Source organism: Zea mays, chromosome 6 (assembly GCF_902167145.1).
Source record: "Zea mays cultivar B73 chromosome 6, Zm-B73-REFERENCE-NAM-5.0, whole genome shotgun sequence".
NCBI classification, from domain to species: Eukaryota; Viridiplantae; Streptophyta; class Magnoliopsida; order Poales; family Poaceae; genus Zea; species Zea mays.
In genome coordinates, this window is record NC_050101.1 from 48,575,707 (window position 1) to 48,647,557 (window position 71,851).

Sequence of the window (71,851 nt, forward strand, 5' to 3'; positions counted from 1 at the left end):
CTGCTTACGTGTACTCCGTCGTTTTCAGGATCCACTTTTCGAAGTAGTCAAAAGGCACGAAAGATATTCTGGCAGAAGAGATCTTTTTTCGAGGAAAATTTCAACGCAGAGGGGGTTCCCCCCCTTTTAGCCCCCGAGGGAGGGTCGGGCTTTGCCGAGGCGAGGCCGACCCTTCCTTGATGACTAAACTTTGCGTGGGTGCGAGGTATATGAACAACTTGAAAACATCTTAAGGGTAGAAGCGACGTAGCTGTTGGATGTTCCAAGCGTTGCCGTAGACCTCGCCTTGACTGTTGGCCAGCTTGTACGTTCCGGGTTTCAGAACCTTGGCGATGACGAACAGTCCCTCCCAGGGGGGCGTGAGCTTGTGCCTCCCTCGGGCGTCTTGTCGCAGCCGAAGCACCAGGTCGCCCACCTGGAGGTCTCGGGACCGGACCCCTCGGGCGTGGTAGCGTCGCAGGGACTGCTGGTACCTCGCCGAGTGTAGCAAGGCCTCGTCCCGAGCCTCCTCCAGCAGGTCCAGCGAGTCTTCTCGGCTAGCTTGGTTGGTTTGATCGCTGTGGGCCCTCGTCCTCGGGGAGCCGTATTCCAGGTCTGTGGGCAAGACAGCCTCGGCCCCGTAGACTAGGAAGAACGGCGTGAAACCCGTGGCTCGGCTCGGCGTTGTCCTCAGGCTCCAGACCACCGAGGGGAGTTCCTTCATCCATCGCTTGCCGAACTTGTTGAGGTCGTTGTAGATCCGAGGCTTGAGCCCTTGTAGAATCATGCCGTTGGCACGCTCTACTTGCCCATTTGACATGGGATGAGCCACGGCGGCCCAGTCCACCCGGATGTGGTGATCCTCGCAGAAGTCCAAGAACTTTCTGCCGGTGAACTGGGTGCCATTGTCGGTGATGATGGAGTTTGGGACCCCGAAGCGATGGATGATGTTGGTGAAGAACGCCACCGCCTGCTCGAACCTGATGCTGTTCAGAGGTCGAACCTCGATCCACTAGGAGAATTTGTCGATGGCGACCAGCAGGTGCATGTAGCCCCCGGGCGCCTTCTGCAAGGGGCCGACGAGGTCCAGACCCCACACAGCAAAGGGCCAGGTGATGGGTATCGTCTGCAGAGCCTGAGCGGGCAGGTGGGTTTGCTTCGCATAAAATTGACACCCTTCGCTGGTGCGGACAATTCTAGTGGCGTCGGCCACCGCCGTGGTCCAGTAGAAGCCTTGTCGGAAAGCATTCCCGACAAGGGCTCGAGGCGCTGCGTGATGGCCGCAAGCCCCCGAGTGTATCTCTCGCAGGAGTTCCTGACCTTCGGTGACGGAGATGCACCGCTGGAGGATGCCTGAGGAGCTGCGGTGGTAGAGCTCCTTCTCATCGCCCAGCAGGACGAACGACTTGGCGCGCCGCGCCACCCGCCGAACCTCGGCTCGATCGAGGGGTAGCTCTCCTTGGTGGAGATATTGCAGGTACGGGGCCTGCCAGTTTCGATCAGGTGTGGCCCCGCTTCACTCTCCCTCGACGCGCAGCGCCTCACCCTCGGGGGCCGAGGGTTCCTCGGGCTGAACCGAGGACGCCTCGGGCCGAGCTGAGTGTGCCTCGAACTGGGCCGAGGGCGCCTCAGGCTCGTGCGTGTCGTCGATCTTGACGGAGGGTTGATGCAGATCCCGGGAGAAGACATCCGGGGGAACCGTTGTTCGCCCCGAGGCTATTTTAGCCAGCTCGTCCGCAGTCTCGTTGTAGCGCCGTGCAATGTGGTTGAGCTCGAGCCCGTAGAACTTGTCCTCCAAGCGCCGAACCTCATCGTAGTAGGCCTCCATCTTCGGGTCGCGGCAGTGGGAGTTCTTCATGACTTGGTCGATGACGAGCTGCGAGTCACCGCGGGCGTCCAGGCGCCGGACCCCTAGCTCGATGGCGATCCGCAACCCGTTGACCAGAGCCTCATACTCAGCCACATTGTTGGACGCCAGGAAATGGAGGCGTAGCACATAGCGTAGGTGTTTCCCGAGGGGCGAGATGAAGAGCAGGCCTGCACCGACCCCCGTCTTCATCAACGACCCGTCGAAAAACATGGTCCAGAGCTCCGGTTGGATCGGAGCCGTCGGTAATTGGGTGTCGACCCATTCGGCCACGAAGTCCGCCAAAACCTGGGACTTGATGGCCTTCCGAGGGGCGAACGAGATTGTCTCGCCCATGATTTCCACCGCCCACTTTGCAATCCTACCCGAGGCCTCTCGGCACTGGATGATCTCCCCTAGGGGGAAGGATGACACCACAATTACCGGATGAGACTCGAAGTAGTGTCGCAACTTCCGCCGTGTCAGGATCACTACATACAGCAGCTTCTGAATTTGTGGGTAGCGGACCTTGGTTTCGGACAGTACCTCGCTGACGAAGTAAACTGGCCTATGAACGGGCAATGCATGCCCCTCTTCTTGCCTCTCGACCACAATCGCGGCGCTAACCACCTGAGTGGTCGCGGCGACGTAGACCAAGAGGGCTTCTCCGGCAGCCGGAGGCACCAAGATGGGCGCCTTTGTGAGGAGCGCCTTCAAGTTCCCGAGAGCTTCCTCGGCCTTGGGGGTCCAAGTGAAGCACTCGGCCTTCCTTAAGAGGCGGTACAGAGGTAGACCTCTTTCGCCGAGGCGTGAGATGAAACGGCTCAGAGCCGCGAGACATCCCATGACCCTTTGTACGCCTTTCAAGTCCTTGATGGGCCCCATGCTGGTGATGGCTGCGATCTTCTCCGGGTTGGCTTCGATGCCCTGCTCGGAGACGATGAACCCTAAGAGCATGCCTCGGGGCACCTCGAAGACACACTTCTCGGGATTGAGCTTGACGCCTTTCGCCTTGAGGCATCGGAATGTCACTTCAAGGTCGGAAAGGAGGTCGGAAGCTTTCCTCGTCTTGACTACAATGTCATCGACGTAGGCCTCGACCGTGCGACCGATATGTTCGCCGAACACATGGTTCATGCACCGCTGGTACGTCGCGCCCGCATTCCTCAAGCCAAACGGCATGGTGACATATCAGTACATGCCGAAGGGCGTGATGAAAGAAGTCACGAGCTGGTCGGACTCTTTCATCCTGATTTGATGATACCCTGAGTAGGCATCGAGGAAAGACAGGGTTTCGCTCCCAGCAGTGGAATCCACGATTTGATCGATGCGAGGCAGAGGGTAGGGAACCTTCGAACATGCTTTGTTGAGACCAGTGTAGACTACACACATCCGCCATTTCCCCCCTTTCTTTCTCACAAGCACTGGGTTGGCAAGCCATTCGGGATGGAATACCTCTTTGATGAACCCTGCCGCCATTAGCTTGTGGATCTCCTCGCCTATCGCTCTGCGCTTCTCCTCGTCGAATCGGCGCAGAGGCTGCTTGATGGGTCGGGCTCCGGCCCGAATATCCAGCGAGTGCTCGGCGACATCCCTCGGTATGTCGGGCATGTCCGAGGGACTCCACGCGAAGACGTCGGCGTTCGCGCGGAGGAAGTCGATGAGCACTGCTTCCTATTTGGGATCGAGCCCGGAGCCGATCCGGATCTGCTTGGAGGCGTCGCCGCTGGGGTCGAGGGGGACGGCCTTAACCGTCTCCACTGGCTCGAAGTTGCCGGCATGACGTTTCACGTCTGGCACCTCCTTGGAGAGGCTTTCCAGGTCGGCGATGAGGGCCTCGGACTCGGTGAGGGCCTCAGCGTACTCCACGCACTCCACGTCGCATTCGAACGCGTGCTTGTACGTGGGGCCGACGGTGATGACCCCGTTGGGGCCCAGCATCTTGAGCTTCAGGTAGGTGTAGTTGGGGACGGCCATGAACTTCGCGTAGCATGGCCTTCCCAGTACTACGTGGTAGGTTCCTCGGAACCCGACCACCTCGAACGTCAGGGTTTCCCTTCGGAAGTTGGAGGGCGTTCCGAAGCAGACGGGGAGGTCGAGTTGTCCGAGGGGCTGGACGCGCTTCCCAGGAATGATCCCATGGAAGGGCGCAGCGCCTGCTCGGACGGAGGACAGATCGACACGCAGGAGCCCGAGGGTCTCGGCGTAGATGAGGTTGAGGCTGCTGCCTCCGTCCATGAGGACCTTGGTGAGCCTGACGTCGCTGATGACGGGGTCGACGACGAGCGGGTATTTCCCCGGGCTCGGCACATGGTTGGGATGGTCGGCTTGGTCGAAGGTGATGGGCTTGTCGGACCAGTCTAGGTAGACTGGCGCCGCCACCTTCACCGCGCAGACCTCCCGGCGCTCTTGCTTGCGGTGCTGAGCCAAGGCATTTGCCGCTTGCCCACCGTAGATCATGAAGCAGTCGCGGACCTCGGGGAACTCTCCTGCTTGGTGATCTTCCTTCTTGTCGTCGTCGTGGGCCCTGCCACCCTCCGCGGGTGGCCCGGCCCTGTGGAAGTAGCGCCGAAGCATGACGCACTCCTCAAGGGTGTGCTTGACGGGCCCCTGGTGATAGGGGCACGGCTCCTTGAGCATCTTGTCGAAGAGGTTGGCACCTCCGGGGGGTTTCCGAGGGTTCTTGTACTCGGCGGCGGCGACAAGGTCCGCGTCGGCGGCGTCGCGTTTCGCTTGTGACTTCTTTTTGGCGCCGCGCTGAGTTGACGCCTCGGGAGCATCTTCCGACGGGCGGCCCTGGGGCTGCTTGTCCTTTCGGAAGATGGCCTCGACCACCTCCTGGCCGGAGGCGAACTTGGTGGCGATGTCCATCAGCTCGCTCGCCCTGGTGGGGGTCTTGCGACCCAACTTGCTCACCAGGTCGCGGTAGATGGTGCCGGCGAGGAACGCGCCAATGACATCCGAGTCGGTGATGTTGGGCAGCTCGGTGCGCTGCTTCGAGAATCACCGGATGTAGTCCCGGAGGGACTATCCCGGATGCTGCCGGCAGCTCCGGAGATCCCAGGAATTCCCGGGGCGCACGTACGTGCCCTGGAAATTGCCGGCGAAGGCTTGAACTAGGTCGTCCCAGTTGGAGATCTGCCCCGGAGGCAGGTGCTCCAACTAGGCGCGAGCGGTGTCGGAGAGGAACAGGGGGAGGTTGCGGATGATGAGGTTGTCATCGTCCGTTCCACCCAGTTAGCAGGCCAGACGGTAGTCCGCGAGCCACAGTTCCGGTCTCGTCTCCCCCGAGTACTTTGTGATAGTAGTCGGGTGTCGGAACCGGGTCGGGAACGGTGCCCGTCGGATGGCCCGGCTGAAGGCCTGCGGACCGGGCGGTTCGGGCGAGGGACTCCGATCCTCCCCGCTGTCGTTGTGTCCCCCACGTCTGGGGTGGTAGCCTCGGCGCACCCTCTCGTCGAGGTGGGCCCGACGGTCACGGTGATGGTGCTCGTTGCCGAGGCGGCCCGGGGCCGCAGGCGCAGTGTTGCGCGTGCGTCCGGTGTAGACCGAGGCTTCCCGCATGAATCGGGAAGTCGAGGCATGAGGTTCCGAGGGGTATCCCTACCTTCGGGAGGCAGAGCTCTCGGCCCGTCGAACCGCGGCGCCTTCCAGGAGATTCTTGAGTTCCCCCCAGATTCGCCGGCCCTCGGTGGTTGATGGCTCCGGCATCGCGCGGAGAAGCATCGCTGCTGCAGCCAGGTTCTGGCCGACCCCACTAGATGCGGGTGGCGGCCTGTCCCTGACGTTGTTGGCGATGCGGTGCTGGAAGCCCTAGGGCGGATGACGTATTTCTCTGGCCGGGGGTTGGCCCGCCCATGCCTGCCCGACGTCCCGGCGGATCGGCTCAAGCGCTCCTACTCCCTCGTCGGGCCTGGCCTGCACCCCGCGGACTTGCTCGAGCTGTGGGTCATGGCCCCCCGCCTGAACGGGGACCACAGCTAGCTCCCGTGGGATGTCAACACGGGGCGCCGGCCTAGGGAGGTCATCGTCCTCCGGCATGCCGAGATGATTGCCTTCGGAGGGACCCCCTAGATCGACGTGGAAACATTCGCGGCTTGGGCCGCAGCCCTCGTCGCCGAGGCTGCGGCTACCGTCGGAACAGTCGGAGAGGCAGTAGTCACATGTGGTCATGAAGTCCCGCATGGCACTGGGGTTGCCAAGTCCAGAGAAATCCCAACAGATGCTGGGCTCGTCGTCTTCCTCGGACCCAGAGGGCCCGTAGGTCGAGACGTCCGTCAGCCGGTCCCAAGGCGACCGCATGTGAAACCCTAGAGGGTTTGGATGGAACTCTCCGAGAGCGCCCGCCAAAGCACGGTCGTTAGGCGGGTTGAGGCTGAATCCAAATGACGTGGGATGGGAATCGGTCGGTACCTCTTGGTCGACGAGCGGCGATAAAGTCACGTCGGGGACTGACTGCACCGTCGTCTCAGGTACGAGGGTGACATCCAGCAAGCTCTCCGCGAGCGCGCTGGCGTCGTCCGCTTGCTCGGGATTGGCGTGTCGCGGGGAGACGGCGCTCGTCTTCGTCTCAAGCGCGAAGTCGATACCCGGTGCGCCCCTCGTTGGGGTGCCGGGACTGTCGACTCGCTCGACAGTCGACAAGGCGCTGCCTCCTGCTTGGCCTTGGTCGCCCTGCCTTCCCCTCCGTCGACGGGGGAAAGGGCAGGATGAGCTTGAAGGTTGTTCTTCCACCACGCGGGGAAGACATCGTCGATTCCGCCGCCGGCGGGCGGGCTGTCGGCCGCCATTGTCGTTGTCGCGCGGCGGTGGAAGGAGTATCATGTCGTAGCTGCCGTCGAGGGACATGAACTCAAGACTCCCGAAACGGAGCACCGTCCCGGGTTGGAGAGGTTGCTGGAGACTGCCCATCTGGAGCTTGACGGGAAGCTGTTCGTCAACACGCAGCAGGCCCCTACCTGGCGCGCCAACTGTCGGCGTTTCGAGACCGGGGGGTCCCTGGGCCGACGAGTGAATGTCGCCGCGTGCCCCAGCCCAGATGGGTCGAGCGCGAGGGCGAGCGCGAAGGGGGGAGAGCGAGGCGGCCGGAGACCGGTGTGAGAGAGGTGGGAATCCCGCGGCCTTCGTGTTCGTCCCGCGCCCAGGTCGGGTGCGCTTGCAGTAGGGGGTTACAAGCGTCCACGCGGGAGAGGGAGCGAGCGGCCCCAAGCGAGCGCCTGTCTCGTCCTCGTCCCCGCGCGGCCAACCCTCTCTAAGAGGGCCCTGGTCCTTCCTTTTATAGGGGTAAGGAGGGGATCCAGGTGTACAATGGGGGGTGTAGCAGAGTGCTACGTGTCTAGCGGAGGAGAGCTAGTGCCCTAAGTACATGCCGTTGTGGCAGCCGGAGAGATTTTGGCACCCAGCTGGTGTGATGTCGTGGCCGTCGAAGGAGCGATGGAGCCTGGCAGAGGGACAGCTGTCGGAGCGGTTGAGTCCTTGCTGACGTCCTCCTGCTTCCGTAAGGGGGCCAAGAGCCGCCGTCATCACAGAGTATGGGGGGCGCCATCATTGCCTATCTGGCGGAGCGAGCCAGATGGGACGCCGGTCTTGTTTCCTGCGGCCTGAGTCAGCTCGGGGTAGGGCAATGATGGCGCCTCCTGTCGACGTGGCTGGTCTGCGCCCTAGGTTGGGCGATGTGGAAGCTCCTCCGAAGCCGAGGTCGAGTCTGTCTTCCGTGGCCGAGGTCGAGTCCGAGCCCCTGGGTCGGGCGAGGTGGAGGCCGTCGGCTGAGGCCAGGGCGGAGTCCGAGCCCTGGGGTCGGGCGAAGCGGAGTTCGTCGTCTTCAGGGGCTGAGCCCGAGTTCGAGCCCTGGGTCGGACGGAGCGGAGTTCGCCGTCTTCCGGGACTTAGCCCGAGTCCGAGCCCTGGGCCGGGCGGAGCGGAGTTCGCCGTCTTCCGGGACTTAGCCCGAGTCCGAGCCCTGGGTCAGGCGGAGCGGAGTTCGCGGTCTTCCGGGACTTAGCCCGAGTCTGAGCCCTAGGTCGGGCGGAGCGGAGTTTGTCGTCTTCTAGGACTTAGCCCGAGTCCGAGCCCTGGGTCGGGTGAAGTGGAGCTTCCTATGGTGCCTTCGGCCGAGCCTGACTGCCTGTCAGTCTCACTCTGTCAAGTGGCACCGCAGTCGAAGTGGCGCAGGCGGTGCTGTCCTTCTGTCAGGCCGATCAGTGGAGCGGCGAAGTGACGGCGGTCACTTCGGCTCTGCCGGCTGGGGGGCGCGCGTCAGGATAAAGGTGTCAGGCCACCTTTGCATTAAATGCTCCGGCGATTTGGTCGGTTGGTGCGGCGATTTGGTCAGGGTTGCTTCTTAGCGAAGGCAGGGCCTCGGGCGAGCCGGAAATATATTCGCCGTTAGAGGGGGGCCTCGGGCGAGACGGAAATCCTCCGGGGTCGGTTGCCCTTGTCCGAGGCTAGGCTCGGGCGAGGCGTGATCGAGTCGCTCGAATGGACTGATCCCTAACTTAGTCGCACCCATCAGGCCTTTGCAGCTTTATGCTGATGGGGGTTACCAGCTGAGAATTAGGAGCCTTGAGGGTACCCCTAATTATGGTCCCCGACAAACACGCTCCAAGGTCCTCCCCCTACGGCGCGGGGGCTGGGTCCCACACGTCATGCAAGCCGGCCCAGAGCAGAAGAAGCCAAACCGCCGCGTGCGGTGCATGCAACCGCCCAGCGGTTACAACTGGCCCTCCACTTTTGCCCAGACCAGCGGGCGAAAGGGCGGGTAGCCATGCAGGCGGCATGCAACCGTGCCAAGTGGGCGCACTTCTCCGACTTCCAACACGCCCAGCATGGAGGCCCAGGCCCACACGTCATGCAACCGGCGCGCCGGATTCTACGTGCGAGCAACTGCACCGCCGCCCGCGCCACTACCGTGCCTCCTCGACTGCGGAACCAATACCGCAACTCGAGGCGACCCAGCGCACGACCCAGCAGCGCCAGCCTGGCACGACGGTCAATGCGGCCAAAAATGGGCTGGCAGTAATGGCGGTGGCAGGCGGGCAGGAGCAGCGGTCACGTCGTCAGCCAAGCTTACGTCCCATCCTGGGGCAGCGAGAGAACCCTCTCTCACGGCGTGAAGACGACGCGCCCGTGTTCCGTTCCTCGAACGGCCCGCGCACGCGCAACGGCCGCCTCGCGAACCACTCGCCCCGTCGCATTAACTCCGCGGCGGGACAGGCGGCGCCTCTGGCAGGGGAAGCGAGCGACGCTTCGCCTTCGCCATAATGACCGCGTCGAAAAAGGTACGCCACGTTGTTCAAATTCTGCATCCTTTTCCTTTTCCTCTTTCTCTCTCTTACAACAGGGACCGGGAAAGGGGGATACCCCGAAAAGGATCCTTCCCCGTGAAGGAACCAGGCTCCGAGCCTCCCTAATGATCAGAGGTTCGAAGGCTGGCCCCTCGGAGGGGTTCAACAGCCGCCTGAGAGCGCGTGGGCTCCACACCCACTACTGGTCAGAGGTTCGAAGGCCGGCCCCTCGGAAGGGTTCAACGACTGCCTCAGGCTACTCGGGCTCCGCGCCCACTACTGATCAGGGGTTCGAAGGCTGGCCCTCGAAGGGTTCACAGCCGCCTCAGACGCAGAGCGAGGGATGACCATGGGTACGTTCGATACATAACCAAGGCTCGGGCTGCGCTCCCGAGGTACCGTAGGACATTTCCGAGACCAGCGGGAACGATCTTGTAACGGAATCCCATCAGAGGGAGGCATCGAGCCCTCGGACCCCGTCGACAGGGGACCGGGTCCGGCAGATCACCCGCAGGTACTTTTGGGCGCGCCTCTGGGCCTCTAGCCGACCCCTAGAAAATGGGGCACGGACGTCCGCTCGGATTACCTGCCAGCAGCTCACTAGAGACACCATGTTCGGCGCCCACCGAGGGCAACATGGCGCTTTCCCCCCCTCCTCCTTGCGGAAAGGCGACACAAGGGCGTATGTAAAGAAGCCGAGTCTGTCCCTGATCGTCCTCTCGCCCTGTGCAGAGGCTCGGGGGTTGCTCTCGCAAACCCGGCTCTGGCCAAACCGTTGACAGCGTCAACATACCAGCCCGAGAATTTGGGACCCGACCGTGCACCCGGGCTACGACCAGCTCGCATGAGGGAACGACCAGACCAGCCAAGGCATTGCGCGAGGCATTAAGACCTCGGAGGAGTCAAACCACTCCTCCGAGGCCTCGGGGGCTACACCCGGCGGGTGCGCTCGCGCGCACCCACCGGAACAAAACGCAACCGAGAAAGGCTGGTCCCCTAGCAAAAAAGTGCGGCAAAAGCCTCCAAGCGAGTGTTAACACTACCTTTGAGGCTCGGGGGCTACTGTCGGGGACCATAATTAGGGGTACCCTCAAGGCTCCTAATTCTTAGCTGGTAACCCCCATCAGCACAAAGCTGCAAAGGCCTGATGGGTGCGATTAAGTCAGGGATCGGTCCATTCGAGGGACTCGATCACGCCTTGCCCGAGCCTAGCCTCGGGCAAGGGCAGCCGACCCCAGAGGATCTCCGTCTCGCCCGAGGCCCCCCTCCAGTAACGAATACATTTCTGGCTCGCCCGAGGCCCTGTCTTCGCCAAGAAGCAACCCTGACCGAATCACCGCGCCGACCGACCAAATCGCAGGAGCATTTAATGCAAAGGTGGCCTGACACCTTTATCCTGACGCGTGCCCTTCAGTCGACAGAGCCGAAGTGACCGCAGTGACTTCGCCGCTCCACTGACCGACCTGATAGAAGGACAGCGCCGCCTGCGCCGCACCAACTGCGGTGCCACTTGACAGAGTGAGGCTGACAGGCAGTCAGGCCCCGCCTCAGGCCCCATTGGAAACTCCGCTCCGCCCGACCCAGGGCTCGGACTCGGGCTAAGCCCCGGAAGACGGCGAACTCCGCTCCGCCCGACCCAGGGCTCGGACTCGGGCTAAGCCCCGGAAGACGGCGAACACCGCTCCGCCCGACCCAGGGCTCGGACTCGGGCTAAGCCCCAGAAGACGGCGAACACCGCTCTGCCCGACCCAGGGCTCGGACTCAGGCTAGGCCCCTGAAGACGGCGAACTCCGCTCCGCCCGACCTAGGGCTCGGACTCGGGCTAGGCCCCTGAAGACGGCGAACTCCGCTCCGCCCGACCCAGGGCTCGGACTTGGGCTCATCCCCAGAAGACGACGAACTCCGCTTCGCCCGACCCTAGGGCTCGGACTCAGCCCTGGCCTCAGCCGACGGTCTCCGCCTCGCCCGACCCAGGGGCTCGGACTCGACCACGACCACGGAAGACAGACTTGACCTCGACCTCGGAGGAGCCTCCACATCGCCCAACCTAGGGCACGGACCGACCACGTCGACAGGAAGCGCCATCATTACCCTACCCCAAGCTGACTCAGGCTACGGGGAACAAGACCGGCGTCCCATCTGGCTCGCTCCGCCAGATAGGCAATGATGGCGCCCCGCACGCTCCGTGACGACGGTGGCTCTCCACCCCCTTACGAAAGCAAGAGGACGTCAGCAAGGACTCGACAGCCCCGACAGCTGTCCTTCCGCCAGGCTCCAACACTCCTCCGACGGCCACGACACCACACGAACCGGGTGCCAAAACCTCTCCGGCTGCCACGACGGCATGTACTTAGGGCGCTAGCTCTCCTCCGCTAGACACGTAGCACTCTGCTACACCCCCCATTGTACACCTGGATCCTCTCCTTACGCCTATAAAAGGAAGGACCAGGGCCCTCTTATAGAGGGTTGGCCGCGCGGGGACGAGGACGGGACATGCGCTCGCGTGAGGCCGCTCGCTCCCTCTCCCGCGTGGACGCTTGTAACCCCCTACTGCAAGCGCACCCGACCTGGGCGCGGGACGAACACGAAGGCCGTGGGATTTCCACCTCTCTCACGCCCGTCTCCGGCCACCTCACTTCCCCCCTTCGCGCTCGGCCTCGCGCCGACCCATCTGGGCTGGGGCACGCGGTGACATTTCACTCGTCGGCCCAGGGACCCCCCGGGCTCGAAACGCCGACACTTTCAAACATGTTTTTTTGAACGTGCATACCATCGATCACATGTCGCACATCTAACTCTTTCCAGTAAGGCAAATACTTGAAGAAAATAGACTTCTTAAATGTAGCCCTCGAAGCTGGTTTGGCATCCTTTCTTGTTTTCTGTATTTTGTCTTCATCCCAAAAACAAATTTGATATTTCTAACTATTTCAAAAACTCTTTGACTTTTATTGTTACCCGATGGAGCAGTAGAATGTGGTTCATCATTATTGTCGAAGTATTTATCCATCTTTCGCATGTGGTACCTATGTCCTTTCAATAAAAAGCGTATGTGCCTCATGTACACTATCTTCTTTGATGCAGAAAGAGATACATAAGTAGTTCCATCAATGCATACTGCGCAAAAAAAATTCCCTTAAACTAGCCTGGTAATGTGAAGAGAGTAGGGTAATCTTTGATTGTAACAAAAATAATTGTTCTCAATGTGAATGAATCTTTACGATACTCATCCAACATTTGAACACCCGTTTCCCACAATAATTTCATATCCTCCATTAAGGGCTCCAAAAATACATCCATATCAACTCCAGGTTGTGTAGGTCAAGAAATAATGATGGTTACAAAATGTACTTTCGTTTCTGCATCAACCATGGAGGAAAGTTGTAGATGGTGAGGATCACTGGCCATGTGCTATGCTTGTTGCTCCTCTCAGCAAATGGGTTCATTCCATCAGTACATAGTGTGAACCTAATATTTCTTAGTTCATCGTCAATGTCTCGGTGGTTGTCATTGAAATCTTGCCACTGCTTCCTATCGGCTGGATGTCGAAGATTCCCATCGTTTTTGTGCTCATCAGAAGCATACCAGCTCATACGTTTGGCATCCTCGGGGTTAGCGAACAAACACCTCAATCGATCAATGACGGGGAGGTACCATGCCACAAAAACAGGAATCTTTTTGAGCGCATAATAGTCTACTTCTTTTTCTTTGCTCGTGGGTTTTGAACTTTGTTGGGTCTTCTTTTGGGCTTTCTTTTTCTTCTTGTACCTACTTGCACCACACTTTGGGCAACTCTCCAAGTCTTTATGATCATCTCCTCGATAAAGGATACAATGATTTCTACACACGTGGATCTTCTCTACACCCATAGTGAGCAGACTGATTAGTTTCTTTGCATAGTACGTGTTAGCAGGCACTTTATTCTCCTTTGGAAGCATTCTTGCGATAATACTGAAGAACGCATCGAAGCTAGCATTAGACAGACCATGTCTAGCTTTAGCATAGACCGGAGCATCGTGAACTCTTTGGTACAACCCTTAGACTCGTCGTACAAAGGCTCTTCTATTGCCTTCATCAGGGACTCCATACCTTTCATGAAGAACATCGATGGATCTGTATGACGACGCAATGTTGCCTCTAACAACTCTGCATCTTCTTCATCCATAACATTTGGTAGAACATGGGTTATATCACGTTCATTTCCCCTAGCATAATTATGATCAATAACATTTGGCACTACATGTTTGCTTTTGTGGAAGAGGTTGTTATGTCTCATAAACGAACTGAAATCTATTATCGATGTTCTCAAGGTTTCTAGCTGTATAAGGCAAAGAGCTACCCTCTCCATGCTATGTCCAAATTATGTAATCCTTCACAAATCCTCGGTATACCAAATGAGATATGATTTGTTCTCTGTCATCAAATACAATAGCATTTTTTATAGTCCATACATGGACAATATATGTGCTTTGTCTTTGTTCTCCAAACATGGTTCGTAGCGACATCAATAAGCCTATGGACCTCGGATATGTATGATGGATCTAGCCTTGATAAGTTATACATCTAGGATGTCCTCTCCATCATCACCTATAAAAAAGTAACATAAACACACAATAACACAAATTGGTAAGAGAAACATAAACCAACATTTCCTAACAACTAAATATATCACGGATAAACAAAATGGCAAAAGAAACACAAACCAACCTTTCTTAGCAACCTTCTTCCAAAAAATAAAGATCAAAACTTCTCCCCTTGTATTTTGTGAAATCTAGTCTCCAACGGAAGTTGGACTACTCACGAGGTACACAGTTCCGGTCGATAAGGATGAAGGGGTATTTATACAACAAAGGTCACATGTTGTTGGATTAGGCAACCTAACTACTTTATCTCTAACACATGGTGAAATCCTAGATCCAAAATGTGGCTAAAATTGAGGAAAAATGAACAAAAATTGGCAAGAGAAACATAAGCCAAACTTTCCTAGCAACTAATAAACAAAAAATCTTAATACCAACCTTTCATAGAAACTAATAAAAACAATCTTAATTACCATACAACACATGCACCTTTCATTAAACAACTAAATATGTCATGGATAAACTGATTTGAGAACTAAACACGAAAAAGGAGAGAGGATAGACGAAACCTAACCATCTTAAGCATCCTCATTTGAGAAAATAGAGAAAATAACCTAGCTATACTATTCTCTCTCCATGGTGAAACCTTAGATCCAAAATGTTGCTAAAATTGAGCTAGAATGAATAAAAATTGACAAGAAAAACATAAACCAACCTTCTTAGCAATCTTCTTCCAAAAAATGAAGATCAAAACCTTCCCTTGTATTTTGTGAAATCTAGACCTCCAAAATCGCCTCCAATGCAAGTTGGCTATGACCTACAGTTCCTGTCAGGGGGAAGAAGGTAGGGGTGAAAACGGGTCGGGTATACCCGTCAGGTACCGGGTATGGATAGTGCAAATACCCATTTTTTCGTGTATAGATTCAGGTATTTTTATATTCGGCACGGATACGGGTAATACTCGGATACTACAGCTTCGGATTCGAGACGGATACGGAGCGAGGAGTACCCGGTAGATACCCGGATATTCGGGTCGGATACGGATACCCGGAATTCGGGTATCCTTTTTTCTTGTTCCTGCATAATATAGTTATAATATCGTAACTTTTACATATGAAATCGGATAAAGTTCATATGAAAATTGTAGAGCTTGAAGAGATCTATAACTTTGTAGTACATCAATTTTTTGTTTAACACATCTTTAGGCTAAAATCATTGAAATAATGTCCAAATTTATATTAAATTAATAGACTTTATCATTTTTATATGGGGGGCTTAAGGTTATCTCCATGTGGGAACTTCAGGTTATCTTTTTATAGACTATTTATTAGTATTGGTAACTTATTTACAATTTTCGATCTACGATACAATATTTTATGGATTTAATTGTTTTTTGATGATTTTCTATGATAAGAAATTAATAATACATAAATAGCCTAAAAATCGTGAAATTTTATTGAGGCCCAACATATGTCCATATATAACCATAATTTTTTTTGGATCATAAGATCTATAAGATGTCCGCGTTTCTTCCATTTCACTTTCACCTATTTGTATGAGTTACATGTGAAATCATTGTAAGTATCAAAGTTTCAACATAATCAGTACTTTATCACTTTCGTATGAGGACTTGAGTTATCTTTGTATAAAATATTTATTAGTTTTTATAACTTATTTGCAATTTTTGAGTGAAACTAGAATATTTTATGAATTTTTAATATTGTGGTGTTGGTTCTACAATGTCCTGGTGATTAATAACTTTGAACTGTATGATGTCAATTTTATCGGTTTTCTTTCCTACATTTGATATATCATATACATGATTATGTATGGCTTAATTTATGTGTTTGTTAGATGGTTGGACAATTAATATCATCGGGACCAAGTACCCGACAACTATCTGGTACCTACCCAAATAATATCCGTTATTCGTTTCTTATCCGCCCAGATTATTACCCGGTCACATCCTATACCCTTTCCGAATCTTAACTAACCGTATCCGGTCCCGTATCCGAGATAAATGACCATGTATCCCGCTGTATCCATCCCGTTTTCATCCCTAGAAGAAGGTGTATTTATAACACAAAGTTCACTTGCAGTTTGCTTAAGGAACCACCGGTGGAAATCCTATTTTCACCGGCGGTTCTTTTATACCAACCGCAAGTGGAAATAACCCGTTTCCACTGGCAGTTCCTTAAGCCGGCCTGACCTGTTTATTTTCACTGGCGCCTAGTAACTGAAACCGCCGGTGAAAATTTGTACGTACCGCCGGCTTAAAGATCTTTTCTACTAATGTGACTCAATGTTTATCCATGCAACACCACTCCACCGAGTGTGTTATAACAATATCAAGCCACATGTTAACATACACCAAATTATCACAATATTCCAATGTCAACTAACACAATATTTTTATCGTACACGATTAATTTCACAATAAGTCAACTCGTCATTGCCAAACCTAGCTCACCGGAGATAAAGAAAGAAAGATACAAGGAGAATACATTGCCGAAAGAGATCCGTATCACACATCAGCAAAGATTAGCATGTGTGCCGTCGACACATGACGTCGAATAATACTTATTATTTAGTGGCTAGCCCATAGCATGTTGCAGCTGTAGTGGGAGCAGTGAATGCAACAAGTCAGAGTGACCAAGTCTGATCGATCCCTTCAAGTGTTAATTAGGACCGATCGATCAGTAGATCGACTAGCAGGCCCATGACTGGTCTGGTCAAGCAATTAGAGTCAAATTACTTGACGTGCTTGTTGCAACCGTTGGATTATTGCTCGATCACATTCAGCTAAATAGCAAGTACTTCCATTGTTCTAACTAACAAGACACAGCTGTCGATGGAGGCGAAGAAGCCTTACCTGATCGCCGTCGTCATACAGCTTATATACGCCGGCATGTTCGTCGTCTCCAAGGCAGCCTTCGACCATGGCGTCAACACCTTCGTCTTCATCTTCTACAGGATGGCCGCCGCCTCGCTGCTCCTGCTGCCGGTAGCCATTACCCTCCAAAGGTAATAAGCTACCTGATTCGATTCGATTCGATTTGGTTTGGTTTCGAGGGAGATTATTCTTAGCTAGCTATAGAGACGACGACACATCGTTTTGTTGCACGCAGGAAGAACGTGAGGTCCATGTCCATGGGCCTGCTCCTCAAGCTCTTCTTCTACGCCTTGATCGGGTCATACTCATACTACATCTCTGGGCACACGCATGCACATGCATCTTCAGATTTTCAGAGCATACATAGATGCATCATAACAGACTACTCTAGATTACAGATGTATGTATGTGTGCCCACCATGCACGCATGATTTGTTATAAACTCAATTGCAGGAACACATTCAGCTTGAACCTGTACAACGTGAGCATGAAGTGGACATCGGCGACCGTGGCGTCCGCGTCCAGCAACTCCATGCCGGTCATCGCCTTCTGCCTGGCGCTGCTGCTGAGGATGGAGGCGGTGAGTCTGAGGAGCCGCTCCGGCGTGGCCAAGGTCGCCGGCGTCGCTCTCTGCGCCGCCGGAGTCTTGGTCCTCGCCTTCTACGCCGGGCCGGCGCTCAGCCCCGTGACCCGCCGCCGCGCCGCCTTCTTCGCTGCCGCCCACCACGCAACGGACAAGCATCATCCGGCGAGCGGCGGGACGGCGTGGGTGGAAGGAGCGTTCTTCATGGTCCTCGCCAACGTCACGTGGGCCCTCTGGATCGTCCTGCAGGTACCATGATTATTAGCGATCATCCCTTCACGTGGTGCATCAATTAATTAACCGTTTCTTCCACGTTTGAGATCCCAAGCTAGCTAAAACATTAATGAATGGATCTGCGCAGTCCGCGTTGCTGAAAGAGTACCCCAACAAGATGCTTGTGACGGTGACGCAGTGCGTGTTCAGCATGACGCAGTCGTTCGTTGTGGCGGTGGTGGCCGAGAGGGGCGACTTCTCCGAGTGGAAGCTCCGGTTCGACATTAGCTTGTTAGCCATCCTTTACACGGTATTACTAGCGATACACATAGCTGTTGCTTCTCGAGATATATACATGGTGCAAGATCGATCGAGAACTGATCTGTGTTGCGTTGTGAACGCAGGGGTTTGTGGTAACGGGCGTGTCCTACTACCTCCAGGCATGGTGTATGGAGATGAAAGGCCCCGTCTTTCTGGCCATGTCCAACCCGCTCTGCTTCGTCTTCACCATATTCTGCTCGTCCTTCTTCCTCGGAGAGATCGTTCACCTTGGCAGGTAATAGACAGTTAGTTCACTGGATTAGGAGATTAATTAGCATGTGTGATGCATATTTTCGCATTATTAGTTTTTTGTTTGGTCTCTTGTATGGCGTTGGCAGCATCGTAGGTGGTGCTCTCCTGGTTGCAGGACTCTACAGCGTGTTGTGGGGTAAAAGCAGAGAAGCCATGGAGTCTGAGGCGGAGGGAATGGAAGATCACGCACCGTCATCCATGGACGAACAGGCGTGATTAACAACAACACAGGTCTTACGACGTCGGAAGAGACGTGTAAAGTAGTAGTGTGAACATCAGTTATGATGCTCTGCCTCTAGACCTAAAGACATGTATATATGCTAGTTGTATGTTAGCCTCTGTTTGGTTTGGGTGATTAAAGTTTAGTCATTTTTAGTATATAAAGAAGCAAACATGATGACTAAAGTGGATTAGCTAAACTTTAATTCTTTAGTCACCAAAGGTGTGACTAAAAGGAACTAAAGTATAATTTTTACCTTATTTGTTATCTCCACTCTATTCTTGCAGCAAACATCCACTAAATAATAGGGATAATACAGTCATTATTCACAACAATTAATGCTCTTTAGTCCGGTTTAGTCACTAGAACCAAATGGGTTACTTTAGCGACTAAACATTAGTCAATCTAGTGACTAAAGGAACCAAACATGGCCTTAGTATATATCCCGAAGGAAGGGATGCACAATCACGAAGGCTAATCTGCGAAACCATTGGAGGGCAAAGGCATGTTTGGGAGCAAAGTGAAATGAAGGAGACCGGAGGAACTAAAATCTCATCAATATTCAATTTTAAATACGAAAGAGGTTTTAGTCCACTCAATTCTCCTTATTTCTCTTGCTCCCAAACAAGGCATGAAGATTTTATTAGAGCAACTCCAATCATGAGCCCAATAGTTGGGTCCTATATTTCAATTTAGCTACGTACTGAATTTGTTTAGGGCACAAACTGAAGGTCCGTTTCCAACTATTGAGCCTTAAATAGTGTTTATGTTGGAATGGTCATGCCATTTCTGTTAGCCATCCAGCAATCGTCGAAGGTCCCCCCAAGTTGCCCACGCCAGGCGTGCGTGCGGTCTGCCCACCCAAGGTTCAGTACTTTCAGTGTCAATTTATTCAGTAACTAGGTTCCATGCATTCATCTCCTTCTTTCTGTTTCAGTTTATACAACTTTCTGTTTCAGTTTATACAACTTGTGATGTAACGTAGTTTCAATAGCCGAATCGAATGTAGTACTTAAACATTGACATTGTTGTAGTGAAACACAGTTTTAGTGCTCGAAGCAAATGAGGTACTAAAAATTGTTGTGTTGAAGCTAATGATTTAGATGCCGAAACAAATGATGCACCTCACATTATGTGGCCTAAAAAACTGAAGGACATTGCAACATCCTAAACTAAACAACTTATTGTGGCTGAAGCAAATAAAGTAAGTATCTGAAACTTTTTTTGTTTACTAAAACGAAAGATGCAAACAATGGCCATGATCTCACATGATTCGATGGCAGCCAATGGGCAAGATCTAACATTTTTCTCAGGACATGATTCAGGTGTAGCAATAAGAAAGCATGCATAGATTCAAGACATGATTTAGCCTTACCATTTTGCATATGACACCACAAAAAAAATAACTGATGACATATATCTATAAGAAAACATACTATTATAGGAGAACAACCCACATTTTTCTTACTTTGCAGAAACTAGGGAACTCATTACAGATACACAAATTGCCCGTTCTTAATTCACACAAACTGCTTGTTCTTCACAGAAACTTCTTGTTCTTATATCACAGAAACAACAACTTGGTTATTACGTACATCACAGAGATAGATAATAAGCTCACTCACACGTACACAGAAACAACAACTTCTTGTTCTTTCAATACAAATACTATGTTCATCCACACAAATGTACCAATGGAGCACCAAGCAGATCCAACAGACGGGAACAGGGAGACACACCACGGGAGTTGGGAGGATGGAGAGGAACGTCGTGCTTCCAGGGGAGCACCAAGCAGATCCGACGCCGAGAACCACAACGCAAAATCCAAACTGGGCAAAGGCGTGTGACCGGATGGTGAAGCAGAGGATGGAGGGAATGAGGCGTGTGTGTGGCTAGATCGAGAGTGGAGGTTGGAGGGGACGAGGCAGGGGCATGCAGCTGAATCGCTAGTAGATGGAGTGGAGGCGAGGCAGAAGACGACCATCGAAATTTCCTGTGGAGAGCACTCAAACTATAGGGCTGACACTTTCTAGGTCCAAATATGCTATTCATGAGGTTGGGCCCTAAAATGTTTAGATGAATTTCATTGAAATCAGGCCCTATTGAAGCTGTCTTTTATTGTTTAGGCTCTATCTTTCAAATTGTTTATGTGTTTAGGGCTCCTATTGGAGTTGCTCTTAGTAGTGCCGAAGGAAAACATGCAATTGCAGATCAGAGAGCTATTTTTTTGAGCTATTTCCAGTTTAGTACAGGTGGGATGGGCTTTCAGAAAGAGGTTCATGCTGAAGCTTTGTTTCAATGTGCACATAGCTGAATCACACACCTGGGCTTTCAGAAGAGTTCCATGCTAAAGCACTTCGTTTCAATGTGCACAGAGCTGAATCACACAGGGACGGCGGCACGCCCTCGCCCACACCAGCGACGACGATGGCTCCCTCCCTCATCTACGGTAGCTACTAGGGCGAATGTGGTGTTGGTCAATAATAATATCTGAATTGTTGATGGCGACACAAGGGGTGAGGTTGCTCAGAAATTGTTCATAACGTATGCATGGTCTTGCCAAGAAGCGATTACTAGTAGATACACACTACTATTTTATGGCTTATTGATCTGAACATGCATTGCAAGCCAATACATGCCTATGCTATCCATTTTATATATATATATATATATATATATATATATATATATATATATATATATATATATATATATATATATATATATATATATATATATATATCCCACCAGAAGCATATATATAATCCCTGTTGCACTATTTAATAAAAGTTAGTTGGTGGACGATGACCCTAGCTAATTCATTGCATCAATGACGATGTATTCAACAATTAGCTATCTTCGGAGCAAGAATTCAATGTCCGGAGGTTTTTGTTTCACAACAAGAATGTCTTTGCTTGGTCAGAAAATGACTTGTGTGGAGTGAATAGAAGCATAATAGAGCAAGCTCTAAATGTTGACCCAAGCACTAGACCACGAAAGCATAAGGTTCGTAAGATGTCTGAGGACAAGGCCGAAGTCAAAAGATTTCTTAGTGCTGGAGTCATAAGAGAAGTTGCATATCCAGAGTGGTTGGTGTTGGAACTCGCTAACACGTGGTCAACCGAGCCCGAACAGTGGAAAATCTGGAAGAGATTTGATGCCTGGTTACACAGAGTATTAGAGCAATAGTGATTTTCTTTCGTCCCCCGCAATGGTGTTGTACGGGGGTATTTATGGATTGGCTGTGGATCCGAAGAAAGTGGTAGACATTCTGAACTGTAAAGCGCCAACAAATGTTCGAGGAATCAAGAGCTTATTGGAATGGCCGGATATTATAGGCGATTCATTAAAGGTTTTCAAAGATTGCGAGACTAATGACAGGTTTACTAGCAAACAAAGTTGAGTTAAAGTGGACCCAGAAGTGCCAAGAGGCCTTTGAAACGCTAAAAGAGAAGTTGACTACGACGACTGTCTTAGTCTTGCCTGAAGTGCACAAGCCATTCTCGGTGTATTGCGACGCTTGCTACACTAGCTTGGGATGTGTATTGATGCAAGAAGGGAGACTTGTGGCTTACTCGTCCCGACAGTTGAAGGTTCATGAGAAGAATTATCCAATCAATGACCAAGAGTTAGTAGCATTGGTTCATGCACTAAAGACATGGAGGCATTATCTGTACGGGCAGAAGTGTGATGTTTATACAGACCACAAGAGTCTGAAGTACATATTCACCCAGTCGGAGCTGAATATGAGGCAGCAAAGATGGTTAGAGCTGATCAAAGATTATGAATTGGAAATTCACTACCATCCAGGCAAAGCGAACGTGGTAGCAGATACTTTAAGTAGGAAAAGTCAAGTCAATATGATGGTCGCTCACCCGATGCCTTATGAGTTGGCCAAAGAATTTGACAGGTTGAGTCTCAGATTTTTGAACAACACGCGAGGAGAAACAGTTGAGTTAGAACCCACCTTAGAGCGAGAAATCAAAGAAGCACAACAGAATGATGGAAAAGTCAATGAAATCTGGCAACTGATTCTAGAAGGAAGAGGCAAAGATTTTCGAGAAGATGCAGAAGGTGTGGTACGGTTTAAGTACCGCTTGTGTCTTCCCAATGAACAATCCATAAGGGAGTTGATCCTCAAGGATGCTCATGAGACAACTTATTCCATACATCTTGGAAGTGACAAGATGTATCAGGATCTGAAGAAGAAATTCTGGTGGTATAGAATGAAAAGAGAGATTGCAGAGCATGTGGCTATATGTGACAGTTGTCAAAGAATCAAAGCAGAGCATCAGAGGCCTACAGGTTTGTTGCAGCTGTTGCAGATTCCTCAATGGAAATGGGATGAGATCGGGATGGACTTCATAGTCAGGTCGCCTCATACTCGAGCCGGCTATGATTCCATTTAGGTAGTAGTGGACTGCTTGACCAAGTCATCCCACTTCATACCTGCCAAAACTAGCTACAGCAGTGCAGCATTGGGGACCTGTAAATGTCCAAGATTGTTTGTCTTAATGGTGTGCCAAAGAAGATAGTGTCAGACAGAGGAACACAGTTCACCTCTCATTTCTGGCAGCAGTTGCATGAAGCTTTGGGTACACATTTGAATTTCAGTTTCAGCTTATCACCCGTAGACAGATGGTCATACTGAAAGAACTAACCAAATCCTAGAAGATATGTTGAGAGCCTATGCGTTGCAAGATCAGTCCGAATGGGACAAGAGATTACCTTATGTAGAATTCTTGTATAACAACAGTTATCAGGCCAGTTTGAAGATGTCACCGTTTTAGGCGCTTTATGGGAGGAGTTGTAGAACTCCGTTGCACTGGGATCAGCCTGGAGAAAAGCAAGTGTTTGGGCCCGACATTTTGCTCGAAGCTGAAGAGAACATCCAGATGGTTCAGGAGAACCTGAAGCTAGCACAATCAAGGCAGCAAAGTTATGCAGACACAAGAAGGATAGAGCTGAATTTTGAAGTGGGAGATTTTGTCTACCTGAAGGTATCGCCTATCAGAGGAGTCAGAAGGTTCGAAGTCAAGGTCAAGCTAGAACCCCAATATGTTGGTCCGTATCAGATTCTCGCGAAGCGTGGAGAAGTGGCCTATCAGCTCAGTTTGCTAGAAGATTCGTTAGCGGTGCATGATGTCTTTCATGTGTCTCAGTTGAAGAAGTGTCTACGTGTGCTAGAGGAGCAGTTCTGAAACGGAAATGTGCCCTTGGGCCATTTCTATAAGTATTTTGGTGATTAGATGTCCAACACATATTGAGTGAGTTCTTATGTACCAAATGGGTGACAAGCGTGAAATCAAGAACAAGGTATGTTTCTAGACTTAGTGAATTGTTTTTGTATACTAACATGGTTATCTAAGTGCTAGAAATAGTGCCAAGAAAAGAAGATTCGAATTGGAGAAAAGTTGGCAAAGGTCAGCCAACACCAGCTCGGGCCTGGCACACCAGACTGTCCGGTGGTGCACCGGACAGTGTCTGGTGCCCTAGGCTGGCTCGGCGTCAACTGGGCGCTCTCGGGAAAAGAGAAAGGCGACGTGGCTATAATTCACCGGACTGTCCGGTGAGTCAACTGCGCTAGCGGCTAACGGTCGGCCGCGCGATCAACGCGCGACATGTGGTCACGCCAACGGTCGATTGGGCACACCGGACAGTCCAGTGTGCACCAGACAATGTCCGGTGCGCCAACCGATCCCGAGGACCAACGGTCGGCTGCACCCCGTATGGAAAGAAATTGAGCACCGGACTGCTACAGTGGCTGTCCGGTGGGGCAACAGACTGTCCGGTGCACCACTCGACAGAAGGCAAGAATTGCCTACCAAATTGATGTCCAATGGCTCCTAGCTGCCTTGGGGCTATAAAAGGGACCCCTAGGTGCATGGAGCAGTACACCAAGCACTCTCTAAGCATACTAAGACATCTAGACTCTGCCTCCACACATTTGATTTGTTGTGTTAGTGATTTGAGCTCCGTTTGAGTTGTGAACTCCCTGTGCTGTGCCTTGAGCTCAAGTCTTGGCTTGTGTGCGTGTGTGTGCTGAGGATTGAATCTTGTGTGTGTTGTTTTCCCTCTCTTACTCTTGTGCTTCTTGTGATCGAAACTTTGTAAGGGCGAGAGGCTCCAACTTATGGAGATTCCTCACAAACGGGAAAAGATCTCAAAGGAAAGACCGTGTTATTCAAGTTGATCATGGATCACTTGAAAGGGGTTGAGTGCAACCCTCGTCCATTGTGACGCCACAACGTGGAAGTAGGCAAGTGTTACTTGGCCGAACCACGGGATAAAAATCGCGTGTCTCTTGTGTTGCTCCTCTCCGTGATTGCTTGTGTTCGCAAGAGCTCGTTCCATAAACTTGATTAACTCACACTAACATCTTTATAATCAAGTTTGTGGCTATTTAGTGTTTGATTTTATAGGATCACCTATTCACCCCCCCTCTAGGTGCTCTCAAGTTCCCAGTGGAAGGTCTGGAAGTCCAAGAAGACTTAACCTACATAGAGAAACCAACGCAAATTCTTGAGACTACAGACAGGGTCACCCAGAGGAACACTATCAGAATGTGCAAAGTCAGGTGGGGTCACCACTCTGAGGAAGAAGCAACTTGGGAGCGTGAAGATGATCTGATGGCCAAGTATCCCGAACTCTTTGCTGGCCAACCTTGAATCTCGAGGGCAAGATTCTTTTAAGGGGATAGGTTTGTAATGCCTAGAATTTGGGGGCATAATTTTTTGTCTCCAATACTCACCAAATTCAGGCGTTACTCTCTTTTCTCTTCCCATTACTTCTTCCCATTTTCAAAGAAGTATAGAGACTGGTGTTCTTATCGCGTGTAAATAAAAAACCTATGTTGACATGGGTGTTGCAGCATGCCGAGGCATATTTCTTTTGTGTGATGTTGTGTCTAATCATGCGTTCGTATCACTCGGTTTTTGGTTCACGATTTAGATTCGATTAGAGTTAAGTGGGTGTGTGCAGTGGTTTCTGGCCTGGCTCGGCCCCTAGCGCGCCCCTGGTGCCCTCCCCCCCATGCGCGCGCCCCACCCCCTCTCTCTCTCATTTTCTTTTCCCACACAGCAACTTCCCTCTCCCTCTCTTCCATCTCTATTCCATGTCACCTTGCCCTAGGTTGGATTCCGGGGAGCGGTTGCCGTCGATCGTCGAGCCCCGAGGTGAGCTCCCCCTCCCTTCCTCTCCCCTCTCCTCTCCCTCCTTCCTCCCTGCCCTCCGCGCCCCCTGCTCGGTGCCTTCCTGGCCGCGCGCCCCTGCTCGACGCCCCTGGCCACGCGCTCCCTGCTGACCCCCGGCTGCGTGCCCCCGCATGGCCCCCGGTGGCGGCCTACACCCGGCATGGCGGCCTGCCCTGGTGCGACAGCCCGCCCCTGGCGCGACCTACCCCTCGGCACGCCCCTGCCCCAGCGCGGCCCCGTGCGCGCAGCCCATCCCCGGCGTGCGCAGCTTTAGCACGCGCAACGTTTAAATTCAGTTTGAATTCAGTTTTAAATTTTGTTTAATTCATGTGCTGCGTTGCGCGCTTCGTTGCGCGACAATCCATTTTAAATTCAGATTTATTAGTGTGTTGCGTCGCGACGCAACACATTAAATAATTTTTAACTAAACGAATCGTCGCGTGATGATTCGTTTAATTTCAGATTATTTAATGTGTTCCGTCGCACGTTTCATCATGCGACATTTTGTTTTAGATTCAGTTTAAGTAGCGTATGCTGCCGCACGCTTCGTCGCGCGATGCTTCACGTTAATTTCAGATTTAATTCAAGTGTTTCGTTGCGTGCTCTGTCGCGCCATGATTTGTTTAATTTTAGTTTAGTTTAAATCTTGAGTCGCACGACGATTCATTTCAATTTTCAGTTTAGTTCGCGTGTGCTGTCGCACGCTTCGTCGTGCGATGACTTGTCTTAGTTTCAGTTTAGATCACGTGTGCCGTCGTGCGCTTCGCCGCGTGACAATCCTATTAAATTTACCTTGAGTTGTTTATACTAATTAAGCGTGTAGCGTAACTTTATTTTATGCATAGCGCAATTGTTCAATCAATATGGTTATGTTTAGACAAGTATTTTAATTCATAGCTGCTTAACGTTATCACCTTTCGACCGTAGCCTCGACCGTTGTATTTTCTTTTTCGTATAGTCATAGATGCGAGCCATGCGCCAAGCGTCTGCTTATTTGTTGCATTCCATCACGTGGTGTATTGTTTCTTTTATATTAAGTTTGTGGAATGTATGTTTGAACTCGTATAGATAACGGTCCGTTGGTGGAGTCCGAATGAGTTGCAGGTGAAGACCCTGAGCAGCAGCTGGTTGGTGAAGGCAAGTGTCCCTCGACCCATCTATGTCCTATACGTTTTATAATTCACTCCCCGTATTTACACAATTTATACCTAAGGATTGACTAGCTTTGTTTATCTTATCCTTGTTTACCCATGTGGGTTGGATCATTTTGGTTTAGCTCTATGCTAGTGCTTGACCTTAATCAATGAACATGATGAGATTATTTATGATACGCTAATTTCCCCTTTTGATTATGATGATGATATTGCGATATTTAATGGGACTCGAGTGGTTTCTCGAGTGCCTCTCCGTAAGGACTGATTCGTTGGATGACCACCCAAGAAAAGAGTACAACCATGAGGGTGGTATGGGACGCCCTTAGCTGAATAATTTGAGGAACTAAGGTGTAGTTCGCTTCGCCGTCGTGCCGTCAATGGGGCTCGGTGTATGCGGCTCGCTCTGCCGAGGGTGGTTTGCCCCTTGGTGAGGAGTGCGGTACATTTAGGAAACCTAACAGGCGACTACAACCTCAGGGAATCTTTGTAAAGGCTATGTAGTGAAACCTTGCCTATTCACCTTGGTAGTGTTTAAGGGTTTGATCGGCCTGAGGCAAAAGGGAATCACGTCTCGTAGGTAAAGTTTGCAACCTCTGCTGAGTGTTATGAAACTAATATATCAGTCGTGCTCGCGGTTATGAGCGGCCTTGGGAGCTCCATTGATTAGTGACACATTTATCATAGATACTTAGTTTACAGGTGATGATGAGGATAATGATGGTTTTGATTATGATTATGATTATGATTATGATTATGGTTTTTGGTATTCTTTCCATTTGGAAAGAGTACTTTTGGGTTAACAACTTGGGTTAATGCTAAAACCTGGCTCTCTACTAGTAATAATTACCTCACCAACTAAAAGCAACTGCTTGACCTTAACCCCACATAAAGCTAGTCCACTACAGCCAAACAGGAAAATTGCTTAGTATGTTGATGTGTACTCACCCTTGCCTTACACACCAACCCCCTAGGTTTTCCACATTGCAACCATTGCTCAGGAGAAGATGAAGTCATGGTGGAGAATTTCCAGGATTTCCAAGAGTATGAGGAGTTCTAGGCGCGGGTTAGCGGCAAACCCCCAGTTGGCTGCTTATGAAGGCCGTGTTTAGCTACGTTTCGTTTTTCACACTTTGATATTTGTTAATGACTATGTGGATGTCTCGGACATCATGATGTAATCAGACTATTACCCTCTTTTATGTTATTATTTGAGCACTGTGTGATGTTGTCCGGTTATGTAACTGCTGTGTACGTGAATTGCTGATCGTGGCACGTACATGGTTTGCATTCGGTTTGCCTTCCAAAACCGGGTGTGACATGAGCCGACCTGACGCATAGAGCACCTTCTCCGGATCAGTACATTCAACAATATTAAGTATCTTTTCCACTGACTTTAGTCAATCACATCATGTAGAGGATCTGGAGAGCTGGAGAATGTGGGTGGCTTATGACTCATGAATTCTTGGTGCTTGTCCCGTGGTGGAGCTGGTGATGGTGGTGGAGGTAGTTGTGGTTTTTGCTGCCCTTCCAGTCTTTCTTGTCTCATCTCCTGTCATATTTCCTATCGTTTCTGATGCATCTTTTGGCATTCTTGCCACATCTGAGTTTGCATTTTAGTCATTGTGTTCGCCATTTGCTGTAGTAGCTACATCTGAGCAGTAACTACTAGATCTGTCCAAGCCGGTGGAGGGTTTGGTGGAGGATTCATCTCTGTCTGTGGTTGGTTAGCAATCCTTCTGCGACGGTCGTTGGCAGGTAGATCGATACCTCCTGCCTTCCTGGTATTGACCATCTGAGTTAGAAACATATGGTAAGATAGAATTGTCGATAAGACGAGTAATTACGAGACATCCACTTTTAGATCATGAGATTTTGGGGTCTTATTAGCTCACTAGATTTTGGGGTCTTATTCCTGCGTGCCGACTAGTGGGCCGTGGAGGTCAGCCGCGGGGGAAACACTATCGGGTGGGGCCACCTAGCGGAGACCGCCTCTCCCGCGGACCTCGCGCGCCGGCAAAACAGATGGGTTGCCGCATCCGCGTCGCCTTCGCCACTAATAGCGCTAATGTCGTTGAACGCCTGGGGGATAAAACCCCGCATGACCTCCACAACCACGAGACCGAAGCCCTACATCCCCTCCAGACCCGTCTTTCCTCTTCCTCGTCGCGAAAATCCCGCATCAAGGGACACCGACGTCCGCCGCCATGGTCCCGTGCCTGCACTGCAGATTGGGGGCCATTGTGGTGTCGGGATTGTTCATCGGCGGGTGGGGATCACCGGTGTGAAGTATTGCGCTCGGAGGTCCGTCGTGGTGCCCTGAATTTCTCGCCATTGCCGAACTCCGCTGCGCACTGCAAACACCCCTGCTCGGCCTTCGATCCCCGGTAAGCACCTTCCCATTGCGTGCCTTACCGTTTTTACTACCTGTAATTACCCTCGGATAGGAATTTTAGTGCGCGAATTGCGTTTGGGCGCAGCACCGGCGCGGTCGCGTCCATCGCGGTCGTGTCCGTCGCGGTGAAGCACCGCCCTATATCGCTGGGGAAGAAGATAACCTGTACACCGTTGGATCCGTGCTGTACGGCTCGGATTAGATCATAGGTGCGCCATCTCGTTTGATGTATCCTAAGCGTCGGATCGAGATTGAGTGGTCCGGATCATCCATCGCGTAATTAAATCTGGGCTGCGGATCGGTGATCCGAGGGCCCGTGTGGCGTACCGCTTCGATCAGGGCTGGATTTAATATGTGCCGCACATCCAAGATCGTATGGTCAGAGTGCTTCTGTATTCTTCGCCATGTCATAATTGTTAAAGAGACCCTGCGAAATTAAATATTCAACTCGCAGTCCAACTCAGAATTAAACCGAGTCTGTGGAATTTTTGCACCAAAGCCCTCGCGCTTTTTGAAATTTGATGCCTAGTCCAGAGGATAATAAAAACAGAGGAATAACTGTAGAAATTGGTTTTTAATACAAAATAAATTCTAGGAACTTGGAAAATTCATATCTAATTCATTTTTAGTCCAAATTGTTCCATTCCAATTTCTAAAATTTTGTAATATTAATGTTTATCACCTAGAGTCTCTGTTTTGACATGAAAACAGTAAGAAAATTTATTTCTCATTTAATCCTATTTCAAGTACATTAAGCCTGTGGAAATTCATAATTTAAAATCTATAACTCCAAATTTAATGATTCATGTTCCTACACTACAACAGAAACCCCCCTATAGCATCGCATCCGCAGCAACACATGTGTGTATGCGTTGTAAAAAAATAGGAGGCAACGCTTAATATGTGTTGCAAGCATCATCTGTTAAGTTAGTAGAGGAGTGGCAATGCTTAATATGTGTTGCTAGCACCATTCATTGTTTAAATATGGTGCGACAACACTTAATATGCGTTGCTAGCGGAATGTATTGATTAACTATAATGTGGCAACAATTAATATGTGTTGCTAGTAACATTTAATATTAGAACACAAATTAGTTGTAATATATTTTTATTAGTTTGATATGATTACCGCTATAGTTAAATAAGAAAATATTATTTTGATTTGATATTTTTATTATCCCCAATTCTCATGCTATGTATCACGTTTATTAAGATTTTAGAATAGAATTAATTAAATAAAAAATAGAAAAAATTAAAGTCATATCATAGATTGAACTCAAGACCTAATGACTAGAAGACTACAAAGGTTGCAGCATTGACCAATTAGTTCCAAACAGATTTGTGCATGTTTTCGCGAGTTCTTGATCTCTGGACATCCAGCGTCCGACAGCTACTTCCCCTTCTTCTCCAGTGCCGGCGTCCTACGACTGCCCTCTCCTTCTCCAGTGCCGGCGTCCGACGACTGCCCTCTCCTTCTCCGGTGCCGGTGCCCGACGGCTGCCCTGCCCTTCTTCTTCGGTGCTGGCGTCCGACGGCGCTGCTGCCCTCCCCGTCTTCTTCGGTGCAGCCGTGCAGGCATCCGACGGCGCTGCTACCCTCCCCTTCTTCTCTGGTGCTGGAGTCCGACGGTAGAGTCCCTTTCTTCTCTTGTGCTTCTGTCCGACGCCACTGCTGCCCTCCCCTTCTTCTCTGATCTCTTTTCCCCCATTGGCTGAGTGTGCAGCAATATACCTCCCCTGCATAGCGGCAAAGGGGTAATCAGTGGTACAAGTGACAAGTAAGAGCAAGTCTCCTCACTGTTGATTTAGTTTGAAATCCATTAGATTCTTTTCACCTAGTTTGCCAATTACCCTTTTAAATCATAACAAAATCATATATGAACCATGAATGAAGTATGACATATTATTCACATTTTAAATGTTCAGCTTGCAATTTAGAACCTGGAATAGCTTTATTATACTTGTTGTGTTATTTGGAAAGTAGAATTAATAAAATCATGTTTTTATAGTTCTGCAATGGATGTTGGAATGGTTAAGCGACTTTTACGTTATCCTAAAGGTTCTGATCCATATGTGGCTGGTGTAGAGAGGTTTATTGAATTTGCATATAAAGATAAGCCCGAAGGCAGCAAGATTTATTGCCCATGTCAGTCATGCGTGCACACTACTGTTCAGTCGAAAGATGAGATGTATGGTCATTTGGTGTGCAATGGGATTCTTGACAATTATGATGAATGGGATTTTCATGGCGATCCTTCAGTGCATATTAGTGGTCTAGATAAAAAAACACAAAGCGATGAAAGGCATGTTAACATTGGGCAAATGATTGAAGATGCCATTTGGCATATATATGATGACACACCTATGGTAGATGGAGATGCACCAGTGACCGGACCCAATTCAGAAGTTGAACAGTTTTACAAACGGGTCGAAGAATCAAAAAAGCCTTTATGGGAAGGTTGTGAACTCACAGAGGTAACCTTATTTGTGTTGTTGTTTAATGTGAAATCCTCAAACAAATGGTCAGATAAATCTTTTGGTGATCTTCTTGAGGTTCTGCATATGGCTATTCCTAATGGAAAGGACCTGCCAAAGAATTTTTATGAGGCTAAGAAAGTAATTTCTAAATTTGGACTGGGATATGAAACTATTGATGCATGCCGAAATAATTGCCAATTGTACCGGAAGGACAAAAAAAATGATGATTTTTGCACAACCTGTAAGGCTTCAAGGTGGAAGGATAAGGAACCCAATTGCATACTAACAAAGAAGGAAAGGAAGAAAGCAACTCCTTGCAAAGTACTACGATACTTCCCTATTAAAGATAGGCTCAAAAGAATGTTTATGTGTAGAGAAACAGCACCTCTCCTAAGATGGCATGATGAGGAGCGCATCAAGGATGGTTTGCTACGACATCCAGCTGATGCTCCAGTGTGGAAGAGGTTTGATGAAAAGTTTCCACAATTTGCATCAGATTCTCGTAATATTCGTTTTGCATTGGCTACTGATGGGTTTAATCCATTTGGGAAGATGAGTTCTATGCATAGTTGTTGGCCTGTTGTTTTGGTAGTCTATAACCTCCCGCCATGGCTTTGCATGAAAGATCACAATATTATGTTGTCCTTGATGATTCCTGGTCCTAAAAGCCCAGGAGATCGAATTCATGTGTTCTTTGAGCCACTTTTGGAGGACCTTAAGGATCTTTTCCAAACTGGTATATCCACATATGATGCATCGAGAAATGAGAGTTTTACTTTGCGAGGAGCCGTGCTTATGACCATAAGTGATCTACCTGGTTTAGGAATGCTTGCTTCTCATATGGTTCATGGGAAATTTGCATGCCCACCATGTGGTGAAAATGTATGGACGAAACAACTGAAGAATGGTCGTAAATCATGTTTCCTAGGTCATCGCAAATATATTGATCTTGATCATCCGTACCGTTTCGATGCAAGTTCCTTTGATGGAACGATAGAGCTTGGTAAGGAGCCTTCAACTTATTATGATCGTCCAATTTTGCATGAGATCACTGCACTTGGTAATTTCAAGGACTCAAAAACTTATAAGTCAGTAAGTAGTTTGTTCTCGTTGCCTTACTGGGATGATAATATTCTTAGATACAACCTTGATGTGATGCATATAGAGAAAAATGTGTTCGATAATTTGTATGACACAATATCGGGTTTAGATGGGAAGACAAAAGATAACCTCCAAGCTCGTTTAGATCTTGTAGACATGAACATCAGAGCAGACCTACACCCTCAAGTAAAAGATTCGGGAAAGTTATACCTGCCACCAGCAAGATTTGGTATGTCTAAAAGTGAGAGACGAGTATTTTGTGATGTTATTAGAAACATAAAAGTTCCAGATGGTTATTGCAGAAATATCTCAAAATGTGTTAACGTTGCAGAAGGAAAAATCATTGGCCTCAAAACACATGACTGTCATGTTCTAATGCAACAGTTCATGCCCATTGCTTTGAGGGGAAATCTTCCAGATGATATCACAGCGGTTGTATTTGAGTTGTCTGCTTATTTTCGAGGAATATGTTCGAAAGTTCTTAATGTTGAAGAGTTGGATCGTTTAGATCACTCCATTAAAATCACCTTATGCAAATTGGAGACAATTTTTCCACCAGGTTTTTTTACAGTTATGGTTCATTTAGTTGTACATCTAGCAACTGAATGCAAGATGGCTGGACCAGTTAATTATCGTTGGATGTTTTTTATTGAGAGGTAATGATTCATAATGTCGCGTGTTTCATTTTCTTGGTTTTAAATTTATTCACTTTTACTAATAAGTGTTTTTACATGGCTTGCAGGTACCTAGGGAAATTAAAATCATTTGTTCGCAACAGAGCCTATCCAGAAGCCTCAATGGCAAATTCTTTTTTGGCAGATGAGTGTATGGTGTTTTGTTCTAGATACATAGAAGGTTTCTCGACAAAGCTAAATAAACCATCAAGGAATGATGATAGTTTGGATCAGATTGACTCAAACTTACATGGTCACAAGTCGTCGTTGTTTCCTCCAGTAGGCAAACCATTGGGAAAACCATCAAATTTCATTTTAACTAACATGGAGAAATTGCAAGCTCATAGATATGTACTATTCAACTGTGATGCTGTGAATCCGTATCTTAAGTAGGTGAATTCTTGCTCCTTTATACATGCCATACGAAATTGGATATATTGTAATGAAAAATATTTTTGCAGGGAACATGCTTCTTATTTGAAAAGAAAGAGACGTGACCGACGCCCAACTGTTAAAGAAATTGAAAATTTACAAAACAGATATTTTTCCAATTGGTTTAGAGAACATGTATGTACCCTAATTTGTGTGATTGCTCAAAAATATTTTATATTCATATATGTATCCATTTTTTGTTCCGTACAGATCATGCAGAAGGAGGAAAATGATGGTAGTGACAACATCGACGAGGACATTAGATGGTTGGCTCGAGGACCACTAGAGATTGCACGAAGGCATAGAGCCTTTAACATTCGTGGGTTCAGATTTCGTGCCAAACGGTTTGATAAGGCGACTCAAAATAGCGGAGTTGTTGTTACTGCAAAGACATCTAGTTATTCATCGGCAGGTGATAGCAACCCCATACTTGGAGATATTATGTACTATGGTAGGATTATTGATATCATAGAGTTAGACTACTACGGGAGATTTTCAGTGGTACTATTTAAATGTGAATGGGTTGATGTCACTCGAGGCAAAGGAGTAAAAACAGATAAGTTTGGCTTGCCACTAGTTAATTTCTCGCATCAAATTCACAAAGGTGATAGGATTGAGCATGAACCCTTTGTATTTGCCAATCAAGTTGACCAAGTGTTCTATATAGATGACCATACTAACCTAGGATGGTCAGTTGTGTTGAAGATGAAACCTAGAGATGTATTTGACATGGGGGAGGATTGGAATGAAGTTCAATGTGAACCTTTTCATGTCAGCATGCTTGGTGACCTTTTTGATAAAGCTCATGACAGACATTCATGGACTAGAAGAGATATGGAGGGAATTACTGTAGAAGGGGCAAATAAAGGCCATAATCCAAGTAGTGATGCCGAAGATGAGCCATAAAATAAAAAGGTGAGTCATGTTTGCTTTTGTCATCGTACTAGATTTGCTCTGATAATGTGAAATCTGACAACCCTTATTATTACACACAAGTAAACTGAACTGTATTACACAGCAAGCCGGCTTCAGGACAGGAGGACCACCCCGGAATTCGCTCTAGCAGGTGGTGCTGCTTTGCTATCTGGAAACTGTAAATGGCTTCTTATTATCTACCGGTAGTGAACTCTGTAAATGGCTCAAGCATGCATGGTGCTTAAGCATACTTTGCACTTTCTTATTATCTATCAGGAAACTGTAAATGGCTTCTACAATACAGCAAGCACGCAAGTTTCTGGAAACAGAAACTGGGAACAGCAAGCACGCAAGTTTCTGGGAACACAAGTTTCTGGGAACACAAGTTACTCGGTCAAGCAAGTAGTTCTGGGAACACTAGTTTCTGGGAAATTGTTCAGCAAGCATGGTTATGGGAACATAATCTGGGAACAATAAAACAGTTTATTACACCCAAATGTGACGTGTTTTATAATGCCAAAAGTCTCAGTTACTATGTAACACATTTTCAGTTTCAGTGAACAGACTGTCTCATAGCCAACCAAATTCAATTTTTCAGTTTCAGTGTAACTGCACAAACTATCTTAGTGTAACTGCATAGTCTAACACATTTTCAGTTTCAGTGAACAAACTAAATTTTCAGTTTCAATGAACAAAGTGACAAACTGTTTTTTCAGCGCATGCATAGCGTAGCATTAGCATTACCCAAGGAAAGGAATTGTTACTACCTGTGTATAGATGGAATTAAATGCTATGTGTGTTAGAGGTTATGGATACTGCAGCTTCTGAAAGAACCAAATGTATAGATATGTTTTAGTATTTTACATAATTTACATAAATAAATAATGAGATACAATATAATTTTGAAGGCAGTAGCAGCCAAGCAGGAACTATAAATTAGCTTCCAATATAGCCACTTTGGTCTTGTGCAGTTTCCAAATTTCCATTTAACCAACATAGTTTTGAATCATTTGTAGTGCAATAGTTTTGAACCATCCATACGTTGGCCGGACAACCCAGCCTGAACTACTACTATCAAGTTTGCTTCTCTTGTTCTAAAAAATCTGTGACCTGAACTGAATAGTTGCTTTGCAGGTGGATGTCGATTTTTTGGTTGACAAGTTGAAGGTTACAAACTACTTTGATCCTGAGGTGAAGAAGTAATGATCCGCCGAGGCTCAAGGGACTCGCACAATTATGATAACAATAATCAGAGCTCAAGCATGCTTACAGAGAAAAACATCCTAAGCCAATAGCTGCATCCCCTCAAGATTCACGCTTACTCTCTGAAATACAAGAGCAGCAGAATTTGTTGAAGACCTATGTCGTGAAGAACATCATCCTAGAAGAAGGTGTGGAGAGGCCAAAAGTCGGCCTGATGGTGATGCCTGGTTTCCTGATCGGGACCAGCGTCATACAGTCACGTGTGTACCTTTCAGATGCCAAGTGTGCTGACTGACTGAAGATTGCACAAGGAGCTTGAGGGGGTGCCTTTGCTCCTTGGGAGAGCTACCAGCAGCATAAGTTGTGGCTGGAAATGAAGATGAACAAACGGCTGCTACTTCGCCACCTAGAAGTGTCAAATGGGCAGTTAAGAAAATTACCCCTCGAAAGAAACTGAAGAATCGTGCTTATCACGGACAGTAGATCTGAAAAATTATGTGTAATAAATTGTGATGTTCCCAGATCTGAATGTGAACCGTGCTTATTTTCACCGTACTCATGTTCCCAAAAACTAGCTTGCTGTTGGCAGATGCATGTACCAGAAACTTGTGTTCCCAGATCATCTGAATTTTGTGCTAGTCTGGCTGTTTATTCCCAGATTTAGTTCATGTGCTGTTTATTGCTCCCATGTGAGCTGTGCTGGGAATTTTGTTCTGGGAATTTTGTTCTGTGAATACAAAGTAGTTCTGGGAATAAACATGAACTAAATGGTTCCATTTTCATGACTGATGCTGTTCTGGGAAATAAACATGAACTAAACGGTTCTGGCAAAGTAGTGCTGGGAAACTAGCTATGCAGTCAGTGCTGGGAAACTAGCTTGCTGTTGCTAGAACCAAAGGAGAATTTGCCAGAACCGAAGGAGGCAAACATGTTCCCAGAATTTCCCAGAAAACATGTTCCCAGAATTTGCCAGTTCAATAGAGAAATTATTTTCTCGGGGATCAATTTTCCCAGAACACTGACTGAACACACAGACAACAGTACTGGGGGCACAAACTGCTTTGCTAGAATTCTGGGAACTGCTCCGGATATAGGAAGAACATTCGCAAATACAGTGAACAGCAACCATATAGCAAAGCAGTTCCCAGAATATCAACATTAACCATATAGCAAAGCATTTCCCATAATTAAAATTGCAGAGACAAAGTATTACACATTAACCATATGAACACACTGACTGAACACACCGACTGCATAGATAGTCTTCAATACATAGATTGTCTTACATAAACACACTGACTGAACACACTGACTGCGAGATCTCAAGAAAGGCTGGGTGCGACGGTGGTGAACTTGTAACGATAGCGGGTAACAGATGTGTGACGACGTCAATATTAGTGTAATAATCGTCGTCCTTACCTGGTAATGGACTCGTCATGTCCATTTCAGAGTGTAGGCTTTCCCCTGGTTTTTCATATAGTCAAATCCCTCTCCTTAGCCTCCATTTTGTCGAAGCCACATCCGCGGTGTTTCATAATGGCAAAAGTCTCCGTAGTACAAATATAGCTCAAACTGTGAAGTTGTAGATCAATGGTATGAAACGTAGTGGAGATGTGTCCATTTTTGAAGCACCTATATCCATACTTCAGTATAATCATCTAAACTTTTTATCTCAACCAACTAGGACCATGTTATGACTCCATGGCAAGTTTCACTATTTTTGAGCACATTTGGCATTTATTTATTTATTTCGCTTGGAAAGGCATTTGAAGCATATAAATTAGTAAATGGTCCAAAATAGGGACATCTTTACATGAATTAAGTCTATAACAGTTAGATGAACACTTGGTGCACTTTTGAGGCAAAAAACATAAAAAAAGTTACAAATATAGCTCAAGATGTGAAGTTGTAGTTCAATGATATGAAACGTACAGTGAGAAGTGTCCATTTTTGAAGCACCTATATTCATACTTCTTTATAATCATCTAAACTTTTTATCTCGACCAACCAGGACCATGTTATGACTCCATACCAAGTTTAACTATTGTTTGAGCAAATTTGGTATTTATTTATTTCGGCTTGAAAAGGCATTTGAAGCATAGAAATTAGTAAATGGTCCAAAATAGGGACATCTTTACATGAATTAAGTTTATAACAGTTAGAAGAACATTTGGTGCACCCTTTTTGGCAAAAACATAAACAAAAGTTACAAATATAGCTCAAACTGTATAGATCAATGGTATGAAACGTAGTGGAGATGTGTCCATTTTTGAAGCACCTGTATTCATACTTCTGTATAGTAATCTAAACTTTTTATCTCAACCAACCAGGAACATGTTATGACTCCATGCCAAGTTTCGCTATTGTTTAAGCACATTTGGTATTTATTTATTTATTTCGGCTTGAAAAGGCATTTGAAGCATAGAAATTAGTAAATGGTCCAAAATAGAGACATAAACAAAAGTTAAAAATATAGCTCAAATTGTGAAATTTGGCATTTGATCTGAAATTTGGTAATTCCATATTTGTTCTTTCCCTAATTTTTCAAGTTTTCCCACCAATTTTGTTGTGGACCCACCGTACAGACCCTACAAACCCATCTGCTGGCTGTACATAGCGGCAATGTGATCCCTAATCCTCGCACTCTTTCCTCACGCAACTTCTCCCACTACTCACGCTACTACCCCTGCCCTAGGCCACGTCCAACAGCCTCCCCCAATCCGTCCTTTGGCTTCGCTGGCGACGGCGGAGGCTGGTGAAGGCAGGAATTGGTGAGCGCTCCAATTCGGGGATTGGCGGAGGCTGGTGCGCGCCACGGCAGGAATTGGCGGCGGCTGGTGCGCTCCAGTTCGAGGAATCGGCTGCAGCTCACAGAGGACGCACGGCGTGTGTTTCCTTGCCCTCGGTTGTAAGGCTGCACCAAATCTGGGCCATGTTTTCACTTGTCTGAGTACTGCTGCATTTCATAGCAGTTTCCTTATACTTTAGTTCAAGTAACCTTGTACTAGTTCTTATTGTTTCTGTAGTTAGCAGATGTATAGTTCCTCTGATTTTTGTAACTAGATATTCATAGCAGTTTCCATATACATTATTTTACATAGCATCCTGTTAGGTGTTTTTCAGAAACTGCATTGCAGACACATTGTCCATAGTTGTGGGATACTTGGAGGTAGTGGTAGTAATGTCAACTTTTACATGACTTGTTTTTATACGATGTCTAAATACTTGCAGACACATTGTACTTTGTTTGAAGTTTTAGAGATGTTAGTAAAACAATTTTTCCTCATTGAGTTGGGCTCTGTTTCAGACTCCAAGTGTTTTATTAAATCAAGTCAGTTGATAAATTCTTTTCTATGTTGGCCATTGTATGGATTAATGCTATGTTTTACTGAACTCCATTTACATTTCTAGACCAACTAATTACACATGATAAGTTTTTATTTTGGTATGCCAGCGGACATGGCTAGGGGTATGAGAAAGTGCATCATTCAAAGCCAAGAAGAGTATTTGGTAGAGGAGCCTATTGGGGAAACAAGTCATCGGCCACGAGATGCAGCATATGACCACCATCCTTCTGCTAGAGAACGCCAAAAAGAAAGCGACAATGGTAATGAGTTCAATGACCTAGGTATGTACCAAGATATAAAATTAATTGGGAATTAAAACATAAAACAGTGAGTTCAATTTTTCAGCTAATAAATAGTGAATACTATGTCCTACTTTTCAAATTTTATTATATGTTTAGGGACAGCAACTGAAATCTCTCCATTATTATATGTTTTCAGATCATCATAAAAAAGATACAACATCTTTTGAGACTACTTCTGGAGTGTACCCTTCTCCTGATGATGCGGATATAGAGGATTCTGTTGAAGGTTCTTACACTTCATAAATTGTAATTTATTTTAAAATTTCAACCATTCTTTAATTGTTTCTAACATAAAACTGCATAGGTCAAACTAATGAAGCAATAAGTCGTGGTCCGAACAAACTTAAACATGTTTGGAACCTTCAAAAAGGAAAACGAATTGTAGTTAACTGTAACGAGCTCGGCCAACCTATTGGAGAGGAGGCAGGAGTCTTAGGAAAATTCCTTGGCATGGTTGCTAGGAATGGCTGCTTATGTAGCTTAAGCTTCAAAGATTGGAGATTACTGATAGGAAAGAAGGACAGGAACAATGAACAAAAAAACAAGCAAGATGTACTGAAGCAAGTAAAGGTGTGTATATTAACATTTGTCATCCTCTGAACTTTGAAGCAAAAATATAACTGAACTTTCATATGGCCATTTCATTTTTGTGTAGATGAGATTCCTATACCCTGCCCGCATGGAAAAGTGGATACTTCGAACTATTGGTGAGAGATGGAGACAACACAAGTCCAATCTAAAATCCTTACATTTTGATGCGCATAGGAGCAAGGAAAATAATCTAAAAAATGTTCCAAAAGGCGTCTTAGATGATCAATGGGTCGCTCTTGTGAATAATTGGTTTACAACAAAATCACAGGTACATGGACAGTTTAAAAACTCATTATTCCTGTAATGAAAGACCTATGCTATTTAGTTTATATTCATGTTTTGTTGCTATGATAGGATATCAGTGAGGCAAATAGGATAAACTGCGCAAAAAGGAAGGCGACCCATACATCAGGAACAAAGAGTTTTGCTCGGAATAGGGAAGATATGGTATTTCTACAAACATAGTTGCCAATGCAATGCTTATTCCAATTCTCGAACATGCAGTATTGTCCTTACATTTATTAAGGATCATTTATTTGGTACAGAGGGAACAAGATCCAGAAAAGAAATACCCCCATAGGGCTGTATTGTATATCAATACACACAAGAGTAACATCACAAAGAACACAAACCCACATGTGGTACAATAAACTTTGCAAATGTGCTACATTTTACTGATTTGAAATACTTCTTCCATAACGCTTAATGAGTACACTTATGCTTTTACAAGGTTGCGTTGAAGGAACTATTAGTGCAAGAACCAAGTTTAGCTGACACTAGTCATGGAAAGGTTGCATGGAAAGGAGATGCGCTTAGCCAAATTTTAGGAGAAGAGAAGCCTGGCCATATCCATGGTCTTGGCCTTGTTCCGAATCCAGATCAAGTGTTTGGTGGATCAACTTCAAGGCATCTAAAACATCTTAATTTAACCTCTTTGGATGCAACATCAAGTGAAGATGTAGTATCTCTTCGACTTCAAGTGGAAAAACTTATAGATCGTGTCCAGAAGCAAGATGATACTATACTAAATTTGCGAAATACCTTGGAACTGCAAAAAAGTCACCATGTAAATTCAAATCTGTTTTATTCCTAGCTCTTTCAAGAAAGGTTTTACTCAACAACTTCTATCCTAATACTTCTGTGTTGTTACAGGAATGTCTAGATGAACCTTTGTCGGCATCAAAAGATCTTCAGCCGACTATGAATCAAAAAATTAATCTTCTTGATGAACTGAATAGCACAATGGTATGAATGCTTTACCTACAATTCCATCCCAGTTTTAAATTTTCAAGGTACCATTTAACCAATAACTATAAAGGCGGATGAAATCAAACATGATGGGTACGAGGAGCTGCAGGCCCAGTGCAAAAAATCTAAAATTCAAGAAAAGGTTAGTACGTTGTACTCAGCATAATTTTAGTCTACATTGTGTACACCTAGAACAAGTCATCAAATGCCCAAGATGCAAAATTACTCAAACACAAAAGAGTTTCTATTGCACAAAAGATCAATTGTATCCCTACTTTCGATACATTGATAATTACTATCTTATCAAACCACATTTTTGTTTAATATTGAGTTCCATTACTCATTACTTGTGTTTAAGTGCAGGGCAAGCCACCAATGCCACGAGGAGGACTCCAAGGTGGTAGAGTTTCTACATCGTTAAATGTAAAAAATAGAAGTAATGCAGCCAAGGTGATGATCGATGTGGTCCATTTATTCTATTAAATGTTTATATTTGAAAATTGTCATACTGAATGTATTCTACACCATAGGTGATGAACCAGGACACTGCTCGAAATTCCTCTAATCATGAACCATACAAGAACAAGGTAGTAAAAAAGTTTATTCGGTATAATTTTAGTTATTTTCTAGTGTGGTTTTTGTAGAAATTGCATTTGTCATTTGCAGGGATCTCTAGAAAATTATTTGCCAAGTACTAAAGACGATCAGTCTACATCAAAACGAAAAGTATGCATCTCAATCCTAAATTTCAGTATTGTAGATGTGTAGTCACACATATTTGATTCACTATATTATTGTTTTTCCTTAAATCAGCGAGTATATGGTCAATTTCAAAGTGAGGAATTTTGGACACTTGACGAAAATCATGAGACGGTACTACTGCACTATTTATTTATTTATTTCAAATTTGTTTAGTTTGCCTAGCTAATGATTTTACTTTATTTCAAAAATGTGTGTTTTAAGTGTAGATCAAGCCACTACGAGGAGACACATTACAACCTAGTAGGATTTCAACAGGACTGAAGGTCACTTTTTTCTATTTCCCTATCTTACATCATTTATAACCATGCTTATTATCACATTTTCTTCAAAATGATGTACAAGGCAATGTCTAACTCATAGCTCAAAAATAATTTCTTCTGCTTTTATATGCTGCTGCATACTAATTCTTGAGGTGGGGGATGCATTGAATGCAGTTCACAAACTGAAACTGCACACAATCTGCTTACTAATTCTGCTGTTTACTAATGCTTACTGTACACAAACTGAATGCAGTTCACTGAAAACTGCATATAAACTGAAACTGACAAATGGCATACAATGTGCTATCTGAATTTCTTGAGGTGGGGGAAGCACTGAATGTAGTTCACACAAACTGAAGCTGCACACAAAGTGCTTACTAATTTTGCTGCTTACTAATGCTTACTATATGCTGCTGCTTACCAACTGCACACAAGCTGAATGTAGTTCACTGAAAATTGCACAAACTGCACACAAACTAAAACTGAAAATGTCATACAATGTGTTCTCTAAATTGAATGCAGTTCACACAAACTGAAATTGCACACAAAATGGTTACTAATTATGCTGCTTACCAAAAATGTGTCAAGTTCCATTCCAGAACTTAAGTGGCAGACAATTCCATAATTGTTTATGTACTGCGCATTTATTTAATCATATACTTGGACCTATGTGTTAGGTTGGTTCTCATATTTTCTTGAAGAGTTGGAGGAATCAAAATAAGAAGGTTGCATTAGGTACAATAATTGGTTGTGATCCAAAGCAACAAGTTGGAGGAGATCCATTGGGCAAAGAATTTTGGAAGGTTCGTCTCGGTCTTGTACTTGTGCGTGATGAACCACTAATACGGCCCTACAACAATTTCGTGGTTCTAGGAGACATAGACAACGACCCTATAGCATGGCCTTCAAGTTGTGTAAGCTCTTTCAATTCTCTCATAAAGTCATACACTATTTTACAAACTACTGCATTGGATTAAAGCTTTCTGATTTCATTTGCAGATAGAAAAGGCAGCTCTTTAATGTCAACCATTGAACAACAACAGATCTACATGAGGGCTATGACTTTGATTCTTCTTTAAATTGGCGTTATTAGTGATGAGAGCGATGAGTCTACTGAGTCCAGTTTATGAGTCAACCTTTGTTTGTTTCATACTATCATAGAAAAAATGTTAATTCATACATTGTGTAATGGATTAAGTTGTGGATGATATTTTATAACGACACTACTATTTTTAATATAGACTGATTCCAGATTATTTGCCATGTGTGACCCAATAATAGTTTGGAAATTGATAATGTGCAATGCACATGCTTTGCATATTTGTTTTGATCCAAATAAAAAAATAATTATAAATAGTTTTTATTCGGTGATTACTTGCAACGTTTATAAAAGTGTTGCCGTAATAAAATAAATAAAACATAAAATTGAATAAAATAAAAAATTCCTTACAATGTATATAAGCGTTGCCATCATACATTCTAAATGTTGCAATACATCTACAGGATAACTGGCTTAGTTGTGGTAGAAACACATATAACCGTTTCAGTAGGCATAAGTATCCATTGCTATCTAGCAACGATTATTAATGGGCGTTACCAATGCATATGTATGTGTTGTAATAGATCCTAGCAACGGCAGCATAGGCAACACATAATTATGCGTTGGTATAGGCCCTACCAACGCTTACAATGATATTTAGCAACGCATATATGTGTTGCTATAGGGGAGGTTATTTTGTAGTGCTAGAATCTTATTTTTATGTGTAGTTTATTGTTATGTATTTTTTTACATGTTTGGTGTGTTGTTAATTATCCCTTTATACTCTGTATGTTTGTATTAATGCGAGTAGACAAGCAAGTCACTATGGATCCTGAGGTTCAGCTGGTAGAGACTGCTGAGCAGGAGCTCGTTGAAGGCAAGTTGTGCCCTTGATCACTTCCTTTTACCCAGTCATGTTCTTATTAATCATAATGATATGCATAGGTTAATTTTGATGGGACCCAATAGGTTACCCTAGATTTTGACTATCTTTATATCTTGTTTCACCACTGGTTTTACTACTAAATTTTTGGGTAGTACATGCTATTGCTTTATGTGGTTTTGGGTATAGAGATATTCATTACTTATGATTACACTTTTTATTATCTGTTCACTATTTACTATTTATGATAAGATCATTATGTTAATGGGAACATGGAAAACCACCCAGGAAAACAGTGCTACCATAAGGGTTTAATGGGACGCCCTTGGCTGATTAACTAGGAAAGCTAGTGGATGACTACCTTACCCGAAAGGGGCAAGGGCAGTAGGGGAGTGGTTAGTGTAGGGAGGTCCTTGGGTTGATTTTTCTATGATGGTGGTTAGGCGAGGGATTCCTGCACTAGAGCTTCCTATAAGCTGTAGCGGGTTTTCTGAAGCTAGGGATTCCTGCACTGTTTTGCTGCCAAAATTTCTAACCATAGCCGAAGCTTGATTTTCGCATTCAAACGAAGCTCCAATTTGGTGTTTGCTTCGTCACAAAAATAGCTTCGAAAGAGAAGGTTATTATTTTCCAAGAAATTTCTCAAGAAATTCAAAATTAAATGGCCAGAGTGCGCTCTACTGCCAGAGTTGAGCGCGAGGGGGACGAAGCCGAAGCTGCGGAAACTGTTCCTATCTCTGAAGCAATGAAGCGATCTGGATTGATGACATCAGAAGATACCCCTGCTGCTGAAGCAGAACAAGCAGATATTGAGGAGGCTGGTACTGACGATGATTACAATATCGCAGTACCGAGCAAGCCTAGTCATCTGGACTTCGGGAAGTCGACTATCTCGAAGACTGATTTCCCAAAGATGGTGAAGTCGGGCTACTTCAGCGAAGATGAGAAAAAGATGATTCGCTTTGGTGGAGAAGAGATTACCCCGAAGCCACAAAAAGATGAAATAGTGATTTTTAAGAGTTTCCTCAAAGCTGGTTTGAGATTTCCTTTGAATAGGATGATTGCCGATGTGCTGAAGAAATTTGGAATCTATTTTCAGCAACTAACTCCTAACGCTATTGTTAGGCTTAGTGTTTATATTTGGGCTCTCCGAAGCCAAGCAGTGGAGCCATTTGCCGAAGGTTTCTGCCGGGTACACGAGCTACACTACCAAACTAAGGCCAGAAAGGATGGGCTACATGAAAATTTTGGTTGTTACAACTTTGCATATCGGAAAACTACAAAATTTCCTGTGATCAGCTATCGAAGCAAGTGGCCGGCAGGCTGGAAATCGGAATGGTTCTACGTCAAGGTTGATGACGACAAGAAGAAGCTTGTATAGAGCCCGCTTGAACTAATCTTCGGAGAAACCCGACCCCAGTGCCGCATGACACCAGACGGTCCAACCCAAACGGCGTTGGCTGAATTCAGAATTATTGCGGAGCACATTGGCACTAGGGATTTGGTGCAAGAATTTCTGGCTTTCAAAGTATTTCCCACCATGAAGGAATGGGCTATGCCGAAACTTAAAGGAGAGAAGAAAGAGGGAGAGCTCATCCGACTGCCTTATCATTATAAATTCAAGAAATATTTCAAGGCACCATGCCAGGAATGGCTCGAAACAATCGAAATAATGAGTACTGAAATTCTTGGAAATTACTCTAAAAAAGAGGACCAATTGATGACAGCAGCCTTCGGCACCCGGCCGAAACGAAGGCTAAACAGAGTACTTGATGCTATAGGCTTTGAATATCCTGATTATGGGCGACTGGGCGGAGATGCTGGAGGCCCGAAGAGAAAAAGAATTGCCAGCGCCGTTGACGAAGAGAGCACCAAAGTGACAAAAAAGAAAAAGGAGATTTCTGAAAAGCTGAGTCCTGAAAAGTTGAGCCCTGAGCCGAAGGTGGCCGCTGCAAGAAAAAGGAAAACTGCATCTCCAGAACCAAAAACATTGGTTCGAGAAGAAGACACTCCTGCAACGCCTTCTGCTGCCGAAGTAGAAGAGATTATGAAGGTAATGACTGAACCCTTGCCTGTCAAGCTAAGTCCGCTGGCGCCGGAACTGACGAAGTTTTTTCAGAAGGACAAAGCAGCTTCAGCAAAAGAAAGTCCTGCAGTGCCGAAAAAACGAAGAATTATTCAAATAGCAGATGTGATTCATCAGACGCTGCCACCGGCGACAGTGTCAAAAATTGCTTTTGTCGAGACCGCTGAAGCCGAAGGCGTCGTAGCCGAAGCTTCCATAGTGGAGACCACCGAAGCTGAAACCGGCGACGCCGAAGCTGCTGGGGCCAAAGCTGGGACAACGGAAGGTTCGAATCTGGAAACCACCCTTGAAGTTATTGACAATATTCTCCTGAAAATGGCTGAGGAAGAAGCTGCTGTGGCTGCAGTAACCACTGCAACTGGAAAGGGAAAGGAGCAGATCGATGACACTTTAGAAGAAGAAAGTTTTAACTTTCAAGATTTGCTTGGACAGGAGCTAACAGGCGTCGAAAAAGAAGAGCTGAAAAAAATATGCCATATCTTGCGGGTATAAGCCAGGGGCTACGCTATTTGGTGGGGTCAACGAAGGGAAGCTAAGATGCCTTCGGAACCGCACCGACGCCAAAGTTGTTAGAACCCTCTCGAAAAGCGTTGGCCTACCGAAACTAGAAGCTGACCTCTGTAGATATTAAAGACACCATATTGCCGGAAGCCTGCTTTATGCTAATTTTAAGGTAACAAATTTTATTATTATTATTTTATTTATTTTTTAGGTCATTTACTGACGAAGATTGTTTTGGCAGAGTATACTATTAAGTAAGGTTCTAAAAATGCAACAAGATCTCGAAGAGGAGAAAAACAAAACTATCATCAAAGATTTGGAAGAAAAAGTTGAAAATTACGAAGCTGTTCTGAAAAAGAAGGACTTCGCCATCCAGGACCTTGAAATCATGACTAAAGAACACGAAGGTGCATTAGAAAAGAAAGACTTTGTTATTCAATCCATGGAAGGCTCCTTGGCTGAGGTCCAAGCCGAGAATGACAGCTTAAAGAATGAATTGCTCAAACAATCAGAAAAATCTGAGCAGGAAAAGAAACACCTTGAAGCAAGTCTTAAAACTGAGATGGAAAAGAATTCAAATTTGCAAAAATCCTTGAAGGAGCTTCGAGAGAAATGCCTAGGCTTCGGCAGTCGATGCGTGCGGCGGCTGAAGGATGTGTTTCATTCTATCGGAGCCAGCTCTGAAAAATTTACACCTTCGGCTGAAAACCTGCCCAGCACATTAGAATATATTGAAGGCGAGGTTGACGCTCTTGACGAAGTTATTGGTGGCCATGCTGACTTCTGCGCCCTGGTAGCTTCTCGGGGCACAGCTACCGCTTTTCTCAAGGCTGGCTGCACTCATGGAAAAATTGTGAATAGACCAAACTTCAGCTTATCATCATCAGATCTGATAGATATTCCAAGCCTAGCCCGAAGTATCGGAAATAGATTTATGACCCAGATTTGGGTAAATGGCGGGCGGAAAATGGCGGGTGACGAAGCTCGAAGTCATCTTAAGCCGGTAAGAAACTTATATTTATTACTTTTACCTTCTCTTTAAAATTTGCACCTTATTATGTTCTTCAATATACGTAGGATGACGAAGCTGAAGTATGACGAAGCTGAAGTGTGACAAATCTGAAATATGACGACCTAAAGCTTGATAGTTGCTACAATATTCTTTCCTGCAAAAATTCTGGAGAGACTTTTGTAATATCATTATGGAAAAAACTTATGTAAATTTGTACATACCTTGTAATATATTTTATTCCCGCTAACTGTGTACAATCCGCTTTGCTGTGGACGAAACTTCTTTTTTGAGCCGAAGGCGAAAAACACCTTCCCTTCTTTTCGTACACAACGAAGCATAAAAATTCCCTTCTTCGAAGTCTTTCCTCATTACCTAAGCACCTATCTTTTTGTGTGGTATGATGATGATTCTATATATGTCTAAATGAATGTTTATGAATGCAAATGACATGATGAAATGCATTATGTAAATGAATATGGGGACACATGCTCGAAAACCATAATCATAGTCCTTCATCCCCTTGGGAATGATTCAAATCTTTTTACTTCTCAACTTCATCATTTACTTTTTGATATATCAGCGTTGACTTTTCGCTGTAAGCCTCCCTTAGGAGCTTCTTCGCCTTTTACTTTCAGTGGAATCAGCGTTGACTTTTTGTTGTAAGCCTCCCTTAGGAGCTTCTTCGCCTTTTACTTTCAGCGGAATCAGCGTTGACTTTTCGCTGTAAGCCTCCCTTAGGAGCTTCTTCGCCTTTTACTTTCAGCGGAATCAGCGTTGACTTTTCGCTGTAAGCTCTGCATTCCCTTAGGAACGATTTCTGAGCTTCTCTCTGTTTTCTTTTCTTTTCCCTTGGCATTTACATTTACATTTTTTGGGGGATATCACTTTTATAGAATGGAAATAAGGAAAATTACATGTTGTGGCCCCATTAAAAACCTTTCTCCCCCTTTGGAAAGGAAAAGGGTGCCACAAAAAGAATAGGAAAAATTACATCAAACTAAACATAATATCGTCGAAGCTCATCCGCATTCCATGATCTAGGAATGTCATTGCCGTCCATATCCTTCAATCTATAGGAACCGGGTCTTGACGAAGATACTACCAAAAAGGGTCCTTCCCACTTCAGCTGTAATTTGCCTACTGTTTCAGGGTTGGCTACTCTTCGAAGCACCAGATGTCCTGGTTCAATGTTCTTCAGCTTAACCTTTCTGTCACGCCATTTTATTGTTTTGGCTTGATATTTATTGATGTTTTCCACAGCCTGAAGTCTGATCCCTTCTATAGCATCTTTTTCCACTGAGCAATCAGCTTCGTCTTCACCTTCTACCGAAGTTACCGTTCTTATTGATCCTGCTTTGGCCTCTTCCGGGGTTATTGCTTCATCCCCAAACAATAGTTTGAAAGGTGTAAAGCCTGTTGATCTTGTCATGGTTGTGTTATGGCTCCACACCACTTTGATTAACTCGTCTGGCCACTTTCCCCTGGGCTAATTGAAGATTGACTTCATTATTCCTGTCATTATGATCCCGTTAGCTCGTTCGACAAGTCCGTTTGACTCCGGATGTCGAACTGATGCAAAATGGATCTTTGTGCCAATTTGATCACAAAATCCTCTGAAAGCTTCAGAATCAAACTGTGTCCCATTATCCACGGTAATGGCCTTCGGCACTCCGAAGCGATAAACAATATTTTGCCAAAAGAACTTTTGAATAGTAACCGAAGTTATTGTGGCTAGCGGCTTTGCCTCAATCCACTTGGAAAAATATTCCACTGCCACTACAACATATCTTAAGTTTCCCTGTGCTGGTGGTAATGGACCTAGTAAATCAAGGCCCCACCTTTGCAACGGCCAAGTGGGTTGTATTAATTGAGTTAAAGACGAAGGTTGTTTTTGATCTCTTGCACATTTCTGACAACCTTCGCACTTTTGGACTAAATCCGCTGCATCCGAAGCTGCCTTTGGCCAATAAAATCCTTGACAAAACACTTTCCCAAGCAAAGGCCTAGATCCAATGTGAGATCCACACAAGCCTGCGTGTATTTCCTTCATTAATTCTATACCTTCGAATCTGGATAAACACTTGAGCAACGGGGAACAGACCCCATGCTTGTACAGCTCCCCTTCTATTATGACATATGGTCGAGCTCTTGCTTCTATTCTTTTGTTGTAAGCTTCGTCGTCTGAAAGAAAATTACCCCGAAGGAAAGAGATGATTTCAGTTCTCCAATCTTCACTATAGACAGGGGATATATTGAGGACCGCTCTTTCAAGAAGCTCGACCAAAGGTGCTTTTATTGTTTCAAAGAATACTTCCGAAGGTAAAGGCAGCCCCTGTGCTGCTGACTTGGCCAATAGATCAGCATATTCATTTTCTCCACGAGGAATATTTTTAACAGAGAATCCTTCAAAGGAAGCCTCGATCCTTCGGACTGTATCTAGATATTTTTCAAGCTTTGGATCTCTTGCTTTATAGCTCTTGTCAACATGACCAGAAATAACTTGGGAATCACTTTTAAGAATGGCCCTTCTGATTCCCATTGCCTTTAACTTCCGAAGACCCAAGAGCAGAGCTTCGTATTGAGCAATATTGTTTGTACAGCTGAAATCAAGTCTTGCTACATAACAAGTCTTAACTTTGGAAGGTGAAACCAACACAGCAGCTGCTCCTGCTCCGAAGGTTCCCCAAGACCCATCGCAAAACACTGTCCATGCTTCGGCATCTTTATTCATTTCTTCCTCCTGAGCCCCTAGCGTCCAGTCAGCAATGAAGTCTGCCAACGCTTGGGACTGAACGAAGATCTGTGGACATAATCAATACAAAATTCATTGAGCTCTGCAGCCCATTTTCCAATCCTTCCAGTAGCTTCTCGGTTTCTCATAATATCCTTCAAAGGTTGTGAAGAAGGAACAATTATATTGTAAGCTTGAAAATAATGCCGAAGCTTCCTGGAGGCCATCAAAACAGTGTATAGTACTTTCTCCAATTCTGTATAATTTTTCTTTGATAAACTAAGAACTTCAGATACAAAATATATTGGGGCCTGCTTCTTGACTTGGCCTTCAAGCTTCTCCTGGACAAGTGCTGCACTTACCGCTGAGTGCGAAGCTGCCACATATAATAACAAAGGAGCCCCTGGCGTTGGTGGAGTTAGTGTTGTTAGATCTATCAAATATTGCTTTAGTTCTTCGAAGGCTCTCTGCTGGACTGGTCCCCATTGAAAAACTTCGGCTGACTTCAGCACTTCGAAAAATGGTAAATTTCTCTCTGCTGATCTAGATATAAATCTGTTGAGAGATGCCAGCCTTCCTGTCAATCTTTGAGCCCCCTTCTTTGTACTTGGTGGTTCCGTTCGAAGTATAGCTTCGATTTTGCTAGGATTAGCCTCAATTCCCTTTGTTGAAACTAGGCAACCAAGAAATTTCCCCTTCTTCACTCTGAAGACACATTTTTCCGGATTCAGCTTTAAACCAGCCTGTCTAAAATTAGCGAAGGTCTCCTGCAGATCAGCAATGTGATTATCTTGCTTCGTGCTTTTTACAATGATATCATCAACATAAGTTAGCACATTCCTGCCTATCTGAGAATGGAGAACCTTCACTGTCATTCTGCTGAAACTTCCTCCAGCATTCTTAAGCCCCTCGGGCATCCGAAGGTAACAATATGTTCCACTGGGGGTTATGAAACTAGTTTTCGGTTCATCCTCCTTCTTCATCCAGATTTGGTGATAGCCTGAATAGCAATCCAGCAGACTCATAAGCTCTGATGAAGCTGCTGCATCAACTAAGGAATCTATCCTTGGCAATGGAAACTTGTCCTTCGGACAGGCCTTATTGAGATCAGTAAAATCGATACACATTCTCCATTTACCATTGGCCTTCTTTACCATAACAGTGTTAGCCAACCATTCTAGGTATTTTACCTCTCTGATAACTCCGGCACTGAGGAGTCTTTTCACTTCATTCCGAGCACCTTCGGCCTTGTCATCAGACATCTTCCGAAGCCTCTGTTTTCTGGGTCTGAAGGATGGATCAACATTGAGCGAGTGTTCAATAACATCCCTGTTGACTCCGCAAAGATCATTAGCTGACCAAGCAAAAACATCTTTGTTGTTGAACAAAAACCTTATCAAGGTTTTCTCCTGCTCTTCGGACAGTTGAGATCCCAAGAGCACCTTCTGCTCTGCTATGTCCTCACACAAGAGCATGGGCTTCGGCTGATCAGCCGAAGCAGCTTTTTCCCTTCTGAACTTGTATTGCTCACAAGCTTCAGCTCCATCTATATTATGGATTGCTTTTGAATCTGTCCAATTTCCTTCGGCCCTTCTGGCAGCTTCCTGACTTCCATGAATAGCAATGGGCCCTTGGTCCGAAGGTATCTTCATGCAAAGATAAGCTGGATGGAGAATTGCTTCGAAGGCATTGAGAGTACCACGACCGATGATTGCATTGTAAGGGTATTCCATGTCAACAATATCAAATACAATTTGTTCAGTCCTTGTGTTGTTAATGAATCCGAAGGTTACTGGCATTTTGATTTTTCCAAGTGCTACGATCTGTCTTCCTTCGAAGCCACAAAGGGGATGTGTGGCATCATGGATTTTGTCCTCGGGCTCTTGCATCTGTCTGAAGGCCTTAGCAAATATGATATCAGTTGCGCTGCCTGTATCAACCAAAACATTATGGACTAGGAATCCTTTGATCACACAAGCGATAACCATAACATCGTTGTGTGGGTAATCCTTGAGTTGAAGATCCTCTTGAGAGAAGGTAATTGGAATGTGAGACCATCTTTACTTGATGAAGGGTCCTTGCACCCTGACATGTTGTACCCTTCTCTGTGCCTCCTTCTTCTGCTTCTTGTTGGCTGGCTCTGAGCATGAACCGCCTGTTATCGGGAGTACTAGCTTCGAAGCCGAAGTAGCTCCAACTTGATTGTTGAACGAAGCCATCAGCTCAAAAAAGTGGAAGTGAGTTCACCGGAGGTGGACGCCAATGTTGGGGGCTTGTTCTCAAATGCTATGAATTAAGAACAAGGCAACATAAAATGTTAAATATCGGTGCCCTTCGTCCGCCGAAGGGTTATTTCCACAAGGATTTAACGAACTTCGGATGAAGGCCACGAACATAATATTACGAAGGTTTCACCTTCGTAATCAAACTTATAAGGTTAATACAAAGTAGAGCAAAACATAGAACATTAAAGATAAATACATTGAAAATAAGTGACATCATTCACGTATTTTATTATATGGATTTAAGATATTTGAATACAACGTTTAGGTACATTTATACCTTTGCCTTGACAAACAATAATTCCCGAGTGATGCGTTGGCGATTTCAGGAATGCGTGAACAGTAAAGGAATACTGTTCACTATTTATAGGCACAGGACACAGCTCATGAGGAATTACAATTATGCCCCTCGTAAAAGTTTACAACAATGACTCAGACCTTTGAAGGCTAAAAGGTCATTTTATCTTTAAGTCGGTTCGACCCTTCGTCTTCGGATATGCTGTAGTTCCGAAGCTTCGTGAACGGTGTCTTCGGCATCATGTTCAAGCAGCTTCAGTTGAAGTTGTTTCTTTTTGCAGGACCTTCGGCGACGAAGCATGGTCCCAACAGCCTTCATACCTCTAAGGGTATGAAGCCACATCGTACCCCTCCTTAGGCAACGTATGATGCTAAGTTGTACCGGTACGGTCGGACCATAGGTCACGACCCAACTTCATATGCAAGTGAATCATGCAATGTATATGGCATGCTGCATTTATCAATATACTTCACTTCCTTCACATACAATACAACCTCAAATAATACTTCATTTACCTTCAGATACAATACAAACCTCAAATAATACTTCATTTACCTTCAGATACAATACCAACCTCAAATAATACTTCATTTACCTTCAGGGGTGTGAATTAATCTCATGAGTCATACTCGAATCATAATCATCATCAATATATGATTGAGCATTAGTATAATTCAAGCAAGTAAAGCATCACCATAGAGTCCAATTATGAAAGAATCCAATACTTCTGAATATTAGAGTGTAGGCAATAGAAATAACAGGTCGGAACGGAAGCAACCACCGCTACATTCACTTGACTTCATCGAAGAAGAAAAATGTACTAGGCATGATCTGGAGGGTAGACACCTGCTAGCGGACATAAAACTTAGTACAAATATTTCACAAACATTTGCCAACAATCAACAAAACACTCCTACACTGGAAACCAAGACCCAGTGGAATGACTCCCACCCTGAACCACATGTCATACAGCAGCAGCGCTGTTTGTTAATTTTGTATCTTTAAAATTAAAACAGTAGTGATATCAAACAAATACTCTAGGAGTATCTACACAAAATACTCTACAACTTCGGTATTCAATGGATAATTAAATTCTGCCATCTACAAGTTCTAAAACATCTGACAAAATAACTGACTGAATCTGTTTTAGGCAGCAGCATAGTTAACTTCAAAATTCGATATCTCCCAAACTACTGAACCACAAATTATGAAATTCTGCTGTCAGTAATAACTTTTATCCCTCTACAAAAGTCTCCATAGTTGGAAGAGCCAATTCGGCCACTTACTAGATGAAACCCACCAGTGAACAGACCCGCTCATTTTTGTCAGGCAAAGAGGAACAGCCACAGTAAAACAAACATAACTGGAGTTTCACAAATCATATGAATGCACTCTTTAACAACCTGGAAAGCTTATAAAATTATCTACAACTTCTTTTACCAACCCATAGTTTAATTCTGTAGATAAAATTGCCTAACTCTTAAGAGAACAGATTCTGCACAGAATTATGAGACTGAAAAACTTCTATAATCAAACTGCAATAACTTTTTGTTCTGATGTCCGATTGAGGTGTTCTTCGAGGCCACGGAAAGATCTACAAATTATCTACGACTCATATATAGACTTTTTATTTTTTTGAGGCCACTAAGAGCACGGAAAACTGGCATGAACAGAAACTATCGAATCTGCCATTCTGCATAAATTAAATTCGAGATCAAAACCTAACCCCACATCTAATCCAACCTCTAATCCTTCAATCCACATGATCCACAACCTCTAAAAGCACATAATTATAGGGAGGAACAAGGATCCCATCCTTACTTAGGGTTTCCCCAAGAAAATCTGCAAGAGATGGGGGTATAACATCTCCTTGATCCTCTCTTCCTCTTCAATCCATCTTGGTCCTCCTCTTCTCGATCTTTGCTGCGTGGGAGGAGATCTAGAGGGAGGAGGAAGCAGTGGAGGGCAGCTGCAAAGGGGAAGGGGGAGGGGCGGCCAAGGGTGGGGAAAGGGGGGGGGGGCTGGCGGCCAAGAAAAGGGAAAAGGGGGGGCGACCACTAGGGTTTTGTGGGAGAAAGAAACGACGCCTCAGATGTGTCCTGACTTTGCATCCAACGGCCCACAACTCTTTCCCTCATCCACGCACCGAAGATCAACTTTTGGTCAACATTTTTTGGGATATTACACTCTACCCCCCTTAAAAAGATTTCGTCCTCGAATTCGACCACTCCAAGTAAAACACCCAAGGTACCCCATATAGCACCACCATTCGAAACATGTGTCCATTATTGGTGTTAATTAACACAAGAACTACTACCTTGGACTAATTGTCTAAGGAAACTACACAACCTGACATCAAGCATGAACCAACATGTAAGAAGCTCAAACCAAGTCATAGATGCAATCAACACTACGATTTCACAACATCGAATTTGGATACAGCCATACATCAGCATCAATGTCTTAAAACGACACTCTTTTATGAAGGGGTAATATGCACTAAGCACAACCTTTACCAACTTCAACAATTCATTTTAATTCAATGGTGAAACATCCACACCAGATGAATGTATAAGAAGATCAAACACCTCACCTCACAGCACCACGAAACAAGTAGTTCTATTGAAACAAAACTCCTAATCTTCCTAAACCTTGTTCTTGCCATAATGAAAAGATAATCATGTAATATAACATACTTTGCACCCCACCAAAAGGGAGAAAATCTACAGAACTAATGGAGCAATAAAGCGGATAAGAAGCCAATAAAATCTTGCGCGGCACAGTTCATCAAAGAAATGCCAAAAACTCTACATAGAGCACTGATAGCCTAACAACAACACAATACTTGCTTAACCCATGTCGCTATACTTCATTCAACATCTCAACTAAGAAAATATCCAACTAGTAAGGTTAACCTACACATAATATAAGTCTTCATCTATTGTAGTTTAGAAACTTACATTTCATTCTATCATATGATGCACTCAAAGTACCAGACCTATGGGTCAATACTAACCCCGTAATCCTTCACACATTTGGCAAACATCTCAAGCTGATGTAAAAACCACATCATTTAGGAATAGGTGACTAACCACACACAACCAACTCTAGGCTAGGCAATGACTTCATTCAAACCAATAGATAAGTGCTCCAACAATGGCTCCACAAACATGCATCGGGGAGAGAACCATCAGATCCTCAACGTATTAATACATAATCAATGGATCAAGAAAATCAAAGATTTTATTCTACAATTAGCATGACTAACATGCAACCACTTTAAACCACATCTAGGCTTTGTGGCTACTAAAACACACGATAGAAGAGAGACATGTAAGCCATTCTAGCTATGTAAAGACTTCCCCCAAAATCCATATAAAAGTATCAATATTCATTTCTTTTAGAACTGGTTTCTCGACATAAATAATCATTCTTTGCAAAGATAGTTGGAGCTATCCACCAACCATTCAACAACTTAAATTCAAATTGATGATTACCTTGTACCCCAAAACACAAAATTTACACTCCTCTTTGAAACATCCTCAATCAAGCATATATAACAATATTATTGTAATAAAACTCAACCATGAAAAACATGGTGAAAACAGCATAGGCATACTTGTATATCACAAGCATAGTAACAACTTCAATCTCACAAATGACCAGCGATATCAACCGCATTAATAAAACAATATCAAAATTTCAGAAATAAATTATATCAAGCATTAAGCCATAAACAACTTACCACATCACCGTAAAGGAATCGGGAGGGGTGAAATTATTGTCATCTGCACTTCAAAGTCACTAATATATATCAAAGATACTTGAACCCATACCCTTCCTATATGTGCAAGTGTGTCAAATTTATCTTCAAATTGCCAAGAATCTAAAGCCTAAGCTTTGATACCAACTGTAACACCCCGAGATCCACAAACACCCCAGAGTGCTACTAAACTACACTTCTAACATTCGTATCTAAAATTTTGATAGCATCTCCTTTGAAAATTGCATAAACGAGGAAGTAACAAAGTATAAATAGATATCATGATAAGAAAACATAATCGACATTAATAATCTGCTAGCAATGAGAAGACAACCATAACGGCATGAACTAAATTAACCAGTGCGCACAACTAGTTAGAAACAAACATCCTTTGATAAGAAGCTTCTAATTAAAGCATGACTGCGCCTAAGCAGCGTTATTATGAGAGTGAAGGTGGATGTGCTGCTACTTCCCACTTCCCTGGATGAGCAACAAGCACCTGCATTGAGTAATGCAAGAGTGAGATGAAACATCTCAGCAAGCGAATTGTTTTGACGAGATATTTAAACAACAAATTGAATTAATCAACATTTTAAAAGAATCACAATTAAGATTAGAAATACTTGTAGATATAGTACTCAGTAGTCCCAATATAACCAATACCATCTCATTTCCTCGAACAACCACAATAGGTACTATAACACTTCCCTGCGTCAACAAAACCTGCAAATACACTTCAATGTATGCATAGGAGTGCAAAGTGTAGGTACTCTGTCTTCATACCTCTCAGGGTATAAAACCACATCATCTGCAAATATCACTTCAATTAATGCATATGAATGCAGTGCATATGTCCTCTGCCTTCATACCTCTAAGGGTATGAAGCCGCATCGTACCCCTCCTTAGGCAACGTACGATGCTAAGTTGTACCGGTACGGTCGGACCATAGGTCACGACCCAACTTCATATGCAAGTGAATCATGCAATGTATATGGCATGCTGCATTTATCAATATACTTCACTTCCTTCACATACAATACAATCTCAAATAATACTTCATTTACCTTCAGATACAATACCAACCTCAAATAATACTTCATTTACCTTCAGATACAATACCAACCTCAAATAATACTTCATTTACCTTCAGGGGTGTGAATTAATCTCATGAGTCATACTCGAATCATAATCATCATCAATATATGATTGAGCATCAGTATAATTCAAGCAAGTAAAGCATCACCATAGAGTCCAATTATGAAAGAATCCAATACTTCTGAATATTAGAGTGTAGGCAATAGAAATAACAGGTCAGAACTAGGGATGGCAACTGGATCCGTGGGTATGGATACCCGCGGGTTTCGTACCCAACGGATATGGATACGGGTACAAAAACGCACCCGTGGGTCCTATCGGGTCAGATACCCGAAATACATCGGGTCGGGTATGGGTAAAATACTTTACCCACGGGTATCCGGTGGATACCCGAAATATCAATATACCTCTTTAAATATGCTACATCCACTAAAAATGTGCTACATTCACTAGAAAAACTCACTCGCATGTGTTGTTGATTAATGAATATTAATTTGTGTTGTGTTAACAGTCAACTGTAATATAATCGAGACCAATGAGACATTGACAATGTTATAACTCTCAACTGTCATGACCTCATTAAGCTTTTATTCTCTGTACTCAAATTTAAATTTATTGGATGTGATAATTATGAGTTGAAATATTGTATCGACGTGTAGCCAAATATAGTCATTCTCATGTTGCATTGGTGCTTAGATGTAAACTAAAATATTTTATGCATTTATTATAACACTGACCGAATGTTATTTAGTCTACAATAACATATCCACTAGATACCCGATACCCGGTGGATACCCAATGGGCATGGGTACGGGTACAGTTTCTCGCCCGATTGACTTGGTGGGTATGGATATTTGTAGAAGTCTCGGGTACAATTTTGGGTCGGGTATTATTATACCCGAACAAAACCCGACCCGCTGCCATCCCTAGTCAGAACGGAAGCAACCACCGCTACATTCACTTGCCTTCATCGAAGAAGAAAAATGTACTAGGCATGATCTGGAGGGTAGCCACCTGCTAGCGGGCATAAAACTTAGTACAAATATTTCACAAACATTTGCCAACAATCAACAAAACACTCCTACACTTGAAACCAAGACCTAGTGGAAAGACTCCCACCCTGATCTACATGTCACACAGCAGCAGCGCTGTTTGTTAATTTTGTATCTTTAAAATTAAAACAGTGGTGATATCAAACAAGTACTCTAGGAGTATCTACACAAAATACTCTACAACTTCGGTATTCAATGGATAATTAAAATATGCCATGTATAAGTTTTAAAACATCTAACAAGATAACTGACTGAATCTGTTTTAGACAGCAGCATAGTTAACTTCATAATTTGATATCTCCCAAACTACTGAGCCAAAAATTATGCAATTCTGCTGTCAGTAAGAACTTTTATCCCTCTATAAAAGTCTCCATAGTTGGAAGAGGCAATTCGGCAACTTACTAGATGAAACCCACCAGTGAACAGACCCGCTCATTTTTATCAGGCAAACAGGAACAACCATAGTAAAACAAACATAACTGGAGTTTCACAAATCATATGAATGCACTCTTTAACAATCTGGAAAGCTTATGAAATTATCTACAACTTCCTTTACCAACCCACAGTTTAATTCTATTGATGAAATTGCCTAACTCTTAAGAGAATAGATTCTGCATAGAATTATAAGACTGAAAAACTGCTATAATCAAACTGCAATAACTTTCTGTTCTGATATACGATTGAGGTGTTCTGCGTGGCCACGGAAAGATCTACAAATTATCTACGACTTATATATAGACTTTTAATTTTTGTGAGGCCACTAAGACCACGGAAAAGTAGCATGAACAGAAACTGTCGAATCTGCCATTCTGTAGAAATTAAATTCGAGATCAAAACCTAACCCCACATCTAATCCAACCTCTAATCGTTCAATCCACATGATCCACAGCCTCCAAAAGGACATAATTATAGGGAGGAACAAGGATCCCATCCTTACCTAGGGTTTCCCCAAGAAAATCTGCAAGAGATGGGGGTAAAACATCTCCTTGATTCTCTCTTCCTCTTCAATCCATCTTGCTCGTCCTCTTCTCGATCCTTGCTGCGTGGGAGGAGATCTAGAGGGAGGAGGAAGCAGTGGAGGGCGGCTGCAAAGGGGAAGGGGGAGGGGCGGCCATGAAAAGGGAAGGGGGGGGGGCGACCACTACGGTTTTGTGGGAGAAAGAAACGACACCTCAAATGTCTCCTAACTTTGCATCCAACGGCCCACAACTCTTTCCCTCATCCACGCACCGAAGATCAACTTTTGGTCAACATTTTTTTGGGATATTACATAATCCTTATTCCAATTTCGTCTCATAGACAGCGCATCCCCATGGATCTGTGTCCACAGATCATCATCATTCCGTTATCAAAATGGATACAACCAATTCCTGACCTCACACGAGTGCTAGAAAAATCACTCGACTTCTACCGAGATTCTTAATTAGCAAAGCAACTACTTGACCTAGCATATTAGTATCCATCTCAAAAAGGAATCCTGAGTTCATGCAACTAGGGTTTCAGGCAACTCCTACACTTAAGTGCACGGTACAAGCCTACAAACATTAAGTGCAGTAAAATAGCATATATAACGGTTATGCATAAAATCGGGGCTTGCCTGGAATTCAACACTAGATAGTGTTTGCTAGATGACACTCGCTTGGCGAGCATCCACCGTTCATGTCTATCCTTCCTTAAATTATCCACCAACTACATCTTGTTGTTGGCACCACATCACTTGCACGATCATCATCTCTCAGTCCTAAATGAGATGCAGGATGCATATGTATGAATATGATGAAAGTAGCACAAGATATTCCAATGCACGGTAGAGAACTAAACACTAATTAGTAAGACACATAAAGATCCATACGTTAATGCTAGCTATCTATACGTCATTGGGCACAACAAGTCAACATCACTGGAAAGACGACGAACATTTCCTATATTTGACCAACACAAACACGACATCACGAGTACAAGCATTTAACATGTTCACTTTAATCGTTCATTGGCTACTTATTATTAAAACTAGTTAAGTACACATAAATTTACGATGACTTACACATAGATAGACTTAGTTAAAAAGGAATAGTTATTTAATCGGGTTTTACAATCATTCACAGCATTCTACTGCAAGCATACACCCCAGAGAACACACATGAGGAGACAGTTTAATCACAATTACAAATTATACTACTTTAATGACGTTGGTTACTTAGTAGTATTAGCAGAAAGCCAAAGACATGACATTAATCATTTTGTTTCCCTAATATATAACTGCACTTGCTAACTGTTGATTAAGCTAAGTTACTTATTAGACCTTAACCTATTTAGTTCACTTACTTAGTGAGATGTGTACTACTTACTTATATATAACCCCAATTATACTAGTCACTATTATTATTACTCATGTTCAGTCAAAACCCCAAAACAAACAAGCAGTCGACTCAAAACAGCTACAACAGAGTAGAGCAATCAATCACATTCAATATGTTTGTGACAGCAGTACAATAGTTGATCGTTTCAGTTATAACATACACGATATTAATCCAAAAATAATGATCAAATACTTTTTAGAAAGTTTAAGAAATGGTCTACAAATTTGGTACTGTTGTCTCAATTTGATTAGACACTTAACAAGGTTAAATCGTGACAAACGACAGCTCTGTTCAGATTTGGACAGATTCAGACTTTCGACGTCAAAAATTCCTAACTAGAGACTCAGGCATCCAAATCAATTGACCCAAGACATTCTGGAAAGCTAATTAAATTTTCTACAAATTATTTATAAACATCTCTGGTTGGTTTAATATGTATCAAGGGCAAAATACACTACGAAGGCTTTGCTGTTCAGATTTGGACAGATTCAGTCTTCACACTTTAAACACCTATAACTTAACCTTCAGACCACCCAAAAGATTGATTCAAGACTTTTTGAAAAGCTTAGCAAAAGTACTACATAACGTTTATAATCACCAAGAAGTGATTCTATGTTTAACCAAATCAAACAATTCAGTTTTTGAAATCTGTTATGTCAGTGGACAGAACACAACAACCATTTTGTAAAATTTGTAACTCTTAAACTATCAAGCCTATGGTTATGAAATTTTAACACAAACAAGATAAGAAAGTCATCTACAACTTACTTATGACCACCATGAACTGACTGTAATATTAACTTAAGCTAATATTGCAATCTCTGAAATCTGTACAGAAATTGGATAGATTCAGTTACTGAACTTGGAAAAAGCATAACTCCTAAACGATCAAACTTATGACTGTCAAATTTTAGCACAAGCAAGATAATAAAGTTATTTACAACTTTTCTATATGCCTTTTATACAGAAAACATAATTTAGTTCATTAAACAGACAGCATAACGAAAACAGTGTGTGTAGCCTAAAACAACAACTAATAATTTCAGCTCCTATTTACTTCAAGAATTACTATGTTCTAGAGACTGGAATACTCTAACACTTTTACCATTTTTTAGAGTTAAAATAATCAAATGAGGACCAACAAGTCGACTTACTAATTTTTATCCAAGTCATTTCGTGCATTAGAATTACCACACAATTAACAAACACATTCACCAAAATAAAGCATTTGGGCACACATGTCCGACGTCACACAAAATTACGATGAAACACTACTAATATTTAGCTTTAGACTACCATGACATAACCATTTAACCTCTAATTGGTTTTAAGATATAACTCAAGCATTCCATGAACATGCATGATTTTGTTTACTCCTAATTTTTCACTAAGTCTTGTAATTATAAAATGGGTGTTATTTTAGCACCATATGAAACTATCTAATTTGGGGCTAGGATTTTTGTGAGGCATAGGTAATGACAAATCATGACTAATGTATAAATTTCACATACTCAGGTTTTATATTTTATTTACTACAAAAATAACAAATTGTTAATGCAATAAAGCATGTGAGAGCAAGTTAAATCTAAATCTAATTATTTTCTGTGGATGCATGACCATATTAAGTTTTCTTGGGCTACTATAATATCATACAAGGACAGTAGAACACTATTTTCCATTTTCATATCTATATATTATTTATAAACCGTTTAAAACTACTTAAGGTGAATTAAACAAGTTAAATCACTAACCTAATCATACATGCACAACAATTCATGAAATATTTACCAGTCACCAAGCATCACACCGAGAGTCTACAGTGACAATTTGAATCCATGGCTGCACTATTCACCTGAGTCATGCGCTTTGCACGTAACCCCCTTCAGTTTTAGAAATCTTGCGCTGGTCCCTTTTCTTCAACATCCAGACAGCACGACCAGCACGATGGAAGGGAGAAACTGGCCAGCCAAGGGGGTACGCCGGCGGCGAGGGAAGCGCAGGAGCGCGGGCCGCGACACCCCCGGCGTTTGCCATGCCCAAGGGCGGTCCTAGCCTGGCCGGAAATGGCCCGAGCATGCATGGCCACGGCCACCGGCAGTGTTGCCCGGTCGCGACAGCGATGCAACCTGTCCGGCTAAGGTTCTGCATGGGAAAAGAGAGCCCCAGACTCCACGATGCCCGAGAAACATGATGCTGCAGTTGAATCGAGTAGTGAAGGGATGAAATGACAAGATCGCGGAGCTCCCATCTCCCAACAATGGCGATCAGGGTGGACTGTTGGTAGGGGAGGAGAGGAGGGCTGAGAGGGAGCGAGTGCGGTCGATGGAGTGCTGAGAAGAGCATGGTGTGCTTATAAAGCCACAAGCGTCACCACCATTGGAGGATAGGGGCGGTGGCCACTACCACACGACTCACTGCTTGTTGTTCACGCTCCCTCCCTGCAGCAAACTGTCAAACACATATTGGACGGCCGCTTTTGTCATTTTATGTTTGGAATCGGACCTCGATCACTGCAGAAGATATGTTTCTTCATCTATACTCTACAAATCTTTTACAGAACTTGAGATGATTCGAGCACGGGCTAGAAAGTTATAGACCCACGAAAATTGGTTTGTCAGTGGCTTAGAAATTAGTGGAAACTTGTGAAAACTGAGTGTCAAAGCATGTCAAACGAAATCGGATAAATGGCATCTTTTAATATATTGTGCCTCTATTAGTTATTAACAACTTTTATATTTGGGGAAACTTGAGTTACTCAATAAAAATTTGGGAATGTGAGACGTCGACCCGAACGACACTGATTCCAGACATAGAAGAATTCGAATCCTGAAATCAGATTTTTATTCTGTCTTGATGGCACTGTTTGAAATACTTATAGAGTGTTTGGTTTGAGGAATCATACCATCCAAATTAAGGTGGTGCATCATGGGTTCATTCCTCAGATTTGGTGGGATTACTCCATTCCTCATATTAGTACTAACTAACTAACTATGAGGAATGGATGGTGATGGATCAACTCATTCTATTCTACAAACCAAACAAAAATAGTGAGGTGTGAGAAGACGATGGACTAGTTCATTCCTCAAACCAAACACCCCATTAGAGATTGAATCAAGGCTTGGTTTAATTATAAAATTTGTTGTATAACATAGGTTCTACAACTTCTATTAAAGGTCAAACCTCATATCTTGAATATAATTTAAAGTTTCACTTTGGTCAAGGTAGCATCATTATAAAGCTTCAAATTATATTTTTAAGGCAATCGGGGTATTTTCTCGACATTTTCTCGGCATGGACCCTCAATAACTTATGTTATAAAGTTTATATAGAGTGTTTTGGGAAGGTTGGCATAACTTGGTTGAATTTCTAAATTTTCTTTTACTTAATCGGGCAGTCTCAAGCAAGCGTATGATTTACAATTTCATACGAATATTTGGTTTAAACTTTGAGAAATCTTTAGAATACACTTGATAGATAGAGATGAATTATGATATAGAGAAAACAAGTCGATTTGCATAAGAATTAATTAACGGTTCGCACAACAGAGATTCCGCTGGAGAATACGGATTCGGACTACGTATTTAGTCATAGACCGACTATCGAGAAAGTGGATTCGGACACCGATTGGAAGACATAACAACTATCGAGAGTCCGAATAAATGAGTCTGGACGGGAGTTGCGATACGAAATTGACTTTCGAATTTGCGTTTTGCTTCCAGAAACAAAAAGTTTTAACAGGCTACAAATTTGGCTGTTCTTGAGCTCGAATAATTTCAAACTTGGTGAAACTTTCATGAGTAACTTGATAAATGGAGATAAATGTGATAAAGAGATAGAAATTTTCACTGAGCGTTCGAGCTTAGGGAAAATCTCCCGACATAACACGAAGTAGACACCTGGGGTGTCACAATCCCGTCCCATAAGCATGCTTTGGATTACACCATTTAATATCCTTATCATCAACTCATATAAAGTGTAGTTCTTACTACGATGAGATAGCTCAAGTCAAGTGCTCACTATTCAGGAGCGATGGCGATTCGAATCATTTACTGACCAGCTGGTGGGTACTCCTAACACAAATCATACCCACGGTACTTCATGAGATACAATCACCACTGCACTCATTCCAGTAGCAGCCTTGCTGCACATCTCGGATTCCACAGGGGCCACCATACTCAGGGACCGACCGACTACCATAGGGTTAGGGCGTACCATCCACCATGGGTCATCTCGTCGTGTCCCTGTCACTCCTCGACCACACCAGTAGGTGCACCGCAAGGTTGAATCTGGCTGGAATGGTGTTCTAGCTTCACGGTTGGAACGAATTACCTAGACAGCTAAGTGTATAGGCATAAATTCAACATGACTTGAGAGACCACAACGGTACGGTCCTTAATCGACACAGGCGGGATCACTATGGCCTACATGGCGCCCAAAAGAGTCCACCCGGTCTCATCTTAAATCTTTATTTTCATCATGGATATTACCAAAGACTTATCTCAATCAAGAAAAAGAAATCGCCTATATCTCGCAGGTGACAGGAAATCACCCGACTTCTACCATCTAAGCAGGCCTAAGCATTTAAGAGTGCTTACTTTAAATAGGTGGCAAGGATAGGATAAACAAGAAATCAACGGTATATGCGGCAATTGGTTTCAATCAACTCCTATACTTACTGCAACAATATAGCTATGTAGTGAATAAATTAAAGTATTGCGAATATAGGAAGTTAGATGTCGGGCCTCGCCTTTCTCGAATGAACTGGGGTGGTGATCAGGAGACTCCTGAGCTTCAGCTTTGGGTTCACCCTCTTCCATGAGAATTCTAGGCAGCTCCTCGACAATCCCCACTAGTATTTCATCCTGCGATCCTGTATGATGTATGGATGCAGTATGAGCATACATAATGCTTCATGCAAGAGATGTATCATGCCTATAGGTGCATGTATGTATACATATATTTAAATCGATCCATTACATATGGGTTTCTACAAGATAGTCTACATCGTCCAAGAACATGTAGTCTGCCTTTTCTTGGTTGGTCCTAACTATTATTTAATGAATCCACACAACTTAATATAAGTTATGTTATAATACATTTCGAATTACCTTACACCTATAGGTGTAGACAAACTAAGCAATATTCTTCATTTAACCACCTTTTCTTTTAGAGGTTAGTTATTTCTTTGTAAAAGGGTTTTGTTCAAACTCTACCTACCTCAACAGTAAGTAGCTCCTAAATTATTTCAGACTAACTCACTATTGAACTAGAATCTCTCCTAATTATCTAGACTTTTGGTATACCATTTAGTTGGACTTATACTGAGACTACCATTTTATTACTTCAAAATTTTTTACAAAAAAATTCTAGCAGATAGTATTTTTGTACCATACTTTACCACAAAAATTTCAATGGTTTTGGACCAATGCTTTTGACTGCACAAAAATAATAAGAAATAGTGTAGAAAATAATTTAAACTACTTTCCATTACTACACCAGTCAAACAGTCAATGCCATATTTTCCCTATACCCTACTTGGCCTAACAACATGTCATAAAACTTTACACAGATATTTAGTCTATAAATCTTTTTCCATGGTTTTCTAAAGAAATCAGCCTTTTCTGTTTTTAATTTATTATCCAAAATTTCTATACATGATTGCTGGTTCAAATTAACTCCAGAGGTGGTGGATGACACATAATTTGCTCACAAAAAGGTTCAGAACAATATTAGAGGTTTGGTTAATTATTTTCTAATTTCTAAGGAATCAGAAACTTAACCTTTTAATCCATCATCATAAATTAATCAACAGAACATAGTCCCAAATTATTTATCACAGGTAGGCCATGACTAAGGGAATCTAATAAAAATTGGGCTTCTATTTTTCTGGCCTCAGATTTATTTATTTTATTACCTATAGAGAAACTCAGTTTTTATACTTAAATTCAAACTGTGAACAAAAACATTCAAACCATGACATGCAACATTTTAAACCGTAGATCTGACCTAGAGGAGTCCTACAAAATTTATTTCACCATTTTTTGAGTTCAAAAACTCGAGTTACAAATTTCCAAGGTTCTCTGCGTTTTAAACTGAAAAAGGAAAATAGAAAACCACTTTGCATGTTAGCCCCTCGGATTCCAACTATCCGCAGATTGTTACCACAGGGTGCTCGATCACTATTCACCGAGTCTATGATAGTTTACAGAAAAACCCTCAGGTTTTGGCTTATTCGCACGCGAGATCCATCTTCTTCCTCAAAACAGAGAGAGGGAGAGAAGAGCGCGCGGCTCGGTTACCGGCTTACCGGGGTGGAGATGGCTAGGCAAGGCGGCAGACAGGTGCGGTCGACGAAGGTGAACTCGACGATGCTCTCGGGTCGGCGGTTTGTGGATGGAGGCCCTCGGTCTATATGCACCGGTGGGTACCGAGGAACGACGATGTCGACGGTGGTGCTCGAGGCCTTCTCCAAGCTCGAACTTATTAGAAATGAACATAAGATGTCACATTTAATGAACTTTGATCACACCAAAAACCGAAATAGGTCAAAACCCTAAAAAGACCCCACGAAAACCCTAAATTGAAACCCTAGGGGGGCTATGTGTAAATTTGTACACTTTTGGAACAAAGTGCAAAAAACCAAGGTATTTGGGCACCTCAAATCATATGGTTCACACATTTGAGGATTTGCAAATCAAACCATGAGATTTGGGCTTATTTGCAAAAAGCCACTCTATACCTCTCATATGCCTAAGTCCAAAACTAGTAAACAGGGCTGACTTTGGAGCTCTGTATTTCTAAAAATATAAGGAATTTGCCAAGGGTCAACACATCAAACTTGTAGAGCTAATGTAGGAGTACAACTTTGCTTAAGTAATTAAGCATTGTTGACATACAAAAAGTGGAGATAATTAGCCCTAAAGTCTGGCTGTCAGACCACCCTAAGACTGAACACTGACTGACAGTGATTTCTGAGGAACTTTGGGCTCGATTCTTGTTCAAGGAGATAAGCAAATGGGCAAGATCCCTATAGCAAAATTGTAGCTGGTATATAGAGCTACAAGTTTGTTACAGATGAATTAGCAAGTTCTCACACGAAAATCCAAGATCTGGGCACTGCAATTCTGTCTGTCAAGCGCTCTAAACATGTTTCCCATGGTACAGTAGCTAAAAAAGATCCTGGGTTCAGATCCCCTTGCCGCCGGTGATCTCATGCCGTGATCCTCGTCGTCGTTGCGATTCGTGCTCTGTGGGGTGCAGATAACTCTTAAGGGTAAGAAATATCGCATCGTGGATGAACTCAGGCCACTGTTCCGCCCCAGCCGCCGTGTTCTCTTGACTCGCGACCAATTCAGATGACTCACCGGAGTTAGCCGCCTATCCACCATGCGCCACGTACTTGGGTGCTCTACCACGTCGCAGTAACTGGTCTTAGGTGTATTCGTTGCCACTGGTGACCTTGCCACGGTGAAGGCCACCAATCCTTTGCGCCAGTGCACCCCCTTCTCTTCGGCCGCCACCGCGCCATCTCCAATTCACAGGCCACTGCCCCCGGATCCTATAAATTGAGTGTGCCGTCGACTCCGCTAGGTAATTACGCGTCCAACACACCAGCACTTGCCTCCAATTGTCCACCAGAGCCGCCCAATTGCCCTTTTCCCCCAAATCGGTCTAAACACCATCGCGTGAGCACCTCGTCGTGGCCAGCGTGCTACATGTCCGATCATGTCCTCTACTCTCTTGTTTCAGTACCCTTATGTGCCCCTGATGCTTCTCGACCCGACTGATTAAGCTAGAACCCATTGGATCGCTGGGAACACTTCGTGTTATCCGTTGATCGTGTGGTCACCGTGAGCAGAGAGGTTGGGAGCTCGAACCGTGCAATTGATCAAGGGGAAACATTTGTTAGATGTTGAATTAGGTATCAGCCAAGTTAGAGCACCGATCATTGCATGTCTTGGCCGGTACAGGTTCGCCGGAGCTCGGTCTGCCGCCGTGCTACGTTGTGGACCTGACGTTGTGAAGAAATAGAAATCCAAGGGGGTTTTGTAGCTGTCAGTGAAAAGCAGGAATAGTGCCACGACCCCTTTTCAAGTTATTTAAATTGCCAAGGTCTTCTGCGCAAAATTGACAACGCAAGCGCGGGCACGCGCGTGTTCTCTCTTCTGCAGGCCGACTTGGGCTGAAATGTGCCCAATACTGTTGAGCCTTTCTCTTTTTCTTTTTCTGCGAGGATTAGAAAATTTCTAGAAAATTGTAGAAAAATGCTAAAAATACAAGACCAATTTTGTTAGACTCCTAAATTTCTATAGTATTTAATAAAAATAGTTTTAAGATTTTTAGTCCAAACCAGGAATTACGAAGTATTTAAAATAGCTAAAACCTATACTCCTGGAGTTTTAGAAATTATTTAGTAACTCCAAAATCACTTAACTTTTTGGATAAGCTTTAAATGATATTTAGAAACCTTGGGTGAAGTTTGACTTGATTTGGACAATGTTTGATACCTAAACCCCAAAACCCTAACCTTCTAAGTAGTACGTGCCCTATGAAATAAGATACTGACTCCAAAAACCCTAGTTTCCTGGAGTACCGTGAAGGAAAATTGTATTCAAGATACAATTTGATAAACCTTTTTCTATTGTTGCATTTTCATAAACATTACATGAGCATTCATGGTTATATATGAATATATATAGAGAACGAGGAGGAAATAGTAGTTGAAGAAGAAGAAGTTGCACCACTACCACCTGAAGACCCACCTACCGAGAACTGCTTTTATTTCGATATTTGTGGAGCAGAGCCTGACTCTCCTATAACACAAGGCAAGCCCCGGTGCATTTGTCACCTCCTTGCTATTTTAAAATCTTTCTCACTTACTTGATGCATTAGGTGATAGGAGTTGTGTGTTAAACAATTGCTGCATTTCGTTCCTTGGAAGATTGATTACCTTTCTTTGATCACCTATTTTATGAAAAGGTTTTTCTGATGCTTAGTCTTGCTCTAGAAAAACAAAATGTTTTGTTTTTAACAAAAGATGATGCTTCAAATGGGAAGGGATGATTTTCAAAAATAAAACTTGCACGAGAAGAGAGTCTCGGTGTAGTGTCTCCATTTGAGTCGATTAAGGACCTTGTCGCCGATGTAGGCTTGATGATCGAGGACCCTTTAACTGGTCACATGCCTCATCATGGGTAAGCTTTGCCTTGGGCAGACTAATACCAGAATAAAACAACATGAAATGGGAGTGGAGAGATGTTGAGAGTAGTGCGTACCCTCCGTGGCAAGAGGCTGGACGGTGGTGTATCTGTGCTCTTGGTTGGCGTGAACCTGATCTGGTCTGAAGAACCCCCGGTGGTGAGTTGACATATGCAAGGGTTAAGTGCTACATATGTCGTGTGATTGGAGATCCTCAGCTGAGTATTAATCGATTCGGATCGCCGTTACTTCTCGGACATGAAGACTTGGTCACTGACCTACATGTAGCATTCCAGTGAATAAGAAGGGTTAATAAGATGATGGCTAGTATAAGCCAAGTGCTTGAACTAGGATAAAAAGAACTCTAGAATCAGGTAATGACTTAACTTGCTAATAAAACTGAATTTTTAGGGATCTACTATTAGTAAGCATTGTTGCAAACAGAGTCTTGATTCTTGATTAAGCCTTACCTTGACTCCCTCAAGCCAGGATATCCTTGAGAGTCTTTTATTTTGATGGGTAAGACTTGAGAAAGTACACTTCGTACTTAGGGTTTCCAAACCCATGTTGTTGTAGGTGAGGAAGCAGCAAACTTTTGTTGCTTTTGCTCTAAGGTGGTGCCGAAGGAAGAAGATCAAGAGTGAAGCCTTGGGAGGATATTGTCCTCCCTTTAAAAACACTTTACTGTTAAGTGGGAGGGGTTTTTGCTTCCCAGGATTGTAATAATATTACTTCTGCACTCTTATATATTACTGGTCTGTAATAATAACACTCTTCTATATTTTTAATGTAAATTAAGTTACTATAATTGCTTCCGCTTATTCGTTCCTCCGATGTGTTGTAATATCTGTGTGACGGGTGAAACGCTCTTGGGAAAGTTAAAGATTTCAGATACCGAACTTGTCAAGTGATCAGGTGCACCTACGGGGTTGCCCGAAGTTCGTTGGATAAGGACAACTATAGGTGGGCCTAATGACTTGGGAGGTTCCATCACAGCTGGTATCGGAGCGAAGCCCATCTCTTCAGATATTATGAGACATTTCAAAAGAGATTTCAAAGGCTTATCTAAGAAAACTTCTTTCGTTCTTATCTTACTACTTTCTGAGTACTTATCTTATAAGACCAGGTAGCAGAGTGCAATGTATAGGAGGTGGTGAATCAACGAATGTTGATTCCGTAATTATGCATGCATCTTGTTTAAAAACTATACTAATAAAGTTTTCCCCCTTATGGAGAAATGTTGCCGCGTACGAGGAAAACTGCACGTAAGTCCACTGGACTTATTGGCGTACCTCGGCATCAGCTGGCTCCAAGGCATGAAGAGAGTAGCAGC

The 71,851-nt window shown here is 44.4% G+C and overlaps 3 protein-coding genes across 14 annotated transcripts; all 3 read left to right on the forward strand.

Moving 5' to 3' along the window:
• Positions 1–16,225: 16,225 nt before the first annotated feature.
• Positions 16,226–18,434, forward strand: LOC103629270 (WAT1-related protein At5g64700). 4 transcript variants are annotated; one of them, XM_008650435.2, is made up of 7 exons: positions 16,233–16,498; positions 16,579–16,709; positions 16,814–16,876; positions 17,032–17,410; positions 17,523–17,684; positions 17,779–17,930; positions 18,034–18,281. In XM_008650435.2, the coding sequence occupies exons 2-7, from the start codon at positions 16,594–16,596 to the stop codon at positions 18,161–18,163; spliced, it is 1,002 nt and encodes a 333-aa protein (XP_008648657.1). In that variant the 5' UTR covers positions 16,233–16,498; positions 16,579–16,593; the 3' UTR covers positions 18,164–18,281. The 4 variants fall into 4 exon arrangements, with proteins under 4 accessions (XP_008648659.1, XP_008648657.1, XP_008648656.1 ...); XM_008650437.3 differs by having other exon boundaries at positions 16,226–16,709; positions 18,063–18,281; XM_008650434.3 differs by having other exon boundaries at positions 16,233–16,709; positions 18,034–18,427.
• Positions 18,435–31,270: 12,836 nt separating this feature from the next.
• On the forward strand, positions 31,271–34,499 carry LOC103631031 (uncharacterized). The gene is made up of 4 exons (XM_020539757.1): positions 31,271–33,140; positions 33,227–33,547; positions 33,620–33,725; positions 33,801–34,499. Exons 1-4 carry the CDS (start codon positions 31,468–31,470, stop codon positions 34,494–34,496), a joined length of 2,796 nt encoding a protein of 931 aa, XP_020395346.1. The 5' UTR covers positions 31,271–31,467; the 3' UTR covers positions 34,497–34,499.
• A 3,829-nt stretch (positions 34,500–38,328) lies between these two features.
• Positions 38,329–43,474, forward strand: LOC103629272 (uncharacterized). Of its 9 annotated transcripts, none has more exons than XM_020540206.2 (17): positions 38,329–38,616; positions 39,163–39,336; positions 39,494–39,583; positions 39,662–39,927; positions 40,013–40,216; positions 40,303–40,395; positions 40,494–40,589; positions 40,679–41,014; positions 41,101–41,193; positions 41,267–41,338; positions 41,560–41,646; positions 41,727–41,783; positions 41,863–41,922; positions 42,010–42,069; positions 42,165–42,221; positions 42,896–43,132; positions 43,218–43,474. In XM_020540206.2, the coding sequence occupies exons 2-17, from the start codon at positions 39,168–39,170 to the stop codon at positions 43,236–43,238; spliced, it is 1,998 nt and encodes a 665-aa protein (XP_020395795.1). In that variant the 5' UTR covers positions 38,329–38,616; positions 39,163–39,167; the 3' UTR covers positions 43,239–43,474. The 9 variants fall into 9 exon arrangements, 8 of the variants coding, with proteins under 8 accessions (XP_020395795.1, XP_035815804.1, XP_020395796.1 ...); XM_035959911.1 differs by having other exon boundaries at positions 39,163–39,315; XM_020540207.1 differs by having other exon boundaries at positions 38,329–38,613.
• The last annotated feature ends 28,377 nt before the right edge of the window (positions 43,475–71,851 follow it).

Coding starts and splice junctions, on each gene's coding strand:
- LOC103629272 (XM_008650446.2), top strand. CDS start 39,135: ATGATAAGTTTTTATTTTGGTATGCCAGCGGACATGGCTAGGGGTATG. Junction 39,928..40,012: donor ATGTACTGAAGCAAGTAAAG/GTGTGTATATTA, acceptor ATTTTTGTGTAG/ATGAGATTCCTATACCCTGC. Junction 41,647..41,726: donor ATAGAAGTAATGCAGCCAAG/GTGATGATCGAT, acceptor TCTACACCATAG/GTGATGAACCAGGACACTGC.
- LOC103631031 (XM_020539757.1), top strand. CDS start 31,468: ATGGCTATTCCTAATGGAAAGGACCTGCCAAAGAATTTTTATGAGGCT. Junction 33,141..33,226: donor TGGATGTTTTTTATTGAGAG/GTAATGATTCAT, acceptor CATGGCTTGCAG/GTACCTAGGGAAATTAAAAT. Junction 33,548..33,619: donor GCTGTGAATCCGTATCTTAA/GTAGGTGAATTC, acceptor ATATTTTTGCAG/GGAACATGCTTCTTATTTGA.
- LOC103629270 (XM_008650434.3), top strand. CDS start 16,537: ATGGAGGCGAAGAAGCCTTACCTGATCGCCGTCGTCATACAGCTTATA. Junction 16,710..16,813: donor GTAGCCATTACCCTCCAAAG/GTAATAAGCTAC, acceptor TGTTGCACGCAG/GAAGAACGTGAGGTCCATGT. Junction 16,877..17,031: donor TTCTTCTACGCCTTGATCGG/GTCATACTCATA, acceptor ACTCAATTGCAG/GAACACATTCAGCTTGAACC.